Source organism: Adiantum capillus-veneris, chromosome 1, assembly GCF_014529385.1.
Source record: "Adiantum capillus-veneris isolate H3 chromosome 1, ASM1452938v2, whole genome shotgun sequence".
Lineage (NCBI taxonomy): Eukaryota > Viridiplantae > Streptophyta > Polypodiopsida > Polypodiales > Pteridaceae > Adiantum > Adiantum capillus-veneris.
In genome coordinates, this window is record NC_140931.1 from 47369033 (window position 1) to 47441121 (window position 72089).

General features: G+C 41.0%; 1 protein-coding gene across 1 annotated transcript; it reads right to left on the minus strand.

Moving 5' to 3' along the window:
• Positions 1–1867: 1867 nt before the first annotated feature.
• LOC147464668 (uncharacterized) lies at positions 1868–59486 on the minus strand. The gene is given in 9 exon segments (XM_086515121.1): positions 1868–2096; positions 9133–9194; positions 9274–9324; positions 9395–9460; positions 9581–9622; positions 9694–9763; positions 9765–9996; positions 58915–59250; positions 59321–59486. Coding segments are annotated over 9 exon segments (1254 nt in total).
• Positions 59487–72089: the final 12603 nt, after the last annotated feature.

Genomic DNA, 72089 nt, shown 5'->3' on the forward strand with positions numbered 1-72089 from the left:
GCCAAAGGAATGAATGTACGATACAAGTCCTCTTGATTCATTAACCTAGCTAAAACAAGATAAACACATGTACATCAAAAGAGACATTATAGTCTACAAGTGGGAGTATAATAGGATTTGGAGATTGTAGAATATCTCTTAATGCTTCAACACCAAAGAGGAATACAATACGTTGTTGAAAAAAGATTTTTCTATCAATGCGAACATTTATCCTAATCCCTTGCACCCAATGAAACTGATGAAATTGAATTGCATGAGCAGGATCAGGAGGTGGTGGATTGTTCATGTAAACACAAGTAGTTTTTGAAGACTTACCTTGTGTATGCTAACACAACTGCTCGTCCTCAGTGGGGGCACCAATTTGAGGCGATCCGGGGTGGGCAACAAGAAGAGTGGCCTCTAAGAACTTTTCTAGGCTCCCGTGCTGCTCAATTGGGTTGGGGTTGGAAAAAATAGCAAACACACACACAAACCCGCAACCTAACCATACATAAATTTGGGGCACCACCTAGTTTTGGATGCGAACTAGGATGCGTAGAGAGAGAGAGAGAGAGAGAGAGAGAGAGAGAGAGAGAGAGAGAGAGAGAGAGAGAGAGAGAGAGAGAGCTCGGGCTGCTTTGAAATGTTCGACAATGATCAAGCAAACACAATTATATATGTAAGAAAAAGAGGGAAGGGGGAGGGGGTGCTTGTTGCACTAATACCTTCTTACAAATCTGTCATGACCAATGAAAGTGAGATTAGTATTTGTTCAACATAGCTTGAGTAAATTACACCACAACACATCACAAGAAAAGCCACCCCAGTCACTGTCTTAAAGGAGTCCTCTCCACCGTGTCGCCCTCTTACAGTATGTGGGATTTATGGCTAAATTGATGACAACACCCAGAGACAAGCTATCAAGAACTTAAAAAAAAACACCAAGACACTTACACATCATTGTTGTCCATTACTCACGTTGGAAGAGAGACAAAGTATCCAAGATTACTCCAAATCCACCCTCCTTGATTCAACAAATGTTGGGCTTACACTAGTAGGAGAAATGATAGATTTCCTACTCTCAATTGAATGATCACTCTCTCTTACAATGGCATAGAGTTCCCTTGCTAATCATCCCTAATACAACACATGCATATGCATAAGACAATGAGCTTCCACTCAAGAGCTCCTTCTAGAGAGGTTGAGCTTGGATTCTCAAGCTATAGCATAGTGCTCTTGCTTATGGCTCCCCCCCTTTTGTGCTAGCTACACCCTCCTTTTATAGCAATTTTGAAGGCTAGGGTTACTCCTCTGACCATGGTTGGGTTAGATTTTCAGCACTTATCTAATTTCTTTTGCTTGGAATTATCAAGAAGTTGGTGTGGATAGATGAAGAAGAGAGAGAGGAGAGAAGTGGAGGTGATAGGACTTTTCATAGTAGGTTAGTGTTAGTAAATTAGTAGAGTTAGTATTTTTATTGATTTAAAAATGGAATTGGATATTTACAATGGGAGTATCCATGTAGGATACAAATAAGGAAGAAAAAACTCTTAATAGGTAAGAAAACATGGATTTCTTACAATGTTGATGCTCCAAGAGTCTTGAGTAGGGTCAATTTTTGGAACCCCGCCCCTTAAGCACTTGAGTTTCCTATATTTCTCAGCAGCCCTAGTTTCAGCTGCATCAAAGGTAGCAGGTGCACCCGCCTCAACGTTTACCTTAAGGTGAGGAAAGAGTATATGCATATATACATTATAATAAGTATACTTATGTATTTATAAAGTTGCAAGATAGATCTCGTAGCATTCCTTCCCACTATGTACGTATCACAGCACGACATCCATCCCCTCTAAACTTGCACATCCTCTGGTATGTTCCAAATATGATTTTATGCAGTTTCAATTCCTTGTAGATCTTCCATGATTTCATCTTCATTGATATCTTCCAACATTTCATCTTCACTTTGATCTTCACCTGTGTTTTGCTCTTCCTCCTCCTTAACATCTTTTGGATCACTGTCTCCTCTTCTGCTAAACACTTTGATTCTTTTCCCCGCAATGGGAACCTTTACCTTTGTACCATTGATAGCCGGAAATGACATGCCATATGGGTGGCCTCTACACCACACATAGCATGAACATCCCAAAGCATCATCTCAAGGTAGGAGTAATCCTATAGGTAGAAAGGGGCACCACCTAGCATAAGTGCGGCTAGGATGCAGACATACATGACCTAGGGTAGCAAAAGTGAGATGCCCTCTAGGTAACCAACATGAAATGGTGATACAACAAACGTCCACATGTAGAGAATGCCTAGTCAACAGTTAGGAGTGTGTGTACGAGGGAGGTATGTGACAAGGTCGGAGTGGAGCATACTGACTGATTGGAGATGCCACATGTGATGGAGTACGAGCAGGGTGATATACAAGAGACGAAACATCTTGTGAATATGGGAAAACAAAAATAAGGAGAACAGAGAATGGACCCCAAAGATCAAGACAACATTGTACCCTTTGACGGTCCACTAGCTTTGACGATATGTTTTTTCTCCACTCTTGACCTTCCTTGGAAGCTAAGGTAAGTAAACATGAGTAATCAATCGCCATGATGCTATCTTTCAAGAGAAGAGGCTAAATTTTGTGGTTTTTTTGATAGATATTAGTAATATGGAAGAGGAAAAATGAGACTATGTGGTCAATTTTGGAATGGAAGTGTGTGTAGGAGACATGAATTCACCATGGTTTCTCTTATTCTTCAAGGTTGAGAAGAAGGTGAGTAGGGTGTAGAGAGGAGTGGTAAGAGAGGTGGGGATGATGAGTGGAGAAGTGTGTGTGAAAGAGGAAAATGATAAAATGGAAGAGGGAGTGTGGCTGCATAGCATGGCAAACTGGGGTCCACCAATAAAATCATAGCTCATACCTCGTAGCTCAAAAGAATATGAAAAAATTTGAGGTAAAAGCTCAGCTCACGAGCTACAACTTTTGTTGTATCACCTTTTCAAATTCGGGGAGTATGTGATCTTTAAAAATTCAGCAAAACCGACTGTTTTTTCCACTGCACAAAGTCCTTGTGAGGTCCTTCTTTGGATGATTCTTTTGAATACCTCCAAGAGTGAGCCTCCCATAGTGCATGCATGCATGCCACATACCCTTGACCTTATTTGGTAGGTCTATAATTGAAGATATTGTTGAGATCATGATATAAGTGAATAGTACAACTAAGAAAATCAAATATTGAGGGGTCTAAAAAAATATGTACATGTCAAATATAAATAATATAGGTGGAAAAAATATAAAGGGATGAAAATAAATGTCTCTCATTATAAGCCTACCATAAAAAGATGAATATTTTGGGTGTCTAATTTATGAGAGTAATAGAGAATAGATGTAGGAAGGAAAAAATGACAATAGTGAAAAAATATACACATAAATAAACTAGTTTTTTTGGATTTTTGTTGGGATGGAGTTAGACCAAAAATAAGAGAAGCTTGCATGAAATTATTTTTATATGGAATAAAGAGTATGCAAAATGGTAAGAAAAAATATGGCAATGTTGAGTCAATGTACATAGCATAAATAACACACCACAGGTAGAAATATTTAAATAAATACCAAAATAATTATGAAAAATCCTTTTATTTAGGCCCTATATACAATGAAATATTTACACACAAATGGGCCATAATATATTTTATTTTTTTGATTTTATTTAATTTTTTGGCTCAACTAGCCCAGTGACTAGCTAGCTGAGGGTTTTTAAGAAAATATGGAGAAAGTCCCTAACTCACACGCCTTTGTACAGTGAAATGGTAGGGATAACGAAAATGTTTGAGTGATTTGATAGGGTGAGGTAGCTTACTATGGCAATTATGGAAAGCCAAAAAACGGCTATCATTAGCCCTCCCCCAGGATGATGGTATATTCATGTACCATCATAGAGAATCTTTTCCAAAGAGAGTGCTTTAGAGTCCTTGACGAGATCTTCATTGTTTGGCCCCTCAAAATTTTGGCTGGAGTTACACTCATGCTTCATGAAACAATACTTACATGAGAGAGCTGCCCTTTGACAGATCTTTGGTAGATCCTTTGGTAGAAGGCGACTCAAATAGGGCTTCAAGCGATAACCATTTACCTTCCTAGAGTGCTCTTTCCCATTCAAGTCCATAAGGTGATAGTAACTTGAATTGAAAGCCTTCTTAACTATGTATGGCCCCTGCCATCTAGTTTCAAATTTGGCATCAAAACGATTATCGAGTAGTTGTTGAAAATCAACGCCTCTATGATCTCTCTCTCTCTCTCTCTCTCTCTCTCTCTCTCTCTCTCCCTCTCTCTCATTCTCTTTCTTTCATTGATTAGTGGCTCTCTCTCTCTCCCCCCCCCCCCCCCCCCCCTCTCCCTCTCTCTCTCTCTCTCTCTCTCTCTCTCTATATATATATATATATATATATATATATATATATATATATATATATATATATAAATATATATATATATATATATATATATCACACACAATGTCTCTTTGCTCTCTTCTTCTCGTTGATTGGCTCTCTTTTAACACACACAACCTCTATCTACTGTCTTCTTCTCATTGATTGATGCCCTCTCTCTCTCTCTCTCTCTCTCTCTCTCTCTCTCTCTCTCTCTCTGTCTCTGGTGAACTACATTTGGAGTTGGCATGTGGTTGGCTTAACTTTGCGATAAGCAAGCAACCCCCCCCCTCTATTCATAGAAAGATACTCAACTTTCGAGTTCTCTCTCTCTAGTCTCTCTCTCTCTCTCTCATGTGCCTACACACTCATCGCAAAAAATCAACAACTTGGTGGGAGAGGGGACGGGATAGCACGTATCCTCATGACTTGTGGAGATGTCAATTTTTTAGAACTTTAAGAAAGAGTATATGAGTGTCTCTTTAGAGTAATTTTCAAAATTTTAAAATACCAAATTACAGAATTTATTAAAATAATATCAATATTGATCTTGAAAAAATCCCCTTGAAAATAATAATCCTAATATATCTTCAAATTCAAAAGTCAAATTTGCATTGAGGAGTAAAATTCCCCTCCAATTTACCTTTTTTTGTATGAGACATATTTTATGTAGAGTGAAAAGTCTTTTGGCAAAAGAAAGAAAGCAAATATTTTTTTTCATTGTCAAAAGGAGGCCATTCCACAAGTCCCCCCCCTTTTTTTTAATAGCAAAACTCACAATTGTGAGTGAATTATATTTATCAACCCAAATAATTACAAGGTCTTGTCATGCTCGTGTTGAGCCATGACATCATCCAGGGACCATAATTACAACAGCTATCAGGGCAGCCATCCCACCCAACTCGCCCCCTTATCCTTGATACAAAGGGTCCCTTATCATGTTCTTTTGAGATCTTTAATTACCGATAGCCAAGATTTTCCCCCGTCCTAGGCGTGCCCTCTACTGTCAACAAAGCCCAAGTAGTTCTAGACCAATCCTCCGAGTGTTGCTTGCCTCCGAGCGTCCATATTAGCACTTTGCTTTCTTGTCTGGGTAGCCAAGCCGTTGAAAACAAGTTGATTATGTTCGTTCTTCAATTTGTTTGTGTAGAATAGATGAGGTGTCATAAATTTGTCAAACAATTTGTTTCTAAGAGTAGAGTTCACATAGAGCAAATCTTCGTTTGTTTGTTGAGCCTTCCGTATTCTGTTGAGAACAGAAATAAAATTTGTGTCTGATTGGCGCATTATTTGTGTTAACTCGTGGCATTTGATATGTGTGTGCCAAAAAGAGGGTGTGAGCAATTCAACTGGTTCTTGTGGCTCGCAAAAGATCCAATGGTCCCAAATTGGGCTAGCTTGACAAAGATCTCCACAAAAAATTACTTCCAAACCACCAAATGGTTCAATGTGGTTATGCTTGATGTTGCAAAGTCTTGTATCTATGATTCTTAGAAGTCTGTTGCCTATCAAGGAGGCCTCATCAAACACAACTAGTTTGAGGTTTTTGTATAATTGTGAAAGTTCAACAAGGCTGCTAGAAGAGAGGTTGACATTAGCTTGAAGCACGAGTGGTAGACGCAATGCAGAGTGAATTGTTGTCCCCCCAAGATTGAGTGCTGCTTTGCCAGTATATGCCAGTAGTAAAGCTGTGGGGATTTCAATGTCAAGTTGAATCGCCAAGTTGTAGTGTCGAATCAGCCCTTGGACTATAGTTTGCAGCACGAAAGTCTTCCCTGTCCCTGCACCTCCCGTCAAGAAAAGATGAATAGGCTTCATTGGCTTCAATCGTTTCCTGGTTAAAATATCATCATAAAGGGATCGTTGATCAGTGTTTAATTTTTCAACTAATGATTGGTATTGCTCGTTCGGTAGTGCGAGCTTCTTAGAAAGAGGGAGCGACCTCGCTACAAGTGGAGGTCCTTAAAGATCAAGATCTAGATTGTATTTGTGAATTTCCATTGTTTCTGCCACTTGATGAAGTGTTCATTGAGGACTCCACAATGGTTGAAGTTGTGGTCTCCAAGCTTGAGAATTTTTTACGGTTCTCATTTATGGTTTGAGAGTGTGTGATATATTTCTCTCTCCAAGAGCTAGGTGTCAATTCAAAGGCTGACTCTTCACCAATGAACGGTAAAAACAATAAACAAAGCTCATGATAATGCCTCTCAGAGTCCTTCTCCAATTTGAAATTGATAAACCTAATAATGCGAGTTTCTTTGTTCTTTTGAGGACAGCCACGAACGAGCTTGTAGTTGCTAGCATATTCAACCAAGCATAAGCACTGTAGATCAGGTGGATGGCGTGCGTACTTTGTGACTAGGTCATCAAAGAATATATTTGTGTCCTCAGGCTGCAAAGAATCCAACATGACTCTTCTTTCCAACAACAATGTCCTCTCAGCGCTCCAATCAGCATTTATAAACACAAATTCTTTGCTAGCACTATGCAAAGGTAGCGACAATGCAATGTATGCTGCTTGTTGTGATTTCATTTCTTGTGCATTGATCAATGCGCCACCAATATTTTTCAAGCGTTCCAACATTGGTAAGTTGTTCTTCTTGCAAGCTTCAACCACGTGTTTGATTGCTTTGCTTACGGAACTGCCACTTTTTGTCATGTATGATGTGCATTATGCAGTTGCACCGTGTCCATTGAAAATAATTTGAATATCAATATTTGCATCCCACAATGCACAAAGTTTCTTCTTGAAGTTATTTGTGAAAATGTCCTTGGGGTCTCTTTTCAAAAGAAGTGTTGGCTCTGTTATGTTTATGCAAAGTGCTAAGAGGTAGTCCTCTTCGTCCATATTCAGTGTTTCTAACCAAGCATCAAACGACAGTGTCGGTTCACGTTCTAAAGCAAGGAGCTATTGATCGATATGTCTCTTCCTGTCGACAATTTATTGTCTTGTTGTGTTGTTCACATTGTTTGGACATAAGATAATTTTCCTTCTTGAGGGTGGTCCTTGGAAGCCAAATCGACACAAAGTTTTGTGCTTTTTGCATGTCTTGCGATGAGTGAATCTAGACAGCTCTCAAGGATTCATCAAGATCATCCTTGTTCGTCATTATATATGAATCAATAAAATCCACCACCTCATCATTCGAAGCAATGCCAAATACAGGTGCGTTTTCTATTCAAAGCAACCCATGGTCATGTTGGCTTCCTCTTTGTTGGAACTCAGTGACAAAGAAATAATCCATCAGCTCACCGAGAATGGTTTTGTCACGTTTTAGTTCTTTCTTTTTTCTCTAAATCTGTGGACATAATATCGAGCTGTTGTAGTAGGATCTGATCGGACTAGTGTTCTCATGTAAGCACACCTATTGGATTGATTGTCTTCAACAATGTGTGGATTGAGTTTAATCAAGCAATCCATCAACGGCTTCCACCTTTGCTCTGCGCATGAGAATGTAATAAAGAACGTGGGTTGTCCTAATGGTCGAATCATGGCGAAAACATTGCGCTTAAGTTTTGTTTTGTAGTCAGTGGAAGTCCGCAAATTCTCAAAGTCACTATATCCGACTTGGGATGAAAGTAGTTGTTCGACATTGGTTGTTGATTGAACGTCTTTAGCTTGCAGCTGCTTGCCTGGCAGCTTACCTTTACGTAGACGCACGCATATAGAGCCGAGGACCTTGCTGATGATAATCTTAATTGTCTTGAAAAAATATTCTCGATATCTCCTGCAAATCTTCTGTCCACATTCTTAAGCTCCCATTGCGCGACTTTCTGATACCTTTTTTTTGCCAAGAGATGATACTGTCTTCTTTCGCCAAAGAACAATGCTGGGAAAGATAACTCTTCACAATATTCATCGTCAAAAAGGCTCAATGGTGCAAACCCCTCTCAAGGTGCAATACTCTTGGCTTGTGCATTGTGATCTACAACTTGCTGAGAAGTGTAAAGGCCATGGAAAAGAGTGTCAGATGGTTCTTGGTCATCTACGAGATGGCACCATTTTCAAGATACAATGGATTAAGCACAAGTTGATGCCATTCTCGTAGCACAAATCGGGCCAATTTGATAAACTTCTTATTTTGGAAGACATGGACAACACATGTCACATTAAATTGTCGGCAAAACAAGATAACCAAGTGCATGCTCAAGAGCCGAGATGTTCCTTGTGTATGTATCAAAGTGTTCAAGTGGTCATGCAATGCGTGCTATCAACAACACTATTTGTCCATGGTGCAATCCATACAGCTCGTGTTTCATTTTTATTGTTAGCAAGGTCAAGCATTATAAGGTCAAGAAGATGTTTTTCCAATTCAATGAGAGACATAGAACAATTGAAGAGACAAATCAAAGCTTGCAAAACATCATCGTTACTATTATATGTAGACAAAAAATTTGGCAAAACATAAAGCTTTTTGTCATTTACAAAAAAGGATGAAGGATAGGCAACCATACTACCGTTCTTCAAGCAAAAGGTTAGGAGGAAAGATACAATTTAGGGTGCCTTGTAATCAATCACAAAACCGTGCTTGTCTATAGAGTATGTTCCAACTTTGCTAAAGGCAACAAGAGATGATTTCAAGTCTAACAAATTCTGTCTATAGTATGTTCCAACTTTGCTAAAGGCAACAAGAGATGATTTCAAGTCTAACAAATTCTCATCAAAAAGGCTGAAAAGGCTTGGAAAATTTAGAACTACATCCACGATATTTCCTTGCAAATTACTTGTACACAGCTTCTCCATTATGCAAACAGATTTTAGCTTGAAGAGAAGGAAACTTCACAATCTGCACACGCTTTCCACACGAGTAACAAAAGGGGTTGCAAATTTGACGACTAACATTTCTGCCTTTGCAAGTCACACACATATTCCACCTCCAAACTGTTGATGTTAACCATCTCCAAAGTTCCAAAGACCTACAAACAATTATGAGATTACAACTTGCAAGCAATGCTCACGCAAATAGATCTAGTTAAAGTAGATTACCTTCTTCCCAAATCCCATACTAGTGACTTGTTTTGAGAGATGCTACGAGAAAACACTCTTTAAATTTTTTGGCAATGCACAAATAAGAGTTGCGTCCACCACAGATAATATGATTGATGCTGCTTTGAAGACGTTGATGTTGTGCGCAACACATGAAAAACAACCCTTGGTTTTCAAAGCATCAACCATGAGATGATAATCGACACACCTGGACGGAACAAATAGCAACTGCACAAATAATCCAGATTAGAGATAAGCCTTAAGATATCAAGGAAAAATTGATCAAATTGATGACTCACACTTGCTCTATCACTGGATGCAGGGCCATCTGCGATTGTTAAACGATAACTATCACCACCATCGGACCTTGGAGGTCTCAACCTTCACAAGAGTGAATGCGATAGTGGGAGCGAACTCAATCACTGCCTTATCAGTAAGCAACTCCTTAATTCTATGTTCATAGTAAACATGTAAACAACAATCAAAGCTTTCAACTTTTACAACAATAGTGGCAGCATTTGCATAGAGAGCCCACAAGCTAGTACCTCCATCTTTCCACACTTTTCTCTTGACATACACCCCCTCAATACGCTGTCGTGCAGCTCTGCTGCCATGTAGAGAAACAGAGCAGACAAATGCAAGCTAAGCTTCTTTGAAGCCTACACATTTAATGGTCAATGATCAGGGCTTGTTAACAGGCCAAGTTTAATGATTAATATATGCCAAATGCGGCTTTAAAAGGCCAACTGATACCTTAATGATGCCAGAAATGACTATGCTTGAAGTGAGCACAGATGTGAGTTTATGATCTAGAAATGTAGTGCTTGAAGAGCTCTACTGGCCTGTCTTTACGGCTCGTCGATTGGAGCTACGGTGAAGAAGTTATGGCATATTGAAGTTTGAGTCGATTGCAGATCCGTACCGGATTGGGCAACTACAAGTGAGGTGACAAAAATAAAATGAATACATGGGCCTGAAGTGCTCATTTTCTGGAGCACGTTGGTTTTTTCAGAGCAGTGATCGGAGTCTCGATCGCCAAGATATTAGCCGTTAAAGATTCACCGGGGGCCGGCTTCGTACCAGTTCGGTCCGCTGGATTGGAGTTCAACAAAGTAAGTGCTCGAAGAGAATCTTGTCCAAAATATTATCTCCGACAGTGCATTGATAGCAGCTACATGTACATCAAATGTGGTGTACATCTCATTAAGTACAAAAACTGCTTGAAGAGCTTCATGTGATCTCATGGAAAGCATTGATTCCGGGATTGACCCTGAGGGGAGAGAATCCTTGATGAGACTGTTGACAAGGACTGCGCAAAAGAGATGTCGTGCTTGGCAGTGATTTGGCTGACATGTATGCTAAATGTGATGCCCTTACAAAGTCTATGGCCGCCCATACTCACAATTCAAGTGGCTGCCCAAGGGCCACAACCTTGGCCACCCACTTAATAAACTAAGGGCTTTAGTGTGTAAGGGAAAAATAAAAAGCAAAGCATGGCGGGCAAGCAGACATCAAGGGGCGCAGGGGGTGAGATGATGCTCGCAGCGCCTTCCCTGAGGCTCAGACGGGCACACTCGTGAAGCGGAAACTCCTCGGCAGCCCAGGGTGACCACTTTCGGAGCTTGTCCCGGCGAATTTCATGCTGGTCGAACCCCGGCCCTACCACGTCATAAATAGGACTCCCACGCCACATCACCGACGGCGCCGTCGTTGCAGGTTGTGGGTAAGTGAGACGGGGTGAGTAAAGAGAAAAAAATATAGGGTTACGAGGGGGAAGCAAGAGAGGCATGAGGAGGATCTTGATTAGGAGAAAAAGAAATGCTCTCTCTCTCCCACTCTCTCTCTCTCTCTCTCTCTCTCTCTCTCTCTCTCTCTCTCTCTCTCTCTCGTTCGTGTTGGGGACGACACGGCAACGAAGGCTTTCTCTCTCTCTCTCGAGTTTTCACAAGGGGCAAGCCAAGGCGAGGAGGAAGAAGGAAAGCAAGCGGAGCTTGAGAAGAGCTTGTCGAGGAAAGCAAGCAAAGCAAGGGAGGAAGCTTGTCGAGGCAAGCATATAGGTCGAGAAGAGCTTGTCGAGGCAAGCAAGCAAAGCAAGGGAGGAAGATTGTCAAGGCAAGCAAGTAGGTCGAGAAGAAGCTTGTCGAAGCAAGCAAGCTTGACCAAGGCAAAGCTCTCTCAAACTCTCTTTCGATCTCGTTCTTGAAGCTAAGCAAGGAAGAGCTTGGATGACTACAAACCCCTAAGCTATCGTGGCGAGTTTGGCAGATCTCTTAAGGGAAGTGAAGGAGTAAAACTGAGGAATCTGTGAAGGGGGTGAAGACTGAGAAAGACGGGGGGATGTTGAAAGATCTCTCTCAATCTTTCTCTCAATTAAGCATAAAAAGGACGACAGAGGCGATCAAAGGATGCTACATAGAGATAGCTTGCAGAGAATTTGGCAAATAATTGAGGATAAAGATTGAGGCAATGAGCAGAATTAGGTAAATGAGACAGATAAAGAGAAAAAGGGAATCTCATCACCGACAACAGTCTGAAGGTTGATTAAGAATTTTGTTAAGTCCGGTGTCGTTAACGGCCCGGTTAATCCTGTAACGGGAGCTTAAACTCCTAGTTAGCAGATGATCCAAGTGACGGTGCTGTTAACAACCCGCCTTGGCTAAGAATTTAGTTGTACTCAAAGCTTTAATCAATTAATTGAAGGGTACGGTGATTTCCAGATTCAGTTGCATGTGTTTCTCTCATTCTCTCTCTTTCACACCTCTCATTACCAAAGGCCCGGCGCCTGCCCGGCTCACGTAGCGAACACATATCCCCAGACATCTTTGGTGAACCCGACGTGAAACAAGCCCGGGTGGGAGGTAAAGATGGAGATGCCAGAACAGTTAAAGCAGTTTATTGAAGATTTCAGTGCCAATGGATTTGATAAAAATCTGGCAGTTACAAATTTGCCAAAAATGATGGAATTGGTTCAGGGGTATCTACAGGAAGAAAAAGCCATGCAGATAAAAAAGCAGACTGATGATGCTGTAGAGCTAGCACTTGATGCTGTTTGGGAGCAGTATTATAATTTTCAGGGATATGATCCAGAAGGTTTTATTGCATGTTACGAAGCTGAGATGAAGAGCCGAAATGTTCCAAAAGATCGGATGATTGCAGCTTTGGAGGAGGTTTTAAACTCTGATTTTAAAATGCACGTTCAAGAAGTGGCAGAAGAATATCCCACACGGTGGAAGTATTTTGCAGAGGAATTTATTTACGAAAGCTCAAGGATTCTAGATCGGGAAATAAAGAAGATTACTGTAAGGTCTCTCACCCCGATCAAAAAGAGCACCATTGTACCTTGAAATGAATATACTGGAAAAAGTTACTACTTAAAGCAGTTTTCTGAATTCTGTCAGTGCCATGATGTTTATAATATTTTAAAGCTTCGAAATGTGAATAAAAATAATTTTTGTAAAAAAAATCCAAAAATAGTAAGTTTTTGGTCACCCGACCCGTCCGGTTTTCATCGTCTCGAAAAACTGCACCTGTACCCCGAATTTAAAAAAAAAAACATTTTCGAACCCCGGGGGCTGCTAAATATGGCAGGTACTCGGGCCAATATGCCTTAGTTAGAGCTTGCTATAGCAATTTTCGGCATCAAATTCCGACTCGTATGACCCGTTTTAGCCTAAGATCAATGTTTCCCAAAATTGTCCGGGGAGGCACCGGGGGCTCGAGGCTGTGTGGGATAAGGTTCCAGGCCACTCCAGCCTTTTGTCCTTGTGGGAGTCTTGGGAGAGTTTCCAAGCTTGCAACTAAGTGTGAGAGCCAATTAACCAAGCCAACTGGACACTTGGTGGGTAGGCAATTGGACTTGCCATGCTTAACTGGAGTAGCTCCTAGATGCAAATAGCAAGCAGGTTCGGTTTTCAGCTTGAGGAGGCCTATTTAAAGGTGTGCTCTCTCTCTCTCTCTCTCTCTCTCTCTCACACACACACACACACACACACACACACACACACATTGTTTGGCGAACGAAGCAACAAGCAGCCGTTGCTAGAAGGACCATATTTTTCTGAGTGGACCATTGTAAAATTCTTTTGTAAAGAAGCATCTCTAAGCTGGGAAATTGTCAAAGGATGTATGATTATTCTTATGGGAGCAATTTTATATTAGAGAGCCAGTTAGAGGTTTGGGAGCTTATGGCCGGACAAGCCATTTTGTAAAGACCTAATCTATAAAGGTCATTTTTTGTAAGTTTGAAGATAATCTTTTAATGGAGAACTCAGAGGACAGCGTACGTTTGAGAGCTTCTTCTTGTTCAACCTTGTAATCTTCGCCATTGCGGCTACGGTAATCCAAATTCAGATTTGATTATTGCATTGTGTTCCTCTCCTCTCGCTCTTTCATTCAAGTGTAATCATTCAAGATTCGGTGTAGGTTTTCAACTACGAGTTTGAGGCCTTAAATCGTTGTTTTGAGTGTCTATATGCGTGTTTTATGTTGTTTTGACCCTAGGAGGGGCTTTAGGGACCCTAAAACACCCATTAGGATCACCTGTTTGCTGTTTTTGCTGACTTTGGGACGAACAACCGCGATCGTTGTACCTCTCCAGAATGCTGTGACAGTGATAGGATATATTCCTGATAGTCCCCTGTAGCTTCCCTTCAAGTTTCATGCAATTTCGATATGATTTGCATGGTAAACGGGCGTGATGACTGAAGAACGGTGTAGGAGGACATAGGCAGATTACTTGGTGGTAATGCGATTGATTTACTTATAGAGTTAGTGGTTGCATCTCTTTGAGTTCACTTCATTAGGATTGACACCCTAGTGAGTTCCCATGCTTCATCCGAGTCGCTTCCCCTGTATTGATAAATATGTTGATGCTTGAGAGCTATGCTATGGACGTCAGTCGCGGCGACCCACAAACATTGGCGCCGTTTTCGGGGAATGCACCTTAGGTGATGAGTGACCGAGTGCGCAGTTAGACTCCTTAAAAAAGATCAATCCACAAATCCATTTTACACCTCAGTTAGGCTGCTAGACAAAGGTTTAGAGCTTAGTGGAGTCTAGAGCCAATGGACCGGCTAGATCCTCTCTTAGGAGATTTAGGGAGCTGTGAGTGAGTGTGTTAAAGCATTTTTGCTCTTCAATTTCTTTAATTCGATTGAGTACTGAAATCTCACCCGAAATCCGTCGTGTTTGTTTTGTTTGATTCATTTTCTTATGTTTTTTCATTTCTGTACTTAGGAGTAGGATAAGTAAATCACATTCCAGTCAGATTTGGGACAAAAGTCAGAGCCGAGAAACCAGAAAACCATAACTTTGGCCAAAAAAGCCATAAGACTCTGAAATTCTGAAAATCTGACCAAACAGGATTGATATTGATTCAAATCACAAAGTGGTAGCACAAAACACTAGGAAACACTTGTCAGAGGGAGCAGACAAAATTTCATTAGATTTGGCCCAGGTACTACGATCGCGATCGGTGTACCTCAGTGTCAGATTTGGACAAGATTTGACATGTGCCTTCTTGATAAGATTCTAAACAACTTTGTCTAAAGCAACCACACTCAAAAACATCAAAAATCAAGGAAATTAGGCCACTTGGGTAAAACTAGCCTGACAGAGCTAGAAAGTGCAAAATCTTGGCTTTTGGTGATCCAAATGCAAAAAGACTTTGGGGATAGCCTTAAAACATCAGTGTCTACACGCATGGCAAATTTGGTATGATTTGGGCTCAGAAGTACGATCGCGATCGGTGTACCTAAGTGCCAGATTTGGACCAGATTTCATATGTGGGATCCCCAGGTGTATACAAACATAAAAGTCTAAAGGACCTAGAGCCAGAAACCTCAAAATACCTGTCAAACCATCTGAACACAGATCCAAGTCAAAAATTGAACTGGCTTAGAAATTGACTTTCAGTAGACCAAAACACATCAAAACTGAGAAGGAACCATACAAAGGGATAGCCTGTACACAGGACAACCCCAGGTATCTCTCAAATCCCAAATCAAACATCAAAATCCAATCAAATTGATAAATTTGGAAAAACAGGCACTTCCAACCAAGAAACAGTAAAAACTTCACCTTTTTGAGTCCAAATACAAAAGTGTCTGGCAGGTAGTCTTAAAATAGCCTAGTGAACAAGCTGGTGAAGTTTCATCTAATTTGGGCTCAGAAGTACGATCGCGATCGGTGTACCTCTGGCCCAGATCCAACTCATTTTTGACCTGCTCATAGACCTAGGTTATACAAGATACCAGGAGTTTTCAAAACTCAAATTGGACATACTGTCAATAATCTGCAAGCAAAATTGTGTTGAGATCATTTTGAAGTGTTGAATCTGCTGACATTTGGAATGATACAGTGATCTCATAGCCATCCAGTGTATTCATTTGCAGAGACTGATCAAGTAACAACCCATGCAGTCGCAGGAATTGGAAGATCTTTCCATCTCCAGGTAAGAGGTTTGGATTCACTCAGTAAATCACACTTTCTTCATGTTTTTGAGATCGGAAAAACAAATCAACACCAGACACCTAAATTTAGCGGATTAAACGAGTGTTGCATCAACGGAGGAGAGTGTAAACCAAGGGATAGTGCGATCGTTAGAGCCGATCCTTGAAGAAGTCAACTCCGACACTTCTTTAGAGATATCTTTCGAGTATTTCATAGAACACTTGGGACAAATAAAACTAAACGGAAGAAAAAACATGGCAGCAGGACCATCAGACCCCTCGGCCACACTAAAGCTATTGTTCATCAAGTATCAATATGACAACAAGCAAGGTGCCAAGATATACAAAGATGGTATGGACCGCTACTATGTGAAAATAGAAGGTAGACCAAGTGAGTTCAGGGACTTAGTGCCTGTAAGCTATAGCGGAGACAGGTACCTAGATGACGAGGGTATCATGTACTTGGTAGTCCTGAATCCTAACATTGTAGGCAAGTGGGGATTGATGGGCACAAAAGCCGAAATAGACGAGGAACATGAGGAGAAGGCACCAACAATGAGCTTACCTAATGTGAGATTAAGGCAAGAAAACGATACGTTGAGAATCAACACGGATAATGTCTACTTGGGGTTATACAAGTATAATAATGGAGAGCAAGATCTCTATTATAGATGTGAGGAACCCTACGTCGGGGAGATGACTGAGCGGAAAAGACTTTATGTCTTCACCTACATAGAGGGAGCGGAAACGAAAATTGCAGCATACGACAAGTATGGAAGACGATATGCAGCAATCGATAAAAAATAATTGGAAGGATATACGTACTTTGGGGGACCACTTCATCAGTATTATGTCACTCCAAGCCCACTAAGACCAGCACCTACAACTGTCATGCCAGAACCGTTGACCACAGGTGGAGGGTGGACTCATGTAGCTGATTCTTTCAGTTGACCTCATTATTCAATGCCAAGCCCCATGGGAACGTTACATTCCAGAGAATCAATGGCTACGAATCGAGGTAGTGCAGTTCCTATCTCTACACATACGGCTGTAGGTCCGACAATTGCAGCCACCCCATCACATTTACCACCTAGTAGTAGATTTGGGGCGGGGGAGCCAACGAGAGCAACCTACAACCTCCGTGATGCACGAGAACGATTAAGTCGAGACATGGGAGCAATGAGATTGACCGCTGCCATAGACGGATTAGACCATCCCAAGTAGCAAAGTGCATGCCAAAGAAGTATAGCGGATAGGGGGATCCATATGCCCATGTATCGCTCTTCAAGCAAGTCCTAAGAGCAGAAAAGATCACTGATTTCCACACTCAATACGAGGGATTCGGGCTAACCTTGGAAGGGACGGCCTTAACCTGGTTTTAACCTTTAAACCCTGAAACTTGTCTGAATATTGAACACGTATTGTGCGAGTTCGCAGAAGAATTCTCAAAACGGGTATAAAGCATAATACTGTATCACAGATATACGCTTTTAAACAAAGGGAGAATGAAAAAGTGAAGGAAGCAACCTTGAGATTCAAGCAATACATTGAGAGGTGCCTGAGGAGAGAATTACTGCAGGACGAGAGATTGTCTATGCTCTTCATTGAAGGACTTAGGAATGAAACCTTGAAAAAGGACCTTCACTTGAAAGCCTGTAGCACGTTTCAACAGGCTACAAGGGAAGCGTTATATCTTGTCGATAACTACAAAGCATATGGGGAAGTGTCGGAGGATACTGATTCAGTAACCAGTGGCTCTTCATCGATAAAAAGCGAATCCTCTACCAAGAAAGATGCCCAAGCATCCTTGATGCCGACAGCTGATCAATTGATAGAGAAGGTAACGAAGAGAATGCAACAACATATGAGATCAAATCCGGTGTTGAGACAGTCTCAGACGAGGAAGTGTGACACATGTGGGGGGGATCATCCGACGTCGTGGTGCCCACAATAGCCAAAAGCACCAGTTGCAAATGGACGAATACTGAAATGGTGCGCCATAGAACAAAAATGGACGAATCATAGCACGGAAGAGTGTTTTTATAACAAAAACTATGTGAGGAAAAGACCGTATGGGCCTCCAGCAGGACCATCCCAACCACCTCCTCCAAGATATCAAGTTGGACCAAATATGAATCTGGTAGCAGGAGAAGACAGACCTCAACCTATATTGGGTCAACAACCTCCATTACCACAGGAAAATAGGGCCATGATTAGGTATGCTCAACCTTGTGAAGCATCACCAGGAACAAATAGTACACTTCAAGTTTCTTATTACGAGGAACCGAATGAGCCTTACACAATAGAACCCGAATCACAAATATACACAGACGAAGCCTATCGACCGTGGGGAAATAGCGAGGGTATGGCACCACCAACGTATGTAGCACAACCTTCGAGAGATCAATATTTGGTAGACGAAAGAACGTTAATGTTCATTGCAAACCAGAATTACAAACCAAGAGGATATCCTAATAGAGCAGGACAACCTATGGGACCACCTCCTCAAAATCAAACTCCAATTGGAAAGTGCTGTAGCTGTGGAAGTACGGATCATTGGGAGCGTAACTTTCCTTTCAAAGGCGAAAGAGTGAAAATTTTTGGGTTTTGTGACAGATGTGGTGTGAATCACATATTGCCAGATTGCCCAAAAAATCCAGACAGCAAGGGAAAAGCGACTATGAATATTGTGGGGGTTATACCAAGTGCAAGCAGCAGATCAGAAACCAATCCCATGATCCAAATCAATGTGATAACCAGAGCCCAAGCCAAGGACTTAAGGAAAAACGAGTCCGTGGAGGAAAAGGTCGAGTTTCCGATACCCACAGAACACGAGAGTTTATTCGTGAGAACCCAACGAAAATCCTGGAAGGCGAAACGAGACAGGATGAAAACAAGAAAATTGAACAACCAAATTGCCATGCAAAACGAATTGCAAAAAACGAAGGAGCAACTCAAACAAGAGAGAGAGAGTAGAACTGCTGAGGATAACAACAAGCCGAGGAAAGCGTCCTCAGGGGGATCAGTCTTGGTTGACAAAGTGCTAGAGCCGTTAGATGCTCTATTACAAGCGTGCGAAGCAAGGTTAAAAACAAACCAAACTTTAGAGCAAAGATGGCTAACTTATCCTCAACCAGAAGTGGAAACGAAGCGTTTGGAAATGTGTAAACACCTCATTGAAACAACCCAGGCGTTGATAGAACCTAAGATGGTTAGAACCCCAGAGCAAGAAGTGTTGATTCACAAAGAGCGAGAAAAACTAAAAATCGATGAACCAAAACAAGTAAACGAACCCAGGCCTGAAACGATATTGTCACTACATCATCGAGTGGTGCCAAACACGACTGATGACGCTAAGTCAATGGCGATAATGCAAATTCCAGAAGTTGAAGAACACTAGCCCCAACACTTATGGAAAACCATTAGAAACAGAAAGAACGGAAGCGCGACGTTATAGCCTGCTTCAATTCCTGAGATTAACCTGGATAACGGATTTTATCCAGACGATATACAATCGCTGTATGGGGATGCGGGAACGAAGGTTTCGATGGAAAGCAAAGCCCAATCCTTGAAAACCCTGCCTTCATTTATAGGTGAACATGAGGCACAATCGGAGATAAGATTAGTTCCATCCCAAATGAGAACTATTCCACATATGGTTGACTCAAAAAGTCTTCAAGAGATGCTGTCAACACCTATAACATGCACAATCACACTGTCCGAACTCTTGAGAGTCAGACCACACTTATGGGAAGACATGGGAAAACATTTAAAGCACAAAGGAGTAAAGATTCCTCTTCCAAAAAACCCTACGGCAGAAGAAAACAAACGAAAAGTCAACCCAAAGCCCGACCAGTGCCCATAAACAAGGTCGGAGATTACTGTGAAGGTGAGGAGGAGAATACAACCCTACTTGTTGAATATCAGGATATAAAACGATAGCCATCCTAGACAGTAAAGCAGGAGTGGCGATTGCTACCAAGCAAATCTGGGAGAAGTGGGGCCGTCCAGCTCTCAAGAAAACGAGAATGAAACTGCAACTCGCAGATGGGTATGTAGAGAGACCATTGGGAATCCTAGACCAAATAGTTGTAACTTCATGTGGAATTAACTATGAGCACACCTTTGCTGTGGTGGATTTTGGGAAAACGAACAACTTCGACATTATTTTGGGATGACCTTTTATGCGTCAACTCAAAATGATACAAGATTGGGGGTATGACCAAATCTACCTAAGGCACAAAGAGCTAATAACGAAGATCAACATGAAGGATCACAGCTATAGAGACGTTACAAAAACACTAGTGCAAGAATTTAATTCAACCACTGTAAATGAAAAAGAAATACCTGCATGGATGCAAACGAAAGCGCATGTCTGGATGTGTGGAGCATTTGATTGTGGAGAAATAATCAAGGACGAATGCGTTTTGGAAAGATCCGTAGAAGACGAAGCTTATTTCCTAGAACCTTTCCCGGAAAATTTATTTGAGCCATTCGGGTGGACTCAAATATTGTCAACCTTGGACATATGTGTTAACGAATGTACACCTACGAAATTTTGTGACGAAGAAGGATACGACCTAGTAACGTTGCAAATGGCTAGCGTCATCCTTGAGTTAGGATCGGAGAGCAAGGAACAAGAAGAACCTCCACGTGAGACCAAGTGTAAAAGAATAATTGATGAGATATCTGTAGTGAACGATAGGAATCGAACAGAGGAGGAATTCGAGGATTCACTATGCTGTGACCTTCCATCACACTGGACGACGAAATCCAACTGATAGAGGCTGATGATGAAAGATCAAGAGCATCAGAGACCAATAGGAAATATAGGTTGAGACAAGACAGGTTTTACGAGTTTCATAACCAAAAACCTGGTCGACAGGAGCGGTATAAATCCAAAAGAACTAGAAAATCAAGGGCGAATAAGCATAATCCGATGCCTCTTGTCAATGACAGAACGGGATATCTAAAGCTTGTCAAAGCTGAGGATTGTGTCAAAGATGCAAGTCACTAGCCGGTTTATCAAAACTAAACCGCGAAAAAACAACAAGAAGAACAGACACGAGAAGCAAACGACTCAGTCAAAGAAAGGGGGGAAAACAAAGTCTGGAATGACCAAAACAGAGAGGAAAACAGAGTACAATAAGCTCAAGCAAACCCTCAGATACATATGGACGGCTGACTTTGAAACAAATGAGGACACGAATTCTGACAAGATGGATGCACCGTCCCATTATAAGAAATATACCATACAAGATAGGAAAATCATAGTGTAACAACCAATGAGAGAATTGAAGGAAACCGGGTACATCATACGACAGTCCTGAAAAAGCCAAACGAATAGATCTAGCGGGGCCAGGAGAAGATCCAAAACCTTTATATATTTCCACGGATCTTACTGAAGAAGAGGAAAAGCTTTTGGTAGCTATTCTTAAACAATATAGAGATGTGTTTGCATGGTCATACAAAGATCTTAAGGGGGTGGATCCAAGTATCTGTCAACACACAATATCCCTTAAGAACGACACCAAACCCAGAAGACAACGTCCCTATAATTACAATGAAACGTTTGTGAAAAAGATCAAGGAGGAGATAGATAAACTTAAGGAGGCAGAGTTTATTTACGAAATTGAGCACACCGATTGGGTTTCACCGATTGTGGTGGTCCCGAAGAAAAACGGAAAGTTAAGAGTGTGCGTCAATCTCAAGAAAGTAAATGCGGCTACGATTTCGGACAACTATCCCCTACCCATTACTGATCATGCAATAGAAAGGGTGGCAGTCAAAGAGGCTTATAGCTTCTTAGATGGCTTTTCGGGTTACAACCAACTCTCAATAAAGCCAGAGGATCAACACAAAACGGCTTTCGTAACTGAATGAGGTATTTTTGCATTCTGGGTAATAGATTTTGGCTTAACAAATGCACCAGCCACATTTCAAAGGCTGATGGGTCATGCTTTTAAAGAATATCTAAGACAGTTCTTAGAAATTTACATGGATGACCTGTGTGTTCACTCTCTTATCAGATTGGAGCACATAGAGCACTTGACCAAGGTGTTCGAAAAATATAGATTGTATCGGATTTTCCTGAATCCAGAGAAATGTGTCTTCATGGTAAGACAGGGAAAAATATTGGGACATATAGTTTCCAAAAATGGTATTTCGACAACATGGAGAAGATCAGCGTCATTGTTGATCTACCACAACTAGTAAAGGTGAAAGAGGTACATGTATTATGAGCCATTGTGGATATTATCGCAGATTTATGTACTCATACGCTATAATTGCAAAACCACTTTACGCGCTGATAACTAAATTTGAGTGGACAGAGGAGTGCAGGAAGCTTTTCAAACTTTGAAGCAGAGGTTAATTTCCGCTCCAATTTTGAAGGCTCCGGATTGGGAAAGGATATTTCACATCCACGTAGATGCATCAGCATATGCAATAGGATGCATACTTGCACAACCTGGAGAGAACAACATGGATTTTCCAATAAGTTACTCCAGTAGACAACTGAACAATGCAGAGAAGAATTACAGGACAACGGAGAGGGAGGAATTGGGTATGGTCTATGCGGTAAAAAAGTTTAGACACTACTTACTTTCCAATAAATTTGTATTCTTTGTTGATCACCAAGCACTGTTGTACTTAGTAAACAAACCTTGCAGTACGGGGATAATTGTTCGATGGTTCATCATATTGCTTGAGTAGTCAAAAAAGGAACTACACACCAAAGAGCGGATCATTTATCTAGAATGATGCATGGAGAAAACCCTGTAGGAGTTGATGATGATTTACCAGATGCATATCTTTTCAACATAGAAATGGTTCCAAGATGAAGCGAGGATGTAATTCCTTTGCTGACTATCGGGTCATTGAATGTGACAAGAAAACCATCTACCATTGCAACATCCAGATCATTGGTAATGTTGGCGGGCAGGCTATACAAACAAGGATTGGATCAAATCCTTAGGCTTTGTGTTGAATCGAGTGAACGGGAAATGTACCTAAACCAAGCTCAGGTACAAACAACGGGGATTCACAATGGGCATGCACAGATGTATCAGAGATTGATGAGAATGGGTGTGTATTGGCCAAAAGTGTGACATAGTGTTCATATGCATGTCAAATCTTACGCTAAATGCATGCTTCAAAAGCCAATAGAGCACGCGACTCTATTCAGATTATCTGTCACACCCCGATGGAGTAACTACATTGTGGAATACCTCACCACCAGGATATTGCCTGAAGGGATGAGTAGATCACGAATCAAAACGATCACGAAAGAGACAGAAAACTATGTACTGATTGAGGACACTCTTTACAAGAGGGAAAAAGACAATCAATTGCGAATGTGCACGACTGAAGAAGAATATATTCCTATATTAGAGCAAGCACACGGTGGACAAGCTGGTGGACATTTCTCAGCTGACAAAACGGCCAAAGAAATTCTTATTACAGGAATATCGTGGACTACACTATTCATGACGCTGAAGAGTTTGTGAAACGATGTGACGATTGCCAGAAAACAAAAATTCCTAGAGCACGAGATGATATGCCCTTAAGGCCAATGATGGGGGCAAGAGCGTTTACGAAATGGGGAATAGATTTTGTAGGACCGATAGTGCCTCCGGGATATAAAACACATACTCAATACATTATTGTGGCAACAGATTATCTAAAAAATGGGTGGAAGCCAAAGCAATAACCGAAAATGATGCAAAAATGACAGCACAGTTTTTGTATGAGACCATTTTCACCATATATGGCTTACCAATTGAGCTAGTGAGCGATAGAGGAACTCACTTCATCAATGAAGTGATCGAATTCCTATTGGATGAATTCATGGTAATTCACAAGAAATTTGCTCCCTACCACCCACAAGCGAACGGCCAAGCCGAAAGTACGAATAAGATTTTGGTGACAATTCTCACCAAAATTGTTGGCGAATCAAGAGCTGCTGACTGGGATCAAAAGTTGCATTCAGCTTTATGGGCATATAGAGTAGCTTACAAAACATCGATCGGAATGAATCCGTTCAACATGGTTTATGGAATTCAAGCAATTTTGCCACTTGAATTCCTTATCCCCATGCTTCGAGTCGCTAAACCATTAGAATGGACGGGCCATGAATTATCCAATCAGGTAGATGTCCTGGAAAAACTGGATGAAACTAGATTGAGAGCCGTTGCATCAATCTACATGCAAAAGAGAAACATGAAATCATTCTTTAATCAACATGTTATCAGCAAGGAATTTTCTACTGGGGATTACGTCTTAATGTATACCCTGAAACAACATTCCCGGAAACTCAAAAAACGAGGAAATGGAACCTATGTGATTCATGACATATCATCTAGCGGTGCCATTAAACTTGCGACATTAGAGGGAGTAGAAATGCCTAACTGGATTAGTGGTTGCAGACTAAAGAAATACAACATATCACTCACCACAGAGATGCTTGCCAAAATACACGCTGCAAAGGAGCACAAGAACAAAGCAAAGGAAACAAAAGCTCAAGCGCAGGAGGAGGCCAAAATTAGGATTTTAAAACGAAAACAAACCTTACACCAACAAAGACTTCGTCAACCAGCAAACACGGCTCAAATTCCTTTGTCTATACTTCAAACTGATGAGCAATGGGAAACAGAAATCAATGTTCGCATCAATGTCAGACTCCCGCATGGCAGATATCAACGAGCATTGATTGACACAGGAGCAAGAGTCAATGCGGTTAACTTCTCCACTTACAAGATGCTCACAGATGAACCCCTCGTACAATCCACACGTGATCTACAAGCAGCAAACGGTGCAACAATGCCAACATTGGGGATAGTAAACTTACCAATCAATCTTGATGGAAATAGTTGTCCTCATCAATTTTTCGTAATGAAAGACGGAGAAATCAGAGAATCAATATGCTTGGGAGTTCCATGGATGAGAACGTACAATGCAGTCACACTGAATGGTCATAACATGCGTTAAGGTACACACACGACTCTAACGTGTACATGACTCCATTCGCCAAAACAGATCACTCGTGGCCAAGCATCCCCATCGACAAAAAGCAACCCGCGAATCATCCAAAAACAACACAAAAGGTTATTCGGAAAGTATGGATAAAGAAAATTTTGCTAACCAACAAATCGAGCAAGATATGGCTACCTAAGGACAAACTCCAGACGGTAGCAACATCATCTCAAAGACCTTCAGAAGCTACTCCAAAGTGGAAATGGCAACCAAAACTGGAGAAAACTACAGATTTAGCGACAGAGCTTGAAAGCAAACCCAAAACTCAAAACAAGAAGCCTGAACCTTCAAAATGGCACTGGAAACCTGTGAAAACTAAAGCAGAATCATACTGATGGGTTCCAAAAGTAGTTGCCAGCACAACACCCACAATCAAGGAAAGAGCAATTCGACTTCAAGCTCTTCTGTTCCATAAACACCTACCCTCGCCATCAAAAGCCACTGAAAACTACATTCAGTTCCCACATCTTGCACAACATATTGTTACCCACCGCATTGTCTCAAACATCAGAATAGGGCCACATTACACGGCCGTGCATAGACACAGATTCCAAAACCCATGCACATGCACCAAACCTTCATGCGGGACGACTCAGACAAGGAAGGGGGGAGTAATTGATGAATATAGCAACAATCAGGGCCATTAAGGGGTCCAACGTGTATATATGTACATAATGTGTGTTTTTTTTTTCATTATTTAGAGTTTAATTTCCAACATATTCGATCAAAACCTGGCAATTTTAGCGTTTTTGTATCATGCGACCAGCATAATAATGAGCTGTAATGACAAAATCCGGAGCATTGGGATGCTTCTAGAGAAAATATATGCTTAGGGGTGAGTATAATAATTTTGGCTAATTTTTGCTAGTTAATAAGTATTTTCAATTTATTTTGTTTGATTTTTGTTAATAAACATCAAAAATTAAAAAATCTGGCTCACAAGTATCGGAATCAAGTTCTGGAAGCAAACGCCGAAGTATCATGATAAGGTTATCAAGCATGGAAAATATGAAGCTAATCTGAAGATGTCAAATTTCAGCCTTAATGATCATGACTACATTTCGCCAAAATCGCATCAAATGGTCATACGACTCCGGAATGACAAACGGTTCGACCCACAAGTGGTATGCAGATTATATCGGGATCAAAGGTGAGGAAATGAGCCCTGTGTCATGAAAATCTAGGGAAGATATAGGTCAGGTAGGCCAAATTCTAGCTCATTGTTCATTTTCACCTTTTGAGAGAGAAGGAGAGAGCTTTTTGACCTAGAGCAAAGCTGCCACATTTCTACCCCGTACGGACGGTCGGAGCCAGCATTTCACACCAGATTTCACAGGTATGTTCCTTATCAAGTAAGGATCAAGTCTATTACGCATGCAAGCGCGAATCATTGCACAAACAGGCGAAGGAATCAAATCAAAGTCGGATCGGGTCAAAGAGGTCAAGGGCCCTTAGAGGCATTCAAACAAAACTTTTTTCAGGCACAGAACACATCAATGAGCTCCCCACAAGGTCAACAAATCCATATGGTCAAAACACAATTTGGTGGTGGTACACCGATCGCAATCGGTGTACCTCACTGACAAAAATTGGGACAGAACATGAAAAACATCTCCCCTCAGCCTCGCCTACAATCTGCTGGTGTCAAAATCAATTTTGGCCTCCATGGTACGATCGCAATCGATGCCCCTAGATGCAAGTTTTGCAACTTTTGACTTGGCCCAGGCTTGGAACTCAGTTAAATGTACACACTCTTGAATGTTCAAGGAAAATGCACAAATTTTGCTCATGGAATGGGGCAAATTTGTCAAACACAACCGAAAAGGAAAAATTTGACCAACAACTACCAAAATCCGGTTAAAAATAATGATGGATGATTTGAAAGGTACACTTGTCCGACTAAGAGTCAGAACAGTTGTAGAAAACCTCGGATGGATCTCAGAATCTCCTACAAGTACAGATATAGTCATTTCAGTCTCGAATGATCATAAAAAGGTAGAATTGGAGCCGAGCCAATGCCAAAACCAAAAGGTCACTTAAGGATGTTCAAGCATCACATGGATATCCAAAAAATGCCTGAAAAATGCACAAATCTGGAAAACCTCCTAAGACAGGGTATGAAGTGCCTGATAAGGTCAAAATCAGACAATGGAGTAGGCTGATGGTAGCAGAACCTCATGGAAGCATTGGGAGCTCTAAAAATAACTTCAACTAACTCCAGGATCCAACCAAATTTCATTAGGAAAACCCAATATGGTTAGACTTAGTAAAATATGGTCAAACAGTGAAAAATTGCTCTAATTTGTTCATTTTAAGCCCAAACTTGAAAATAAATCATCAGTGGGCTAGGCAGGCATAGGGGTTCATGACCATCTAGTTTCCACCCAAAAAAGGCCCAGAACACTGATCGCGATCGGTGTACCTCAGCTTCAGATTTTGACAAAAACCTATAAGATCCCTTGTATACATCTTGTTCAAGTCACCAACCAAGTTTCAAGCCATTTGGACAGCAAAAACTCATAAAAAGTCAGAGTCTAGTCCAAAACTCCCTTGTAACCCAGAAATGGGACCTGTAAACTCAAAAGTAGTTCAAATGACACACAGAGTGGATCCAAATGACCTTCCAACTATCAGCAACCCACTCATGTGATCAAATCTAATTTTGGCCTCTGTACTACGATCGCGATCGGTGTACCTCAGACCCAGAACTGGCTTAGATTTTTATCAGTCATAGCTCTAGTCTTCCTAGTCCCACTGGTGAAATATGGACAAAAATGGATGAAATTTGTTCAAGTTATGATCAATTTTAACTTTTGAACTATTTTTTTACTAAAAGTCTAAATGCGATTGATTGCGAAGGGAAAATCCTGACAGCTTGTGATTCTCCTGACACAAAATGCCTCGCCAGAAGAAAGAAAGGCAGTGGATAGCAACACCATATGAAGTGGAGGAGCTCGCCACAAATGAAAAGTCTCACATCTTGGATGAAATACTTGCTCAAATCCCTGCCCACATATTCATCTCAAAGTTTAAGGATGCGGATGGTGACTTGGTAAAAACAACTATCATGCCACCAGAGATATGGAACCTCCACCGAAGGCCGGAGGTAATAGAGGCTGTGCGAGCTGTACACTTGGAGAAATTTTTCAGATTACAGCCATGGGGAATAGATTACATGAGGGCCCATGAGCTCATGAGCTCGATACAATATGATGGGCAGGCAATGCTCATGGATAAGGATGGATTGAAGGTGAAAGTAAAGATTATGAAGGAAATCATCAACAAAGCTTTGCAGTTCTTCCCAGGGCAACACGATATGCTGGCAAAGACAATGTCACTGGATAATGAGAAAGCATTTGTCAAAGCAAAGGGAAACAAATACAAATACAGTGACATGATATACGGAGAGTTGGAATTGCCGATGAGATTGATCTCCCAGCATTTCAGAGTACAAAAGCCTCCTCGCTACACCGAGCCAATCTTGCACATTGCCGTAGTCATGGCTCTAACGACGGCAGAAAATAGAACCATTCGCTGCGACTACGGTTCCTACATTCTGGACAATCTGATTGAAGCAAATTTGAAAAGCTCGGCAAAAAACAAAAGCTACATGAACGCAGGACCGATGCTAACCAGAATAGCATACCAGGCTTTGGGAATGATCGAAGATTTTCCAGCTGCTGCCAGCTCTCAAACGGCCCTGATCTAGAAAGCCAAGCTGGTTGCTCACTCCGTAAAGATGACCCCCGGTGCGACATCATCGCGCTCAGCAAAGGCCACCAATAAAAGTTTGAGTGATGAAGAAAAAATGGAGAAAGATGATGAAGGAAAGTCTCAAGATTCTAAAGACAAAGGGCCCTCAGAGTTTGAGGAAAGCGAGGAGGAAGATTCAACAAAGCCGCTCGAGAGAAAAAGAGTGCAATACCGCAGTCGAACCTGCAAAAAGCATATGCGGAAGCTCAAAAAAGAGTCAAGGAAAGACGAACCAAATTACGAGCTGACAGACAGGCTCGAGCGGCTGCAACACAACAGGCACAAAAAAGAAGATTCGAAAGGGAAAGGCAAGAAAGGATAGAAAATTCAACTCACCTACGGGATGAGAAGCAAAGGTTACAAGTAGAACAGAAGGCTGCGGAAGTGGAAATTTCTTCGCAGTCCACTAAAGGAACGAAGGAGAAAGACGCGGCTGATGAGACAAATCAGGCGGATCATCTTAAGAAGATCCAAAGAAAGAGGAATCTGGAAGAGCGACGGGCGGTGGATCTCACCTGCCAAATAATAATCGGGATTTTAAAGAAAAGAAAAGCGGAAGCATCTGCTTCGCAACAAGGGGAAGAGACTTCCAAGAAGAGACATGTATGAGAAGAATCAAGTCCACCTCCTCTCTCGCCCAAATCACCTCCTCCCTCGCCTAGAAAATCGCCTCCTCCATCACCAAAATCTCCTCCTCCCCCCCCTTCTCCATCGAACAAAAAACAACCAACCCCTCCCCCTTCAACCTCGCAAAAGGAATTTATACCACCTACAGAATCCATCGGATACCACGAAGCCTGCCAGGCAGTGGCTGGTTTTGATTACAAGAAAACTCTACGGGAATTAGAACGGCAATTCCAGTGTCAGCATGTGGTGCTGAATGAAAAGGAAAGGCAGGTACAAGAAGCCCAACAAAAGCAAGCATCTGGGCAAGAAGAGTTAGAGAGCCCGAGGACGCAACTAGAACGCACAACGGAGGAAAGAGACCTTGAGCAACAGCAGGCTTAGTCTCTGATCAAAGACTTGGTGGACGTCAGGACAGACTTGACCGCCAAAGAGAAGGAGTGCCAAGAGCTGACGGCGAGAGTCAAGAAAGCAACCGAGCAGCTTGCTTATGAGAGTGCAAGATTCCAAAGACTTAGCAGTTCCTAGAGTACTGTCAAAGGCACTCTGACGACTTTAATGGTGAATCAGGAACCTGCTGAGGCATTGGTCTCCACATTTGACGATGCCACAGCAGTGAACACTATAGCAACACTAAAAGTAGAGCTAGAGAAAGAAAATCTTCAAAGACAGCTGCTCGTATCAGGGATGGTGGCCCAGACGGTGGAAAATGAGCTAAAGTTAAAAGAAATGGAGCAGCAACTAGCTCAAGCAAGCGCTGAACTACAGAATACGAAGCAGATCGGTGACACGCTGCTAAAGGAAAGAGAAGATGTGTTTTTTTAACAACAAATCAAAGCAGAAAAAGCCCAGACTCAACCGCAACTGTTGCTCGGACAACAAGCGCCAGATTTTCCTGGAACATCACACCAAGGGCAACAGGAGCATGAATTTGAAGGGCCCTATCTGGATATAAGAGATGAACTCAATGAGAGCATTCAAAACATGCCAGAGGGGCCAACCAAGGAGTACATACTCTATGAAAAGAAGATACTGGAGTCAGCAGCCCTAGCATACTTACAACCAGAAGAGGAGGTGGAAGGATTTGGCCATGAGTACCTCCCGTTTCCTCTGCTATTCCATGAAGCAATTTTGTGGAAAGAAAAGATGCGGCCAGCCTTGCCACGAAACAAAGAAGGGGGTTACGAAGGCATTCCACTCACAGTGGAAGAAGCTCAGATGCTTGTCGATGACCACCCCAAGTGGAGGCAGAAGTGGTTGGACAAAAGGCCACATGATCTAACAAATTACCACAATGCTCCTTAACATATACAAATATATCCTACATTCTGCCCAGTCCCTCGAAGACGCACTTGGAAAGATTTCACCAATGGAAGGGGTCAAGGCCGCACAAGCTAAATTACCCGGTTCTGACAGCGTAGCAACCCCCTATGGTGGCCGACATGGTCAGCACACTGAATTGAACAGTCACATTGCTGCGGGATGTCCCCGATTTGGCATGCCAAATGTTAGTAAAGATAGCTTGGATGATCGTCACCTGCATCCCGATGTTTAAAGATACTGAAGGCGACGATCATCCGTGGAATCTGTTCTTGGAAGGACACAGAGGCATCTGCTGGAATCTACAGGATTCGCCGCCATGACACATCTTGATGGCCATGTACTCCAGGCTAATGTACCTACCCTCACAATACTTGCAGACATTTGAAGAGGCCTTCGTCACAGGATTCTTCGAAATGGATTCAAGGATTTTCCATCCCATGGTGAAGGACCTCAAAGCAAGGTACGTAGCATACCAACACACCTTATCTGAAAATCCATTCAGACAGCATCAAGAAGCCCTCAACGCCGTCCTGCGAACAAGAAGTTTTTCAGCGACACTCGCTTCATTAGAGCCACATCAATAGCCAAAGCACTGATCATGCACGAGGGTGTGCAAGGATAAGGAAGGGGGGAGTGTTTGGGGGATGAAGCAACAAGCGGCCGTTGCCAGAAGGACCATATTTTTCTGAGAAACCATTGTAAAATTCTTTTGTAAAGAAGCATCTCTAAGCTGGGAAATTGTCAAAGGATGTATGATTATTCTTATGGGAGCAATTGTATATTAGAGACCCAGTTAGAGGTTTGGGAGCTTATGGCCGGACAAGCCATTTTGTAAAGACCTAATCTATAAAGGTCATTTTTTGTAAGTTTGAAGATAATCTTTTAATGGAGAACTGAGAGGACAGCGTATGTTTGAGAGCTCCTTCTTGTTCAACCTTGTAATCTTCGCCATTGCGGCTACGGTAATCCAAATTCAGATTTGATTATTGCATTGTGTTCCTCTCCTCTTGCTCTTTCATTCAAGTGTAATCATTCAAGATTCGGTGTAGGTTTTCAACTACGAGTTTGAGGCCTTAAATAGCTGTTTTGAGTGTCTATATGCGTGTTTTATGTTGTTTTGACCGTAGGAGGGGCTTTAGGGACCCTAAAACGACCCATTAGGATCACTTGTTCGCTGTTTTTGCTGCCTTTGGGACGAACGATCGCGATCGTTGTACCTCTCCAGAATGCTGTGACAGTGATAGGATATGTTCTTGATAGTCCCTTGTAGCTTCCCTTCAAGTTTCGTGCGAATTTGATATGATTTGCATGGTAAACGGGCGTGATGACTGAAGAACGGTGTAGGAGACATAGGCAGATTACTTGGCAGTAATGCGATTGATTTACTTATAGAGTTAGTAGTTGCATCTCTTCGAGTTCACTTCATTAGGATTGACACCCTAGTGAGTTCCCATGCCTCATCCGAGTCGCTTCCCCTGTATTGATAAATATGTTGATGCTTGAGAGCTATGCTATGGACGTCAGTCGAGGTGACCCGCAAACACACATGCTCACACACACACCCAGTACACACACCTACACACCTACACACACCTTGGGGAGGTGCTGTCGGCACATACACAGTTTTTGAAGGAGAAGCAAGGAGAGAGGTGCTACCAAAATTCTCATCTTGAGGATTCATTGGATCAGAAAAATCAGAGGATTCTCAGCTCTAATCACGGTAATTATGGTTCTTCTTAAATCTCATCATTACTCTCCCATATTCTTCGTCTACTATGCCTACTTTCAGCTATAATTCCCAATAGCTGCTCTCTAAGTTTACATAGCTATACTCCATTACATAATCATCATTCAATCAGCTAAATTGTGCAGCCATTCATCATCCTTAATCAAGGATTAATACATGATTAGGAAAGATTATCTCTCTAGGCAACATAGTTAATAAATTGATAGCCCAGTAATAGTGTAGATTTGATGAAATTCATTCTTTTACCACTCAATAGTGTTGTAATTAAATTAGAATCAATCTTCTCCCACATTAAAATGTGATTAAGGTTGAAAATTAATCCGTCATTAGGTCATTAAGAAGAGAATTTTCTATCACACATGCCTGCAGTAATTCTGCATCTTCAAATTGCTCTAAGAAAATGATTAAGCTTGTTTCCTTCATATCTTTTGTAAATCAATTAGTAAAATTATGAATTTATTAATCATCTAAGACAAGTGATTAACCTTAGAACCAGTTCCCATAGGGTAAGTAAAGAAGTACCCTCAAAATTGTTAGGTCTCGAAGGAAACGTCTAATCTCTTGCATAAGGAGGATTCTTTAATGATTCTAATCTGCCAATTGGTTTGTTATGATGCTCTCGGACTTTATCTCTTTTCCAAGTTTATCATTTAAAGTAGTGAGTAAAAGGGCCCCGGTTAAGAGAACTCCCTTTCGGTGGTGCCCATGACCGCGAGGCAGGAACGAGCAATGTGAACGGAAAGGGAAAAGCTCCCATGGATGAACAAATACCGGCCATCTCACGGGCCATTGACGAAGAAATGGAAGAGGTAGATCATAATTTCATTCAAGTTGTTTAATTTAACATTGCATACGTTTAGCTAGTAATGAACATATCCCCAAAAATGTTGGAGAAATCCGACGAAAATCTCGGCATTAAATTCATTTGTACATTAAAGTCTAAAGTAGGAAAGAAATGATTGATGGGTATGCTGTTTGAAATAGGAAAGAATGTCTACTAGGAAAAATTTAGCTCGACATGTTCATTCTATTTCCAATGTTGAATCAGTCCTGACCCCCCTACTGATCACAGGGGGCAGAGTTCCTCGTTAAGGGCTCTTGAATCCACGACTTGCTTTTTATGCGGTGCATACCCACGACTTGCTTTCTATGCGGTGGGAACCCACGTCTTGCTTTCTATGCGGTGGGAGTGTCCATGTCATGCTTTCTATGCGGTGGACATACCTAGTTGTATGGGAAGCTAGGCGACAACGGGAGGAGTAAACTCTTGCTGGAGGGGGGATGTTGTACCTCCAGAACATTGGAATTTTAATGAATAAGTTTGAGTAGAATTTTTTCTAGAATACTGTCTTGGTGCCGTTTGCAATACTGATTGAAGGGCTGTCTTAACGAACAATGTGATTCGGAATCTAATCAAGGAATCTCTATGTTGAACAACCATTGTGGTAGTAATTAGGACACACAAGGAAGTGTGAGTGTGGGGGTTTGGATCAGGTTACCAATGCGTATGAGAAGGGTGGTCTCGATTGGTCGGGAACTCTTTGTCCCCATAGTGTTAATATCGATACTAGTAATACTCATTGCCTCTAGAGCGGCGAAGTCTCAAGTGTACGTGCCTCTGAAACATGGGAAAAAAGGCACTCGAGGTTTCTCTCCTCTTGGAAGGTGGGTTTTAGGATCGCTAGATAGTTTAAGTACGCTTCCCCTGCGAGGTGGAGCTAAATCTCTTTGCTAGTAGGCTCGAACTCGATTCACTTTGTGATGAGAGATCGTCCGTTAGTTGAACCCTGAACGACTTTGTTTGCTTCCGTTATAGATCTAGTGGCCACCAAGTTCACCATCAGATCCTCCGTTTGATACGGCAGGGTGGGGACCTCACACTTGGTATTAGAGCCTAGGTTAGGTTGAGAAATAAAGTCGTATTGTTTTAACATTTAAAAGGAACTGAAAGTATATGGGTAGTTGATCCAAATTCCTTGCATTGGTGTTGCAGGAAGACCTTGTGCTAGAATATCGGAAGTTCCAAGTGTTTGAGCTTAATTATGAGCAAGCTCGACGATCCCCAGTTTACCAGTTCAGGCGAGATGTCATGGAGATACTGATGAAGGCTCATACGCCACACTCCACTCGCATCGATAGAGGATGGGGACTTGATTGGACACTTGTAGGAGGGGTTTACTACATCAACTCTCGGAAGCTAGGATGCCTGGGTACCGATTTGAAGAAGATACGTTGGGGAGAAGAGTTGAGGGTAGTGGAGTTATTCTACCTGCTGCCTACCCGATTGGACCTGACTGTCTCAGGCGACTCCAATCAAACCATCAACGACTGGCTCCTGGAAAAGGTCACCGAGGTGATCCCAGCGAACAGAGTCAGAACTTTTGGAGTACCAAAAGAAGAATCTCGGGTCGATATCTTAGTTTATTATCCACTCAAGGATGAGTACAGGAACTACTTCACGAACAAAGTAGTGCATCATGTGAACACAATCTCCTAGGCGTATCTTATACACAATCCAAAAAGGCCATGTAATAAGTTGATCATTAGTTATCCTAAACCTTGAGGGGTTTCAATTGTAATAAATTTTCATCAATAAAGTGATTTTGTCTTTGAATCTCTGTCTCTTGATAAAGTGGAATCTTGAATTTTATTTAAAGTCTCGTGTCTATTTTGAAATCCAAGTAATGGTATCAAGAATCTTGTATAACCCATGTAGGCACCGCCTGTTGCTCTGTATTCGGCAACGCAAGAGAAGAAGCTCCTCCTTAAGCAAGCCCAACCTCCGATCTTTAAGGGCGAGGGGGCAAATGTGGAGAGAGATGCATAAGTGTGGATGGAAGCCATGGACGATTACTTTGAAGCTGCGGGGACCCAACCCGTAAATCAGACCATGCTTGCGATGTTCCGCTTGACTAGCGATGCCAAGATATGGTAGAAGCAACATTGCAGGGACCTGGATATTAAGGGATCTTCCCAATCCTGGGAAGACATCAAAGCTACGATAATGGGGCATTATTTACCACCTGCCTATAGAACCTTGAAGATGAATGAATTCTTTTCACTTCGGCAGACAGCTGACTTCATCTGTCAAAGAATATTATGCAAAGTTTGTCACTCTTCGGAGATATGCTCCTAAGATGACCCTTTGAATACTTGGTTGGAAGCTCTCAAGCCAACAACACTACAGGATGCTTTGTTGAGGGCCAAACCTCTAGCTCTTGAAGTACAAAAGGTTAATCAGAACATGAGTAATCATTGGGCAAAGAGGTCAAGGACAACTGCTTGGAATAACAGACCAACCAACCAAGCATATGACCAGCGCCCTATTGTGGCTACCGCCACCACCATGGAGTTTCCAGATGTTCGATGTTATGGTTGCGGCGAGTAGGACATTACAGATCCAAGTGCCCCAGGAACATACAGGCAACCAACGCCAATGCCATACCCTTGAATACCCATGGGCGTGGCCAAGCTAACGAAAGAGGAGGACGAGGAAGGATGAACAGAGGGAGAGGGCGTGGAGCTACCGCCAGAGTGAATGCCATAGTGGTACAACCAATTGTGGGTGATGAAGCAGTGGAGAGAGAAACCCTACATGCTGCAATTGACAATCTCAATGGTTGCGAGCAATACGCAGTCATTCATATGCCAGGATCTCTCAGAGGTGAACAAGTTAACTTCCTTATAGATTGTGGTAGTACTCTTTCATTTCTTTCACCCAGATGCATGAGGAAGCTAAAGCTAGATAAGTATCCAACAAGCAAGCTAGTTGTAGAGTTAGCAAATGGCAAGGAAGTAGTATCTCAACATTCTGCAGGAAAAATCGACTTTGATTTAGGGGGACACCCAACTTCTGCCCAATTCCGAACCCTACCCTTAGGATTCTTTGATGGGATACTAGGGATGGACTGGCTAAAGAAAAATAGGGCCCACATACATTGTGCACAAGGAAACTTTACCTTTACAGATAACTTGGGTAATGAAGCCTTAATCCAGGGGGAAAATGGGAGACCTAGGGCTACTCTACTTAAGGCCAACAGACTTTTGAAGGGACTAAGAAAGGGACATCAAATTTATGCGGTAAAGCTCAACAAGGTGGACCAATTAGTTACCTCACTTCAACCAAACTGGTTGAGGGAGTATGATGATGTATTCCCTGAAGACTTTACGAATCTTCTGCCACATAGAGAGGTTGATCATGAGATTGAGACTATCCCTAGATGTGAACCTATCTCAAAAAGACCTTATAAAATGTCACTTCCAGAGGCCATTGAACTCAAGGAACAACTTATGCAACTCATTGATCAAGGATTCATTCGACCCAATACTTCTCCTTGGGGTGCACCAGTTCTTTTTCAGAAGAAGAAGGATGGAACCTTAAGGTTATGCATAGATTACCGTGGACTGAACCAGGTAACTGTCAAGAACAAGTATCCAATTCCAAGGATTGACGAACTCTTGGACAGGCTCCACGGTGCCAAAATGTTTACAAAGATTGATCTAAGGTCAGGATATTACCAAATCAGGATCAAGGAATTAGATATTCCAAAGACGGCTTTCAACACTAGGTATGGGCACTACGAATTCAGAGTAATGTCTTTTGGTCTAACAAATGCTCCTGCATCGACTTATGCAGGATATTTTCAGACCTTACCTGGATGATTTTCTCTTGGTTTTCTTTGATGACATTTTGATCTATTCTAAGAACGAGGCAGATCACGAAGAACATGTTCGCAAAGTACTTGATCTTATTCAAGAACACCTACTTTACGCTAAAGAGAGCAAGTGCACTTTTTGCTCACCAAAGGTCAACTATCTTGGATTTGTCATATCGGCTGAATGGATTTCAGTAGACCTAGACAAAGTCAAGGATATCGTTGATTGGTCTCAACCATCCACCGTCAGTGAAATAAGAGGATTTCTTGGAATAACGGGATGGTACAGGATTTTTGTCAAGGATTATGCACGTATTGCTGCACCTTTGACGGAACTCCTGAAGAAAGGAATGAGGATCGAATGGAAGACCGAGCACGAGTCTAGATTTGCTAAGCTAAAATAACTCTTGGTCTCAGCTCCTATTTTAAAGCTTCCATACTTCAGTAAAGAATTTGAAGTAGCAACGGATGCTAGCAAATCTGCTTTAGGCGGAGTTCTTACTCAAGAAGGAAGACCGGTGGTGTATACTTCGCGAAAGCCGAGGGATCATGAGAAGAATTATCCTACTCATGATTTGGAACTTTTAGCGGTTATACATGTGCTGAAGTTATGGAGACATTATCTTCTTGGGCGCAAGTTTCAGCTAGTGACAGACCACAAGAGCTTAAAATGGATTTTTACTCAACCTATTCTTAATATGCGACAATGGTGATGGATAGAGCTATTACAAGAATATGACCTTGACATAAAGTATAGACTAGGGAAGGAGAATGTAGTTGCAGATGGTCTTAGCCGAAAATATTTTCTCGGTGCTATCTCTATTCCAAATAACCCTATCTGGGATAGAATCAAAGAAGCATCCTTGGTAGATCCAGAATACCAACGTATAGTATCATTAGTTCAGGAGAATAAGATGTCTAAAGCCAAAGATTACTCTCTTATGGGAGGATGTCTTTACTACAGACATAGACTCTGTGTACCCAGAGATCCAGCCTTAAAGAAGTCCATTTTGTATGAAGCACACGATAGCCCTATATTTGGATATCCAGGCTATGCTAAAACTCTTCATGCTGCCACGAGGAGTTATTTTTGGTATGGAATGAAAGGAGACATACTTCGCTATGTGAGGCAATGTCTTTCTTGTCAGCGGATAAAGGCCGAAAGGATCAAGTTACCAAGGCAACTTCAACCTCTTGACATACCCCAGATGAAATGGGAATGCATCAGTATGGATTTTGTTACAGGATTACCTTCTACAGGAGGTTATGATTCTATTTTCGTGGTTGTTGATATGCTCACAAAAGTGGCTCATCTAATACCCGTAAAGACAACCTTTACTACTTCAGATGTTAGCCGGGTATTCATCAAGTAGATTTTTAGGCTACATGGTCTACCCAAGCGTATCGTCAGTGATAGAGATGCCAAGTTTACATCAAAATTTTGGACTTCTCTTTTCCAATCTATTGGGTCACAATTAGCTTTCAGTACAGCATACCATCCGCAGAAAGATGGGCAAACTGAAAGAGTTAATCAAGTCATCGAGGACATTCTCAGAGCCTATTGTTCGCAAGAACCAAAGAAGTGGTTACAATATCTACCTTTGGTGGAGTATGCTTATAATTCTTCCGAACACAGAAGCATTGGAATGTCACCTTTCAAAGCTCTTTATGGACAGGACTGTTTAGCACCACTGAACTTCTCAGATCCAACCATCAGGGTAGAAGCCTATAGGAAGATGTTAGAAGACATGGAAGCTCAGACTAGAGCTATTCGCCAGGACATTCAGGCAACTCAGGATAAGCAAAAGCACTATGCGGATAAGAACCGTTCATAAAGAACTTTCAAAGAAGGGGATAATGTTTTTCTACGAGTCCGACCAAAGAAAAGCAACTTATCTCTAGGCAGATATAAGAAGCTAAGCCCAAGGTATTGTGGGCCATTCGAGATCATTAAGGTTGTGAGTGACCAAGCCTACAAGCTAAAGTTACCTGCAAACTTGAAGGTTCATGATGTATTCCACGTCAGCTTACTCAAACCCTATATTCCTAACCCTGATCAATTCTTGGACTCACATCAGATAGTCATGCCAGCACAAGGAGTTCTCGAGCTCCAACCTCATTATGTACTTGAAATAAGGGAAAGAAAGTTATGCAACAGAACTATCACAGAGCATCTAGTAAAGTGGAAGGATTACCATGAAGAAGATGACACTTGGGAGGACAAACCAACACTCATAAAAGATTGCCCAAACACATTCTTGAGATGAGGACATCTCAAATTTTTCACGTTGGGGAGGTTGTAAGGTCTCTGACCCCGATCAAAAAGAGCACCATTGTACCTTGAAATGAATATACTGAAAAAAGTCACTATTTTTAGCTTTCAGAATTCTGTCTCAGTGCCATGATGTTTAGAATATTTTAAAGCTTTGAAATGTGAATTAAAATAATTTTTGTAAAAAATTTCCAAAAATAGTAAGTTTTTGGTCACCCGACCCGTCCAGTTTTGACCGTCTCGAAAAACTGCACCTGTATCCCGAATTTCAAAAAAATGCATTTTCGGACCCCAGGGGCTGCTAAATATGGCAGGTACTTGGGCCAGTACGCCTTAGTTAGAGCTTGCTATAGAAATTTTCGGCATCAAATTCCGACTCGTATGACCCGTTTTAGCCTAAGATCAATTTTTCCCAAAATTGTTCGGGGAGGCACCGGGGGCTCGAGGCTGTGTGGGAGTAGGTTCCAGGCCACTCCAGGTCAGCTTTAGCAGCTAGGGGGCGTCTTTTGTCCTTGTGGGAGTCTTGGGAGAGTTTCCAAGCTTGCAACTAAGTGTGAGAGCCAGTTAACCAAGCCAACTGGACACTTGGTGGGTAGGCAACTGGACTTGCCATGCTTAACTGGAGTAGCTCCCAGATTCAAATAGCAAGCAGGTTCGATTTTCAGCTTGAGGAGGCCTATTTAAAGGTGTGCTTACACACACACACACATGCTCACACACACACCCAGTACACACACACACACACTACACACACCTTGGGGAGGTGCTGCCGGCACACACACAATTTTTGAAGGAGAAGCAAGGAGGGAGGTGCTGCCGAAATTCTCATCTTGAGGATTCATTGGATCAGAAAAATCAGAGGATTCTCAGCCCTAATCACAGTAATTATGGTTTAATTACGGTTCTTCTTAAATCTCATCATTACTCTCCCATATCCTTCGTCTACTATGCCTACTTTCAACTATAATTCCCAATAGCTGCTCTCTAAGTTTACATAGCTATACTCCATTACATAATCATCATTCAATTAGCTAAATTATGCAGCCATTCATCATCCTTAATCAAGGATTAATACATGATTAGGAAAGATTATCTCTCTAGGCAACATAGTTAATAAATTGATAGCCCAGTAATAGTGTAGATTTGATGAAATTCATTCTTTTACCACTCAATAGTGTTGTAATTAAATTAGAATCAATCTTCTCCCACATTAAAATGTGATTAAGGCTGAAAATTAATCCGTCATTAGGCCATTAAGAAGAGAATTTTCTATCACACATGCCTGCGGTAATTCTGCATCTTCAAATTGCTCTAAGAAAATGATTGAGCTTGCTTCCTTCATATCTTTTGTAAATCAATTAGTAAAATTCTGAATTTCTTAATCATCTAAGCCAAGTGATTGACCTTAGAACCAGTTCCCATAGGGTAAGTAAAGAATTACCCCCAAAATTGCTAGGTCTCGAAGGAAACGTCTAATCTCTTGCATAAGGAGGATTCTTTAATGATTCTAATCTGCCAATTGGTTTGTTATGATGCTCTCGGACTTTATCTCTTTTCCAAGTTTATCATTTAAAGTAGTGAGTAAAAGGGCCCCGGTTAAGAGAACTCCCTTACGGTGGTGCCCATGACCGCGAGGCGGGAACGAGCAATGTGAACGGAAAGGGAAAAGCTCCCATGGATGAACAAATACCGGCCATCTCACGGGACATTGACGAAAAAATGGAAGAGGTAGATCATAATTTCATTCAAGTTGTTTAATTTAACATTGCATACGTTTAGCTAGTAATGAACATATCCCCAAAAATGTTGGAGAAATCCGACGGAAATCTCGGCATTAAATTCATTTGTACATTAAAGTCTAAAGTAGGAAAGAAATGATTGATGGGTATGCTGTTTGCAATAGGAAAGAATGTCTACTAGGAAAAATTTAGCTCGACATGTTCATTCTATTTCCAATGTTGAATCAGTCCTGACCCCCCTACTGATCACAGGGGGCAGAGTTCCTCGTTAAGGGCTCTTGAATCCACGACTTGCTTTTTATGCGGTGCATACCCACGACTTGCTTTCTATGCGGTGGGAACCCATGTCTTGCTTTCTATGCGGTGGGAGTGTCCATGTCATGCTTTCTATGCGGTGGACATACCTAGTTGTATGGGCAGCTAGGCGACAACGGGAGGAGTAAACTCTTGCTGGAGGGGGGATGTTGTACCTCCAGAACATTGGAATTTTAATGAATAAGTTTGAGTAGAATTTTTTCTAGAATACTGTCTTGGTGCCGTTTGCAATACTGATTGAAGGGCTGTCTTAACGAACAATGTGATTCGGAATCTAATCAAGGAATCTCTATGTTGAACAACCATTGTGGTAGTAATTAGGACACACAAGGAAGTGTGAGTGTGGGGGTTTGGATCAGGTTACCAATGCCTATGAGAAGGGTGGTCCCGATTGGTCGGGAACTCTTTGTCCCCATAGTGTTAATATCGATACTAGTAATACTCATTGCCTCTAGAGCGGCGAAGTCTCAAGTGTACGTGCCTCTGAAACATGGGAAAAAAGGCACTCGAGGTTTCTCTCCTCTTGGAAGGTGGGTCTTAGGATACTAGATAGTTTAAGTAGGCTTCCCCTGCGAGGTGGAGCTAGATCTCTTTGCTAGTAGGCTCGAACTCGATTCACTTTGTGATGAGAGATCGTCCGTTAGTTGAACCCTGAACCACTTTGTTTGCTTCTGTTATAGATCTAGTGGCCACCAGGTTCACCATCAGATCCGCCGTTTGATACGGCGGGGTGGGGACCTCACAATTACTGAACGAAATAAGGTTGTCTTCAGTAAGGGTGAAGGGGATCAGATGCAGATCCTCAACTATGATGAATTCTGGGAGCATATTTCTGCAAGAAGTAAAGCCAAAGAGAATGCTAAGCTGGAAGTAGCAGGTTCAGTTTCAGAGGAGCTTAATTTGAGCAAGGAAGAAAAGGTAAAAAATGAATTTAATGCTCGAACAGATTTATATGAATTTTTTTCAAAGATTGCTCGCATGGACGCTATCTCTAATAATGGTTCCATGAAGACATAAATTGTACAGCAAGTGGTTCACAAGCTGTTGACCTTGATATGGGTTATTATGAAGGAGTTCATCAAGCAGATGAGCCTCTACAGGACATTACTAAAACTATCAGTACTATAGCCGAGCAGGGCAACATGTTTGTTGCAGATGACGAAGCTATTATATACACAGTAGCTGATGAAGTGATGAAAATTATGGACCCAACACAGGATGAGCCTGAGGATGTCAATGAACCTATGATTGCTACTAACAATATCCTTGCTGATGTTGCTATCACAAAAGAGGATTCTATAATCGATGAATTTGTGTCTAGATATGAAGGAGATGTTTACGACAGTATAGAAGAGCTTTCTGATGCATATACCTCTTCAGAGGGGGTGCCAGATGAGCCTTTACAGCTCTATAATGTATTGCTAAGTAACATGGATGCAGATGAGGAAGCAGAGGGTGATATCGAGGAGTATTTCTTGGATCATATTGATTGTGAACAGGTTATCGACAGGGATTTTACATATACGCTTGTACATGGACTACATGAGGAGATAACTCCTACAGTTTTGGTTAATGTTGAGACTTCTAAGAGTGATTTTCCCGAGGATGCTATGGATGAAGATCTACAGGATAAAGCTGTTTTTCATGATCAAGCTGAAGTCCCAACAGGTGAAAATTCATCTGATGATACAGGTCGAGAGACTCCCAAAGTTTTTCTTGATGGCTATGAAGCTAGAGGGGGTGATGATGCTAAATCATCCTTGATACGACATAAAATGCACAGGGTTTTCATTTGCTTGGACAATGTGCCAGATGTGGCTGGATTTGGATGCTATGCCTATTGATGCTTATGTCAGTGATGTCTTGGCTGCCAGTAAAAGGGAGCCAGATTTCTTTAATGATTTCTGGTAATGCGCTTAAGTTGCCAACAGTTTACAGTATGTGGGTGCTGCTCAGGTGAAGCTGTAGTATATTGCGGAGCCCATCAATGTTATGTGATCTTGATGGTGTTTGATCCAAGAGATTCTAAGGATATTCATAAGAAGATTCAATATGGATGGATATTGATCAGTATGCATAGTAATTGCGTGCTATTTGAACCAGGGGTAGCATATCTACACCATAAATTCTTGATGTTGATTGATACAAGAAATGTATGCGCATGTGGATATTATGATGCTTCAGTGTGTGGGCAATTTCTTGTTATCCCATTTGATCCTGGGAGTTACTAAAGTGCAAGTTGCAGATGCAGAGGATACTAGATGCCTGATGTAGCACGCTGCATGATGCAAGGATTTGTTTTCTAGATTATGCTAAGTTAGAAGAGTGTTTGGTTATGCATTCAATAAGGTAACATGGCTGGCTTCCAGATGACTTCTTTGAACAATTGCTGAAGTATCTTTACATCTTTTGAGTTGGTTCTGCTACTAGAACTTGAGGTAAAGGACTTGACGGCCATTCCGTGTGCAGACAGAGTAAGGCATACTTGAGCTTGACAGGGTTCCTTAAAGAGAGCTTAATGGTCAAGCCGTGTGCATCATTAACTGGAGCACTTGAGTCTGGCGGGGTTCACTAAACAGGTTCTCCATAATTGAATGCTTTGAAGATACGGCAGATACAGTTCAGAGACTTTTGATGGGCAGCTACATAATGATTAAGCTAGAACATTGATGATAGGGTATAAGCCTTATTTCATTTTTTTTGTAAGTTTATTAGTTACGATAGTCTGATGATGGAAAAGAGCTTAAGGTACCTAAAGCAATGCATATTGAAGTGTAGTTGGCACAGACCGGAGGCTGTGCAGGTTCAGAGGGGGTGGATGTCGTTCAGCTCTGTTGCCATGTAGAGAAACAGAGAAGACAAATGCAAGCTAAGCTTCTTTGAAGCCTACACATTTAATGGTCAACGATCAGGGCTTGTTAATAGGCCAAGTTTAATGATTAATGTATGCCAGATGCGGATTTAAAAGGCAACTGATACCTTAATGATGCCAAAAATGACTATGCTTGAAGTGAGCACATATGGGATTTTATGATCTAGAACTGTAGTGCTTGAAGTGCTCTACTGGCCTGTCTTTACGGCTCGTCGATTGGAGCTAAGAAGTTATGGCATATTGAAGTTTGAGTCGATTGCAGATCCGTACCGGATTGGGCAACTGCAGCTGAGGTGAAAAAAATAAAATGAATGCATAGGCCTGAAGTGCTCACTTTGTGGAGCGCGTCGGTCTTTTCGGAGCAGTGATCAGAGTCCCGGTCGCCAAGATATTAGCCGTTAAAGATTCACCGGGGGCCGGCTTCGTACCAGTTCGGTCCGCTCGATTGGAGTGCAGCAAAGTAAGTGCTCGAAGAGAATCTTGTCCAAAATATTATCTCCGACAGTGCATTGATAGTAGCTACATGTACGTCAAATGTGGTGTACGTCTCATTAAGTACAAAAACTGCTGAAGAGCTTCATGTGATCTCATGGAAAGCATTGATTGCGGGATTGACCACGAGGGGAGAGAATCCCTGATGAGACTGTTGACAAGGACTACTCGAAAGAGATGTCGTGCTTGGCAGTGCTTTGGCCGACATGTATGCTAAATGTGATGCCCTTACAAAGGCTATGGCCACCCATACTCACAATTCAAATGGCCGCCCAAGGGCCACAACCTTGGCCGCCCACTTAATAAACTAAGGGCTTTAGTGTGTAAGGGTAAAATAAAAAGCAAAGCATGGCGGGCAAGCAGACAGCGAGGGGCGCAGGGGGTGAGATGATGCTCGCAGCGCCTTCCCTGAGGCTCAGACGAGCATGCTCGTGAAGCGAAAACTCCTCGGCAGCCCAGGGAAACCACTTTCGAAGCCTGTCCCGGTGAATTTCATGCTGGTCGAACCCCGGCCCTGCCACGTCATAAATAGGACTCCCAGGCCACGTCAGCGATGGTGCCGTCGTTGCAGGCTGTGGGTAAGTGAGACGGGGTGAGGAAAGAGAAAAAAATATAGGGTTACGAGGGGGAAGCAAGAGAGGCATGAGGAGGATCTCGATTAGGAGAAAAAGAAACGCTCTCTCTCTCCCGCGCTCTCTCTCTCTCTCGTTCGTGTTGGGGACAACAGGGCAAGGAAGGCTTTTTCTCTCTCTCTCGATTTTTCACAAGGGGCAAGCCAAGGTGAGGAGGAAGAAGGTAAGCAAGCGGAGCTTGAGAAGAGCTTCTCGAGGCAAGAAAGAAAAGCAAGGGAGGAAGCTTGTTGAGGCAAGCAAGTAGGTCGAGAAGAGCTTGTTGAGGCAAGCAAGCGAAGCAAGAGAGGCATGCGGAGGATCTCGATTAGGAGAAAAAGTAACGCTCTCTCTCTCTCTCCCGCTCTCTCTCTCTCTCTCTCTCTCTCTCTCTCTCTCTCTCTCTCTCTCTCTCTCTTGTTCGTGTTGGGGACGACACGGCAACGAAGGATTTTTCTCTCTCTCTCTCTCGAGTTTTCACAAGGGGCAAGCCAAGGCGAGGAGGAAGAAGGCAAGCAAGCGAGCTTGAGAAGAGCTTGTCGAGGCAAGCAAGAAAAGCAAGGGAGGAAGCTTGTCGAGGCAAGCAAGTAGGATAGCCATTTTTTGGCTCTTCGTAATTGGCAAGAACCTCAGATCAAAACACTGGGATCCCTACCATTCACTGTAAACACAGTGGCTATGCCTGTTTCACTGTACATAGGCGTGCGTGAGTCACGGGACTTTTCCCATATCTTCTTAAAAAACCCTCAATTAGCTAGTCATTGGGCTAGTTGAGCCAAAAAATAAAAAAAATAAAAAAAATAAAAAATATAAGTATATTATGGCCCATGCGTATGTAAATATTTCTTTGTATATAGAGCCTAAATAAAGGATTTTTTCATAATTATTTTGGTATTTATTTAAATATTTCTACCTAGGTGTGTGTTATTTATTCTCTGTACATTGCCTCACCATTACCACAATTTTTCTTACCATTATTCATATTCTTTATTCCATATAGAAATATTTTCATGTAAGCTTCTCTTATATTTGGTGTAACTCCACCCCAACAAAAATCCAAAAAAACTAGTTTTATTTATGTGTATATTTTTTCACTATTGTGATTTTTCCCTTCCTACATCTATTTTGTTTTTTCTAGAACACCAAAAATATTTATCTTTTTATGGTAGCCTCATAATGAGAGAGATTTCTTTTGACCCCTTTATATTTTTTCCACTTATATTATTTATATTTGACATGTACATATTTTTTAGACCCCTCAATATTTGATTTTCTTAGTTGTACTATTCACTTATATCATAATCTCAACAATATCTTCAATTATAGACCTACCAAATAAGGTCAAGGGTAGGTGGCATGCATACATACACTATGGAGGGCTCACTCTTGGAGGTATTCAAAAGAATCATCCAAAGAAGGACCCCACAAGGACCTTGTGCAGTGGAAAAAAACGGTCGGTTTTGCTGAATTTTTAAAGTTCACTTGCTCTCTGAATTTGAAAAGGTGATACAAACAAAATTTGTAGCTCGTGGGCTGAACTTTTGCCTCAATTTTTTCATATTTTTTTGAGCTACGAGCTGTGAGCTATGATTTTATTAGTGGACCCCAGTTTTCCCATGCTATGCAGCCACACTCTCTCTTCCACTTTATCATTTTCCTCTTTCACACACACTTCTCCACTCATCATCCCCACCTCTCTCACCACTCCTCTCTGCACCTTACTCACCTTCTCCTCAACCTTGAACAATAAGAGAAACCATGGTGAACTCATACCTCCCACACACAAATTCCCTTCAAAAATTGACCACCTAGTCTCCTTTTTTCCGCCTCCAATTTACCCATATCTATCAAAAAAACCACAAAATTCAGCCTCTTCTCTTAAAAGACAGCATCATGGTGTTGATTACTCAGCTTCAATTACCTTGTTTCTCAAGGAAGGTCAAGAGTGGAGAAAAAATGTACCGTCAAAGCTAGTGGAACCGTCAACAAGCTCAAAAATTGGCCCTACTCAAGACCTTGGAGCATCAACCTTGTAAGAAATCCAACTATTCTTAACCTCTTAAGAGTTTTTATTCCTTATTTGAATCCTACATGGATACTCCCATTGTAAAATATCCAATTCCATTTGTAAATTAATACTAACTCTACTAACACTAACCCCACTATGAAAAGCCATATCACCTCCATTTCTCTCCTCTCTCTTTCCCCACCAACTTCTAGATAATTCCAAGCAAAAGAAATTAGATAAATTGCTGAAAATCCTAACCCAACCATGGTTAGAGGAGTAACCCTAGCCTTCAAAATTGCTATAAAAGGAGGGTGTAGCTAGCACAAAAGGGAGAGCCATAAGCAAGAGCACTATGCTATAGCTTGAGAAGCCAAGCTCAACCTCTCTAGAAGGAGCTCTTGAGTGGAAGCTCATTGTCTTATGCATGTGCATGTGTTGTAATAGGGGATTAGCAAGGGAACTCTATGCCATTGTAAGAGAGAGAGTGATCATTCAATTGAGAGTAGGAAATCTATCATTTCTCCTACTAGTGTAAGCCCAACATTTGCTGAATCAAGGAGGGTGGATTTGGACTAAGCTTGGATACTTTGTCTCCCTTCCAATGTGAAGTAATGGACAACAATGATGCGTAAGTGTCTTGGTGTTTTTTGTTAAGTTCTTGATAGCTTGTCTCTGGTGTTGTCATCAATCTAGCCATAAATCCCACATACTGTAAGAGGGTGACAGGGTGGAGAGGACTCCCTTGGCTTTAAGACAGTGATTGGGGTGGCTTTTCTTGTGATGTATTGTGGTGAAATTTACGCAAGCTATGTTGAACAAATACTAATCTCACTTTGATTTGTCATGACAGATTTGTAAGAAGGTATTAATGCAACAAGCACCCCCTCCCCCTTTCTCTCTCTTTCTTACATATATATATTTATGTTTGCTTGATCATTAACGATACACTTCAAAGCAGCCCGAGCACCATCTCTCTCTCTCTCTCTCTCTCATGTTTTAGTGTGTGAGAGTATTCCATTGGTGTTAGGGTTAGTGTAAATTCCTTGCTTGTTTGTGGGTTGCTCTAATGATTCTCCTCTTTTGCATCCTAGTTCGCTCTTAAACTAGGTGGTGCCCCTTGTGTAGTTGGGATTTGGCTGGGGGTTTGTTGTTTTGGTTTGTGTTGTGTTGTGCCCCAGCCCCATTGAGCATCACGGGAGCCTTGAAGGGTGTCTAGAGGTTGCTCTTCTTGTTGCCCGCCCCGGACCGCCTCAAATTGGTTCCCCCACTGAGGACAGGCTTGTGTATGTTTTGTGAAGGCTCAACCTTTAGCATAATCAAGTAGCTTGCATGAATCACGAGAATTTGTATGATCCCTTCATTCCCATTGCAAGGCAAAAGGTACACATAATTGTTAGTACTAAGTTGCAATTTCAGCGAGTAATTCGTAGAATTTTAGGTCCTCTTAGGTTAGCCGAGATAAACACTTCGGTAAATCCTTTTATTTTGCCTCTCATTAGGTACGATATTAGCTTGGACGTCTATATTTTTGTGTTATTTTAAGCATTAGGACATGCATAGGCCATGGATAATGGCCCAGGAATAGAGGGTTTTCCCTTTCATTTTACTCCACACATTAGAATAAACGTTGCAATTAGTAGAAAGATCCATTTTCAACAACGAATGGTGTTCATGTTTGGTGCCCAAAGAGTAGGAGAAATTCTTGCATCACCAAACCCTGTTATTCTACCTCTCATCAACTACCACACTTCTTTTGATGTACATGTGTTCATTTTATTTTAAAATGAAGTGCAGCCCGACAAAATAGTGTGTATGTTTGTTTTTTCTTTGTCCAAGTTGTTACAAGAAACAAAAAAACGATCATTTGTTCTAACTGGGAATGTGTGTGCAGTGAAAGTTCAATCCTTAGAGATCTAGCTCTATTACCAATTGAGTTGCAGGAGCAAGTAGTAAGGCGTCTCCCTCATAACAAGAGGGTGGTGAAGTTAAGACGGAAGGTCGTACGCGTGGATTCCATTTTCCTCTTGTTGTTGGGCACTAAGGAAGACCGTGCATTCATCCAACTAGTGTGTGCCCTAAGATAGGTAAATAGAGTGAAATTTGGCGTTTGGCGAGTGCATTTCACCATTGAGGAATACTCTTCAGGAAACTTGCGGCCAGAGTTCATGCTTCATAGACTCACATTTGGTGAATTTTTCCCTCATTTGCGTCTTATTAATAGTCTTCCTTTCGCTTTCAACAAAGGAGATAGGGAGCTATTCAGAGCTTGTCTTAATAAAGAGAGCATAGAGAAGATTGCAAATTTGTATAAATTCTCATCCTTCTCTACTTTCTATGACACTTTGTTCATAGAGACATTGTAAATCTCTTTATGCTTTTGAATGATTTAACCATAATCCTAAGGAGTTTTTGTCCAGGAATTTTGTAGCACAAGTGGAGTCTTTAAATCTTGCAAACTTGATTGGACTTGATGAGGATGTTCTTTATGAAATTGTGAGAAGGTTGCCTCACTCCGACTGTGTGGAACTCGAAGGAAAGGAGCTCCTAGTCAATTGCTACTTTCTCACGGCCTTCGACGAGCATGAAGATCTAGTTTTTATACAAACCGCTTGTGCGTTGGGAATTGTAGAGCAAGTGCAATTTATCACTTGGGACGTGGTTGCTCTTTTGGATCCAGAAAATGAAGTTCTAGAGATTTCTGTTTATCGCCTTAGCTTTGAAGAATTTCAACCCTTCTTAGAGCTCATCAATAGTCTACCTTTTTGTTTTGATCAAACAAATCGAGACCTTATTGAGGCTTGGATAGCTGAAGAAGAAAACCTAGAGTGGTATTTTCTTACTTCTTCATTTGCAGGCGAGTGGTTCTAAATCTCTATTGTATCCCTTATTGTAACTCGTGTTGTAATCTTTCATAATAATGGAGAGCCAACGCCAAATGTCTGGATATCCTCTTTTCTTTGGAGAGCCTGGAGAGGATGCAGAATTATTTTTAGCAAATTTCAAGATGTCTTGCCGTATCAAGAGGATAGTAACCGATCAATAACGTGTAGAAATGTTTGAGGTGGTCCTTAGGAAAGATGCTAGTACTTGGTTTGACTCTTTGCCTGAGGAAGTTAAGGGGAGTTACACAGAGGTTTTGAATCGTTTTAAGAGATACTTCTTTGATCCCCAAAACACTCAGAAACTATGGCAAGACATTGTTTCTCATAAGCAAAAAGACTTAGATGACTACTACTTATACAAGCAAGAGTTTCTACGTCTTTGGGCTCTATGGATACGAAATGTTGCTAACCCTGGTGATGGTGCAGAATTTTTAAAGAAGGAGAGGTTCATAGCCGGACTCTTTCCTGACCTTAAGGTAAAAGTTGAGGTGGGTGCACCTGCTACCTTTGATGCAACTGAAACTAGGGCTGCTGAGAAATATAGGAAACTCAAGTGCTTAAGGGGAGAGGTTCCAATAGAAGGTCTTAGACCCAAAGGTAAGTCACAAGCATCAACATCGAGGGAGCTTCCTGAGGTAACGGCGGAAGTAATTGAGAAGTTAAACGAATCTTTAAGCAGCGTGTCAATTCACCTTGCACAAGCTGTAGGTCCAAAGGGACAAGCAAAGAAGTCTGAAGAGCGAGATCCACGACCTAGGAGAGTCTTGCAATGTTGGAATTGTGGAGAGTCTGGACATGGGATGTATAATTGTCCTTGGCCCCGTGGAGAGCCAGGGAGACCTAACTTGAATTACCCAGTGATGAATGCAGGAGAAGGAGCTGGTCAACAACCAAGGCTTCTACAAAGGCCAAATGGACCAAGACCACCTCCACAAGGGGTAGAAGGAGTTCCACCTTTGACAGATCCAAATGTGCATGTGGTAGAGGTGACAAATTCAAATGAGGTTGACATGGAAGCCAATGGCATTAAGCGTGGCCAAGGAAAAGGTAAAGAGAAAGAAGGAGTCACATCATAAAGTGACCATGGACAAGGCAAGAAGGCAAAGGAGACCAAGGAAGCTAAGAGGACTCAACGTCGTATCAATCTCCAAGACTTCCCTCTTGGACATGGTATGGCTCCATACAACCTGTTGGAAGACATGCGAGGTAAGGGTCCTGATATCTCATGGCCTCAGTTTCTTGCATTATGCCCACAAGTTAGGAGGGATTTAACAAAGGCAGTTAGCACTAGGAGAAAGGTAAAAGAGAGTTTTCCTGTTGTAAAAATTGCACAAGCTGAAATGAATGAGGACATTACACCGGTGCTAGACTGTTACATCAAAGGAAGATTGGTTGGGAAAGGTCTAGTGGATGTGGGTGCACAAATTTGCATCATGACAGAGGGACTCATGCAAAGACTAGGCATGCACATCCAGGAGACACCTGAAATCAAAGTCAAGATGGCAAACAATAGCAAGGCTAGGTGTGTAGGCATTTGTAAAAATGTGTTTGTAGAGGCCGTTGGCATTAAGAAAGCGGTGGATTTTTATGTTATGTCGACCAAGGGAAGTGGTTATCCATTTATACTAGGAAGACCATGGCTAATGAAAATGCGAGCTTTGCAGGATTGGGAGAGTGGAAAGCTTATTTGCAAGAATGACAATCACAAGAAGGTTGTCTTTGACATGAAGGAGCAACGCCAAGAGGAGCTCCATGAAGAATCATCTCAAAGTGAGACAGAAGAAGGTTGGACCGATAGCACTTCAGAAGAAGAAAGTAGCAGCAGCATTACTGAAGAGGAGTCTTCCATCGAAGTCATGGGGGTAAGGTTTAAGCCAAGCAACCAAGAGACCTCTTGTCAAGGCTTGGAGGAGGTAGGTCCTCAAGAGAACGAAGGTGTTCAAGATGAAGGGATGCTGGAAGGTATGCTATCAACAACACTTACAAAGGATGAAAGAGAGGAGTTCAAATGTGTGCTAAGGAAGTTTCCTAGGCTTTTCGCTAAAGACTACACCGACGTGCGTGGGGTAGATGTTGTTCAACACAAGATTGAGTTAAAGCCTGAGGCCACACCTAAAGCTCAGAAGCTACGAAGGCTAGGAGTTATAAAGGAGCAGGCTCTACTCAAGGAGGTAAGAAAGCTTCTAGCAACAGGTTTCATTTATCCAGTGGAGAATTCATAGTGGGTCTCTCCTGTTGTTGTCACTCCTAAGAAAAACGGAAAGTGGAGGGTGTGTGTGGATTACCGTCCACTCAATGAGGCAACAAAAAGAGATCACTTTCCCCTCCCATTTCAGGATGAGATACTAAATGAGGTAGCTGGTCATGAGAAGTACACTTTGTGTGATGGCTACTCAGGCTACTTTCAAATAGGTATCGCATTGGAAGATCAATTGAAAACAACCTTTATCACTCCTTGGGGTTGTTATGCTTTTAGAGTCATGCCATTTGGCCTGACAAATGCTCCTGCAACATTCCAACTCTTCATGAACATGGTGTTTCAAGCATTCTTTGGAAAGTCAATTAGGGTGTTCATTGATGATTTCTGCATTTATAGCTCAAAATCATTGCATCTACAAAGGGTAGAAGAAGGTTTAAAGAAGCTCTATGACATGGGAGGTCAACTCAACCCCGACAAGTGCCACATAGGTGAGGATGAAGTGATCTTGCTCGGTCACAAGGTTTCCTATAAAGGCATTGAGGTGGATCCTTCAAAGGCAAAGGCTCTTATTGAGATCCCATCACCGAAGAGTCTTAAGGAGGTCATCTCTTTCATTCAGAAGGTGAAGTATATGTCACGCTTCATTCACTTAGCTTCGGAGTTGCTTCATCCTTTGCAAAAGTTGACACAACAAGTAGAATTTTCATGGTTTGATGAGCTTGAAGAGTATTTTTGTAACATTAAAGTCATTTTGTCAGAGCTACCAACACTCATGCCTCCTTGTTGGGAGTACACATTCTTTGTTAGCTCTAGTGTTGGAAGGGAAACAATTGGTGCTGTGTTGCTACAACAAGATCCCCACAGTACAAGGATGCGACCCATCTACTTTGCTAGTAGGGTCATGAATGCTTTGGAGAGAGACTACACAGAAGCAGAACTCATGATGCTTTCTCTCATGTTTGCGGTGAGAAAGTTTAGATCCTACCTGCTACCAAAACCTTTTGTAATTCTCACTGCAGAGAATTTGTTCCCTTGGGTGTCATCTCAAATGAATCTTAGTACTAGGATCTCAAAGTGGATTATGGAGTTGCAAGATTTTCAATACTCTTTCAAGGTAGAAGATAGTGTGCGTGCACAATTGGCAGGGATTCTCACTTATAGGGTGCATGAAAAGGAGATTAAGGTGCCTGAAGTAAAGACCATTCCATTACCACCACCAAAAAGTATTCCTAATGCTTTTACCTTGTTCTTTGATGGAGCTTTTCGTCGAGCCACAGGAAAAGCAGGGGGAGGGCTAGTGTTGCTCAACCCAAGTGGAGAGGTGGTCATGAAAGAGAAGGTCAATCTACCAGGTTCAACTAGCAACAATGAAGCAGAATACGACACACTACTTCAAGGTTTGAAGATGTGCATTGGCCAAGGGATAAAACATCTCATGGTAAAGGGAGATGCACTTCTCATTGTTAAACAGATTTTAGGCATTTGGGCATGCAAGAATGAAAGCTAAGGACAAAAGTTCATGCCATTCGTAAGATGTTTAATCAGTTTGAAGAAGTGCAACTATATCATATTCCGAGGAAACAAAATGAAGATGCCGATTTACTTGCACAACAAGCAGTTACATGTGTTGAGAGAGAAGTGCAGGTCATCATGGTGGCAGCAACTGTCAAGCAACCGAGATACCAGGGATTGGAGTCATTGGCTCCCATTATCGGCTACATTTTGGAGGGTGAGTTTCCACAAGACTTCACGAAGGCTCAGAAGAGGAGACTCATGAAGAAGGAAAGTTTCTATCTCTTCCTAGAAGGCTCCCTCTATCAAAGAGGGAAGGATCAAGTGTGCAGAAGAGTACCAACTATCGAGGAAATTCCAGCCATTCTAAAAGGTTTGCATGAAGAGGCATGTGGTGGTCATTTTGCCCAAGAATCAACTGTGAAGAAGATTTTGCTTGCGGGGTATGTTTGGCCAAGCTTGCATGTGGATGTTCAACATTGGTGTAAAAGCTGTCACAATTGTCAGATAAATGGAAATAGAAGGTTGGTGCATGGCCCGAGGCAAATAGTGCTTGCAAATGGACCCTTTGAAAAGTGGGGCATTGATGCTATGGGTCCTCTGCCTAGGACAAAAAATGGTAAACTCTACATTCTAGTGGCTGTAGACTATATGACTAGGTGGGTGGAAGCACAAAGTGTAGCAAAGGTAAATGAGAGGACAGTGAGCAAATTCGTCTACACTCACATTTTTTGTAGATTTGGCACACCTTTGGAGATTGTTTCTGATAATGGTCCAGGGTTTAGAAAGGGATTGCTCACAGAAGTCTGTGAAGAACTTCGCATTCTACATCGTCACAGTACACCCTACTATCCCCAGTCAAATGGTTTGGTGGAGAAGGCTAATGGTGTCATTGCAGGAATCATTAGAAAGATGGTGCAAAACAAGACAAAATTATGGGATGACTTCTTGGATGGTGCCTTGTGGGCATATCGAACCACATATAGGGAAGCCACGGAGTTCACACCATTTCACTTGGTCTATGGTCAAGAGGCTTTGCAGCCTATCGAGCTCAACATTCCAACAATGCGACTTCATGGCAAAGGAGCACAAGATGATCAAGAAGCATGGATGGATCGACTTCTTACCTTAGCTGAGCTTGAGTGGAAAAGAGAAGCAGCCATACGAATGCTATAAGAGGAAAGCCACACAGACAAAGGAGAAGCTTGACAAGAAACTGAAGGACAAAGGCATCAATGAAGGAGATCTTGTGCTAAGGTATGACAATCGACTCGATAATCGTTTTGATGCCAAATTTGAAACAAGATGGCAGGGGCCATACATAGTCAAGAAGGCTTTCAATTCAAGTTACTATCAACTTATGGACTTGAATGGGAAAGAGCACTCCAGGAAGGTAAACGGCTATCGCTTGAAGCCTTACTTGAGTCGCCTTCTACCAAAGGATCTACCAAAGATCTGTCAAAAGGCCACTGTCTCATGTAAGTATTGTTACATGAAGCATGAGTGTAACTCTAGCCAAAATTCTGAGGGGCCAAACAATAAAGATCTCGTCAAGGACTCTGAAGCGCTCTCTTTGGAAAAGATGCTCTATGATGGTACATGAATATACCATCATCCAGGGGGAGGGCTAATGATAGCCGTTTTTCGGCTCTTCGTAATTGTCACAGTGATTTACCTCACCCTACCAAAATCACCCAAACACTGTGGCTATCCCTACCATTTCACTGTACATAGGCGTGCGTGAGTCACGGAACTTTTCCCATATCTTCTTAAAAAACCCTCAATTAGCTAGTCATTGGGCTAGTTGAGCCAAAAAAATTAAAAAAATTAAAAAAATAAGTATATTATGGCCCATGCGTATGTAAATATTTCTTTGTATATAGGGCCTAAATAAAGGATTTTTTCATAATTATTTTGGTATTTATTTAAATATTTCTACCTAGGTGTGTTATTTATGCTCTGTACATTGCCTCACCATTACCACAATTTTTCTTACCATTTTTCATATTCTTTATTCCATATAGAAATATTTTCATGTAAGCTTCTCTTATATTTGGTGTAACTCCACCCCAACAAAAATCCAAAAAAACTAGTTTTATTTATGTGTATATTTTTTCACTATTGTGATTTTTCCCTTCCTACATCTATTTTGTTTTTTTTAGAACACCAAAAATATTTATCTTTTTATGGTAGCCTCATAATGAGAGAGATTTCTTTTGACCCCTTTATATTTTTTCCACTTATATTATTTATATTTGACATGTACATATTTTTTAGACCCCTCAATATTTGATTTTCTTAGTTGTACTATTCACTTATATCATAATCTCAACAATATCTTCAATTATAGACCTACCAAATAAGGTCAAGGGTAGGTGGCATGCATACATACACTATGGAGGGATCACTCTTGGAGGTATTCAAAAGAATCATCCAAAGAAGGACCCCACAAGGACCTTGTGCAGTGGAAAAAAACGGTCGGTTTTGCTGAATTTTTAAAGTTCACTTGCTCTCCGAATTTGAAAAGGTGATACAAACAAAAGTTGTAGCTCGTGGGCTAAACTTTTTCCTCAATTTTTTCATATTTTTTTGAGCTACGAGCTGTGAGCTATGATTTTATTAGTGGACCCCAGGTTTCCCATGCTATGCAGCCACACTCTCTCTTCCACTTTATCATTTTCCTCTTTCACACACACTTCTCCACTCATCATCCCCACCTCTCTCACCACTCCTCTTTGCACCTTACTCACCTTCTCCTCAACCTTGAAGAATAAGAGAAACCATGGTGAACTCATACCTCCCACACACAATTCCCTTCAAAAATTGACCACCTAGTCTCCTTTTTCCTCCTCCAATTTACCCATATCTATCAAAAAAACCACAAAATTCAGCCTCTTCTCTTAAAAGACAGCTTCATGGTGGTTGATTACTCAGCTTCAATTACCTTGTCTCTCAAGGAAGGTCAAGAGTGAAGAAAAAATGTACCATCAAAGCTAGTGGACCGTCAACAAGCGTCAAAATTGGCCCTACTCAAGACACTTGGAGCATCAACCTTGTAAGAAATCCACTTTTTCTTACCTGTTAAGAGTTTTTATTCCTTATTTGTATCCTACATGGATACTACTATTGTAAATATCCAATTCCATTTGTAAATTAATACTAACTCTACTAACACTAACCCACTATGAAAAGTCATATCACCTCCATTTCTCTCCTCTCTCTTTCCCCACCAACTTCTTGATAATTCCAAGCAAAAGAAATTAGATAAATTGCTGAAAATCTAACCCAACCATGGTTAGAGGAGTAACCCTAGCCTTAAAAATTGCTATAAAAGGAGGGTGTAGCTAGCACAAAAGGGAGAGCCATAAGCAAGAGCACTATGCTATAGCTTGAGAAGCCAAGCTCAACCTCTCTAGAAGGAGCTCTTGAGTGGAAGCTCATTGTCTTATGCATGTGCATGTGTTGTAATAGGGGATTAGCAAGGGAACTCTATGCCATTGTAAGAGAGAGAGTGATCATTCAATTGAGAGTAGGAAATCTATCATTTCTCCTACTAGTGTAAGCCCAACATTTGCTGAATCAAGGAGGGTGGATTTGGACTAAGCTTGGATACTTTGTCTCCCTTCCAACGTGAAGTAATGGACAACAATGATGCGTAAGTGTCTTGGTGTTTTTTGTTAAGTTCTTGATAGCTTGTCTCTGGTGTTGTCATCAATCTAGCCATAAATCCCACATACTGTAAGAGGGCGACAGGGTGGAGAGGACTCCCTTGGCTTTAAGACAGTGATTGGGGTGGCTTTTCTTGTGATGTGTTGTGGTGAAATTTACGCAAGCTATGTTGAACAAATACTAATCTCACTTTGATTTGTCATGACAGATTTGTAAGAAGGTATTAATGCAACAAGCACCCCCTCCCCCTTTCTCTCTCTTTCTTACATATATATATTTATGTTTGCTTGATCATTAACGATACACTTCAAAGCAGCCCGAGCACCATCTCTCTCTCGTGTTTTAGTGTGTGAGAGTATTCCATTGGTGTTAGGGTTAGTGTAAATTCCTTGCTTGTTTGTGGGTTGCTCTAACGATTCTCCTCTTTTGCGTCCTAGTTCGCTCTTAAACTAGGTGGTGCCCCTTGTGTAGTTGGGATTTGGCTAGGGGTTTGTTGTTTTGGTTTGTGTTGTGTTGTGCCCCAGCCCCATTGAGCATCACGGGAGCCTTGAAGGGTGTCTAGAGGTTGCTCTTCTTGTTGCCCGCCCCGGACCGCCTCAGTAGGTCGAGAAGAGCTTGTCGAGGCAAGCAAGCAAAGCAAGGGAGGAAGCTTGTCAAGGCAAGCAAGTAGGTCGAGAAGAAGCTTGTCAAAGCAAGCAAGCTTGACCAAGGCAAAGCTCTCTCAAACTCTCTTTTGATCTTGTTCTTGAAGCTAAGCAAGGAAGAGCTTGGACGACGACAAACCCCTAAGCTATCGGGGCGAGTTTGGCAGATCTCTTAAGGGAAGTGAAGGAGTAAAACTGAGGAATCTGTGAAGGGGGTGAAGACCGAGAAAGACGGGGGGGATGTTGAAAGATCTCTCTCAATCTTTCTCTCAATTAAGCATAAAAAGGACGACAGAGGCGATCAAAGGATGCTACATAGAGATAGCTTGCAGAGAATTTGGCAATAATTGAAGCATAAAGATTGAGGCAATGAGCAGAATTAGGTAAATGAGACAGATAAAGCGAAAAAGGGAATCTCATCACCGACAACAGTCTGAAGGTTGATTAAGAATTTTTTTAAGTCCGGTGTTGTTAACGGCCCGGTTAATCCTGTAACGGGAGCTTAAACTCCTAGTTAGCAGATTATCCAAGTGACGGTGCTGTTAACAACCCGCCTTGGCTAAGAATTCAGTTGTACTCAAAGATTTAATTAATTAATTGAAGGGTACGGTGATTTCCAAATTCAGTTGCATCTCTTTCTCTCATTCCCTCTCTTTCACACCTCTCACAGCCAGAGGCCCGGCGCCGCCCGACTCATGTAGCGAACACATATCCCTAGACAACGCACAAACTCCCCGACTTCAAAAGATTCAACAAACTCATTGAAAAACACTTCTATGACAACAAAGGTGACAATGTTCTTGGACTCTCTGTCTATTAAGTCAGCCTTCAAATGTCGTGCATAGCTAGCTTTAGGTATTTTATAAGTACCATACTTGCATAGCACTTTTCCCTCAAATGAAAAACGAAAGGTAATAGCATCAAAAAGCTCTGATATGGACAAAACCCTAAGAGAAGGCACTAATGCCAATTGCGAGCCAAAGTTGTCACTTATTGGTTCATTACTCTCCTCTGGTGTGACAAAAACGGAGCTCGAGTCACGAGGCTGTACAGAGAGGCCTGTGACATAAATATGTTATTCACAACCTTAAACAAGCTTCAAATCGTGGAAATAATAGAAATACATTACCACGTGCATAGCTTAGAGATTTTCTTAAGGCTTTATAAGGGGATGACCTCTTCAACTTTGGAGAAAGCTTTTTCGAAAGCTTTGGGGACAAATCGGATTTGAAAGAAGGAGAGAAATGTGTTTCAGGTAACTTTAACAAACCAGAGGAAGCAGGAAGGTCTATCATATCTTGCACACCCTCTTTACCCACATTAGAACACTCAAGGTCGTCTTCAAAATCGAAAGCAAGTTCCTCCTTATTCAAGTTAGGATTTGTAAGAATGTATTATAAGTTTCGAGCAAGAAATCAAGGCAAAACGTGTAACAATAGCTCAAAACTCAATAGAGACAAGTTCAAAAGGCCCTAACCAGACATTGTATGATCCATGGAGACTTGGTATGTAGGTAGAGCTTAGACTTGATAGTACAAGTCCACAAAAGGGAGAGCCGAAGTGAGGAAATAGCAACACAGAAGAAATATCCCAACACGTTATCAAGAAGACCAGAGGAGCAAAAAACGCCTTGCAAACTCTATATATAACTGGATGGCTAGAGGCTTTTATAAAGAATGCAAACGTGATGGATATTAATTCTTAAAAGCGGATCTCTAGAGAGAGAAGGCTACAATTCAGGTCTTTTAAAAGTCACTTGCTAGTGAGAGAAGATAATAATAAACAAAATTGGCAAATCGAGGCAAAAAAGTTTCTTCTTTACGGTGGGTGACAACTGGCACCGAGATATATGAGAATATCCAAGCTAAAAACAAAAGCCAATAAGATTTTTCACTGTTAACAAGGCATTTATCAGACATACAGAAAGATATAATACATCAAGGACCAAACTCAATTTAAAAATATAAACCCAAGCTCAATCAAAACACCATATGGTCACTTTCATATCCGCAACGAACCCATAGTAGGAACAACAATCCAAAATATTGTTCAAAAATAATAACAAGAAAATAGAAACTGCTTCTTCAAAATATTATCCGTTCAAATAAAGGCAGCTCAGGGCTAGACTTTCCCGAGTATCACAACTTCTACCTGCAGTGAGGTAGACCTCCATATACCATACACCAAAACTGAAGGCTTCAAACAAACACCAAATTACATTTCTATATAGCATGCCAAATCACAAAAGCCAGAAACTTGTTACAAAATTTACAGAAAAACCAGAGCATGTTAAGCATAACACAAACCATACACAAATTTCACCCAGCAGCTAACTTGCACGACATCGAATATATAAACAATGTTAATTGGCAGATATGAATGTGAGACTTTCACAAAACAAAGCCATATTACATCAACAAGCCGTAGACAGAGTAAGAAACATAGATACTCCAATCCTATTAATTCTGCCAGCAACCTGGAAAAGGTACAGATAACCCTCCATCCAGAAAAGAACCCAATATTTTTAATAATAATCTGCATACAATCATAGAACAAAAACGAAGCGAAAGCTGCACCATCTTGAAAGATTTCCATCCACATGATTTTTGTTGTTCGTGCGCATTGTAGCTGATACCCAGCAACTCACTGCCAATATACAAACATGTAGACATTCATATGCTCAAACCTTTTAGCAACAACCAAAAAGGACTTAAACAACCACCTGCATCAGCCTATTTCACATGCTTTTCACTATTTAACAGAGCCGGCACCATCCTCCTCACGGTTAGAATACATCAGACGAGTAGAGGTCAAGCATGACATGCCTCCCATCGCATGGAACAATGGGGCACCATTCTTCTCACGGGTAGCACACATCAGGGCGACAGAGGGCAGGCATGAATCGAGCCAAAGCAGCATTCTTCAGAGATAGTGCTTCGGCAGAGGGCAAGCATAAATTGGCCGGAATCAATGAGTCGTAGCACCAACAACAGTGCTTCGGGAACAAAACAGGGGCGAAACCATCGCTGTCCACATGGCAAACCCTAGCGCTTAACACAGGCAGCACCTAACACGGAACACCAAAACACAAGCAGAGAAACGTGCGTAGAGTTCGGCAGCTTACTCGAGGAGCAATGACAGATCCCCTGTCGAACAACGACTTAAGACACACATGGAAAGACCGACTGAGGATACGCGCGTGCCTTCAAACGCCTAGATGGCTACCACAAGCAGCAAATAAAAAAAAACAAGGCCAGCATGTACTCACGCCATCTGTGAAAGTAAGCTCACGGACTTCATTGAAGAGTAGGCAAGCATTCTACAAACAAAAGCCTAACCTAAAACATAACAAACAAAGCTTTAGTCTTCATCGTGCAAGCTCATACACGGGCTCGGAACCCAAAAGCAATGCAGACACAGAGGTCTCGCAAAGCGGGAGTAGGCGAGCGAAACGAGGTCTCCACTCATGACCACCCTATAATTTTTATAGGGGCGGCTTCTTGAGCTCCACCTGATAACGCTCCAATCACAAGACCCTACGTGGCCTCATCTATCCCCACTCACCTAGGATACCCTTAGATTTTCCCAATTCATCTAAAATGGTGCTACCTTGATATTGTTTATCCCGTGGGTCTCGTATGACATGAACTTCTATGGTTTCAAGACCTAAGAAATCATAGATCTTAGATTCTTGTCTATATCTATGTGCATTTCGGTCATAATATATGCTTGTCTAATCACAATGTTGAAGACTAACTTTTGAGATGGGTGAGAGTTTGGCTTTGGACAGATTTTTGGGTTCACACAGTAATGTCATTTAGCTCTAGAGAGGATGTGCTATGATAGATTCTTTCTTCAAAGATAAACCATCATTCCTGATCTATCATTGGTATAATTCTATGAGATGGTATGTAGACCTCTCAAACACTGGTCAAATCTTTTTGTACAATTTCCCTTCTTGATCTACATAATGTGTATAGGATTTATGTATGCCATACAATGCTAGTAGCATTCACTTTGATATATCCCTTAGAATCATAAATGATTGCACACTACTTGCTATGGATTAGGTTCATTTGAAAGACTAGCACTCTTTTTGACCACCTTAGACTCATAAATGATTTCACACTACTCATTGTGGATATAGGATCATTTGTGAGCCTAGCACTATTTTTGACCTCCAATGATAACTGAAGAGTCTAACTAAATTCATGCATGAATTTGTTGTTTAAGGGCTCCAACCTAAGCTGTTCAGGTGCCTGTGCATCTTCATGTATATTTTGAACTTTAAGTGTTTTTACTTGTGTTTCTAATCATGCTAATGCAAGAACATTTGATTGCACCAAAAATGGTAAGCTAGATGCACTTACACCAAAATTTTCCTTTCCCATTTACTCATGTTGTGCTTTATATTTACTATGTTCCTATTGTATGGATTCTTGGGACAATCCTCTAGAAAATTTCCACCTTTTATTCCATAATCTGAGTAGTACACCATTACCGGTGGTACTTCAATTATCTCCTCCATCTCAAGATCTTGCTGAGAAGTTTTTGCTTCTACGTTGGCTAAGTTGTCGCCATCCTCTTTTAGAACACTTAGCAGCATGTTGTAGACTGCTCCATCTTGACCTCTATACTCTGCTTGGCTTGGTTATCTGATAAGATTGACTTCTATTGGCTGGTGTATTGGGTCTTCCAATTGTGGCTCTCCATTGTAGACTCGACCACTGTAGTCCATGTATAATGATTGTGATTACACATGCACCAATTGTATGGTCTGTTGGCTTGTGCAAATGTTTGGATAACCACTTTGGTCAATTTTGCAAACTTCTATCTCTCCACCTCATCTTTGAGGTTGCAATACCTGGCTCAACTAAAATTTGTAAACATCTAGGAGTTCTCTGTATCTAGCTTCACTCTAATCAACAGGATCTTGGCTCCTCTGCTACTCTTATTGCTCATCAAATACCTATGGCCTTGTAAATCAGCATAAGAAACCTTGTCTTTACTATAGCCATGGAGCTGTAAGATTTGCTCTATTGTGCTATGCTCCATGCTTTTGTTGCTAATTGGTTTTGATACGATTGAACTCTTGGATCGACTCAAGTCCATGTTGGCTCAATCTATATCACTTCCTCGTAGCAAAGTCTCATGTTGTCCAATGGGATTTTCCTGCTTTGCATTTTCCAATTTTTGGCTGACAGGCTTACTTCTAACTTTTGGCATTCTTTGATTGAACTGCAGCAACACGTTCCAAAATTGGCTAGAATACTGATGATTTCCACAAAAGGGATTAGGACACAGTTGGGAGGATTTTCTAACTTTCTAAGGAAAAATTTGAGCTCTCTTGAGTTTTACAACTCAAATTTTGCCCATTTGTTCCAAAAGCAGCTCAATTAGTGAATTTGGCTTGTGACATTAGCCTTAATTGCAAGGTGTTACCGATAAATGATTTTGGATTGGATCTTGTTGTGATCGTTTTCTAGCTGGTCACTTTTTGGCGTATTTTGCAAGATCACTTTGTTTCAGGCAGACTTGATTTGCTTTCTTTTTTGACAAGTTTTACATTTTTCTACCTCATTACCACACGGCTTTGATTCAATCGTTTTCTCTCTCTTTTTGGACTAAAACTCGGTCTGCTCTTGATGTGATACGTCTGCAATTTTTTTTTGACACATCTCTCTCTTTGTTTATATTTTTTTAATTATTTGATACTTTTGCAAATTTTAGCAAATTTATGATTTTTAGTTTTTACGTGATTTATTATGATTTTTAAAGATTTTTTGACTTTTTAATGAATTTTCAGGACCTTTCACGTTTTCATATGATTCTTAAGATTGTTTTAGGAAACTTTTTAGTGATTTTTCCATTTTTAAAAACTTGTTTATGATTTTATATTTTTTGAATTTTCTTCTACTTTTTTTATTTTTTTAATTTTTGATGTTTTTTCTAATTTTTATTTGTTTTTTTTAAGTTTCTTTATATTAATTTTTTTTCTTTCTATTTTTATTTTATTAATTGATTTATATTTTTTGAACATTTTACTGATTTTTTGATTTTTTAATTAATTGTTTTTTGAGTTTTCATTATTTTTGGCATTTATTTGACTTTTTAAAAGTTAAAAAAAAGTTGAATTTTCTTACAAATTAGATCAAAGTAAATAAAAATTAAACAAAAGTTTATTACCTATGGACGTGTGTAGCCTTGAACGCGGTACAGAGGAAGAGACAGAGGCAAGGGGCTAAGAGAGAAAAAAAGAGGGATGCTGCTCTGTTTTTGTCCGTGTGTGTGTGTGTATGCGAGTAGGTCAATCATCAAAGAACAGTGCCTATAAGGCTAGAGAGAGAATAACAGCTTGTCAATGTGCAGTAGAGGAGAGAGAGAAGAGAGAGAGAGAGAGAGAGAGAACAAGAGAGAGGTGTGTGTGTGTGTGTGTTGGTGCTTTTTTGCCTTGCAATCAACGTGATGGAAAGCGAAAGAGACAGAGAATCTCAAGGGTGGCGGGTCCCACGAGAGAGAGAGAGAGAGAGAGAAAATAAGCGCGCTTTCTTGAGAGGGAGAGTTTTTGTTTTTAAAATTTTTGAACCTTAATAAAATTAAGAGGGGGTTCTCACCAATATGAGTCGTCGAATCCAATTTTTCATCGAAAGCCAAAGCTTACCATCGCATTCATCATAGATTGTCTTGCAACATTGTTGGGCCACACACCAAAGCTTGTGATCAACCATCGAATTGAGTTGTGGTCAAAGTTCTCAGAATTGTCTTTTTTTTTTTGAATCTCAAAAAATGACAAAATTAGCCTAAAATTAGCCAAAAACTCAAAAATTCCAAAACAAATGCCAAAAAGTCATAAAAGTTCTTGAAAATCTTCATAAACCACAAAAAATAATCCACAATCACATTTAAACACTCTTGACATACACAAGCAAGCCAAAACTAGCAATTTTTGATCAAAAACACTAATTACAACAAAATCACCTAATCGACCTCCAAAAAGTGCGAATCACGCAAAACTCAACCAATGAGGGCATAAAAGTGCTCCAAATTTGTGCCGTCATTATGCACCCAAAAGAGCTCATCAAGATCATGTTTTATCAAATTTTTACGAAAGTATTAGAAATTAATACAAAAACTAGCAAAACAAAATTATAAAATTTATCCATAATTTACAAAATAAATATCCAAGGCATTTAAGAGTCCGTACATTACTATATCTGCAACCTAGGCACACAAATTGATGTATTATTATAGCTTGGAACTTTTATTGAGCCCGTAACACGTTACAATTATTACAATGGCTTGAAATAAATCTAGAAATTACAATACATGGCCATTTTGAGAAAACGTAAAAAATGTGTAGTTCCAATCTTTACGCATTTACAAGGCTTGGGAGTTTAACATCTTCTGTTCACTAACATCGGCTTAGTTAACAACATGTTCGATATTACAAGATTCTAGCTTCTCTCTATGTTGTGTACAATCTTTCGTTTAGCCTTGGTTCTTAGTATAGGAGGGTAGTTTTTCTCATACGTTCCTCTGGTGAACTTTCAAATTATTCTCTCTTGATGTATGGATTGACAATACACCCCTTTCTCTTACAAAGGGGCTAAATGTCCCTACATTATAGTCTTGGGTGGGCCTAGATTCTTTACAAAGAGGGTACACCACAAACTGCTTATTGTTTCTTTTTACATGTATGTCATGTTTACTTTATGAGATGCATTGCACCTAGGTCATCCTAAACTTTCATATTGAACATGTTGTTTTCTTATACGTTTCCTTTAGAGTATGTGCAACAAAAATTGCATACATCACACTCTCTTGCACTTAAATTTGCACACATTAAATACGATCTCACTTAAAGCTGCATACATTATGCATTTGATTGAATGTTTGAGGATCTAAATGTGAGAACCAAGATATATTATTTTTTTATTAGAGTCCTACTTTCTTGTGCATAATACAAGCTATACCCACATTATGATTGGCATTGGAAAGGTGATGAAAGTGGAGCGTTGCTTTGTGGAAGAGAGCGTATACATGAACCTAATAGCTTCACATGGAAGAAGGTGATGCAAACCTATATGGATTAGGAATCTATTACCTTTGATATCCAGGTTGAAGCTAGCTGAAAAACCAATATGGGCCATCTTGGTGTGTAAAAGGCTTAGTTCAGTTGACATTTATCAATCTTGCATGAGTGTTCCACACACTATGATGCACACTCATTGAGTTCACACAGACCACAGACATTGGGAGGGGCACTATGGAAAATTGATAAAAACCAAGGTCAATGGATATGGATGGAGGAACATGTTCTACATAAGGAATCTAGTGAAAGCTTGCAATGGGCGGACATTTGAAACCATAGCCATCCACGAGGCTATAATTCTCTCTTTCACACATAGTGGCCTTATTACAATGCTAGGGATTTCTTGAAATCTCAAGAGGCAACCCATTTTCAGCTTCAAGTATTGGAATTGTCACACACTTGACCATTGTCATAATTTTGACTCAATGAATCTTTATTCATATCCTCCATCTTTTGGGGAGCAGACCTAGCTTTACCAACATTTTGGAATTTGAAGGGGACATATAAGCAGTATAATTTTTTTACGAATGAACTCAAAACTTTTCGAACCTTTTGGAGTTAGAATGTACACTTTGAGATCTTTCTATTGATATATATAATGCCATGATATTCTTCATTGTACTCTTTGAGATCTTTCTATTGATATATTATATAACTCCATGAGATTCTTCATATTTTAAAAGATTTCATTTCTTCATGTGAAAAATCCATCTTATAAAAAGAATCTCTTCAAATCCCCATTTTAGTGGAGATGACAAGTACTAAGAATCAAGTATAACTTTGTCAAAGTTTGTTGATTTGGGACCTACTTCCTAAGATGTTTCCAATATGTCATTTGATGGGATTTTGATCAAGTCTTTATGGACTTCACCTCACTATCAATGTCTCTTGGAGATAAAAGTGATTGCTCAAACACAACCAAGTGACCCTAGTGGCTCTTAATATTCTATGTTAGCATGGGGGTAAGAGCATTGGATCAAAAGAAACTAACATTGTATGCAATTTCTTTAGAGCTTCTCATTTTAAGATGCAAAAGTTGACCCCAAAATAATAATCTTTTAGATGAGTCACACGTTTTCCTTTGAACGACTAAAACTCATTTGTGTAATTTATGTATCATGTAGAAATCCGCATGAGTAAAGCATTACGCTCAAATTATAGCTTGTTGTCCACTGTACAATCAATATTTTGGACCCCAACCACCTTGGAGAACCACTATATAGATTCATTGGATGAAGAAATCTGCTTAACTAAATCAAATATTGATTAGATAGGCTGATAAATGTATTTAGATTTTTGATATCACTTTGTGAGTGCGGGTTATTAATCGTAATTTTTGATCAAGATTACCTATACATGTAGGGGTGCTACCTAGGGGGAGTTTCCTATGGCATCGTGAGTTGAATGAGTGGTCTACATATGTTTCATGGTTTGTTTTGGTGAGTTAATTTCAAGTGTTTGAGGCCCATAAACTCATGTGTGGATGATTAGTCAATCCGAACCATATGGGAAAATATGCATAAGGTGACTTCCTTTTTGTGTCATGGTTGTTTGTATGGGTCTCATATGGATGATGTGATAATGTGAAAATCTATGTTATGGGGCTGAGCTTGATACATTGATTTGAGGTCGAATATGTACACATTATGAAAATTTTAGACTCAAATTTGGTCTTTTTAGCGCTAGAGAGAGAATGTTCTGCAACTAATAGATGGCGGGCAACTGTAACGGTAGCTCGGTTTTTCCTTATTTTTATGTCAAATTTTTTCATTTTCAAAAAATAATCTTTAGTTGTTTCAAAAATGTAAATACTAATACACATTTGGATTTGCTCAAATCTCTCTTCTATCAGCACTAAATACAAGACAAATGTGGTATAACTCACACTCAATGCACTTTTGCACACTTTTTTGATATGAGAGATTTCATGCTATTCCCGCTCAGTCCCATCCACTTGCACTCAACATACTATTCTTTTTACATCAAACTGCATGCTATTTGTCCTCAATGACACTACTAAACACTATCCCTCTCTCTACTGTGTTGTGCATCTTAATGCCATAAAAAAAACACTAATGGAGAAAAGACCTCGATGACCATCCGCAAGTAATTATTATGTGGAAATATTCAACAAATTCAATTTGAACAATGGTCATTGGATTTCCACCACCATTACAATTAGAATTTGGTAGATGAGAAAGAGAAAGTGCATCTTAATGCCATAAAAAAAACACTAATGGAGAAAAGACCTCGATGACCATCCGCAAGTAATTATTATGTGGAAATATTCAACAAATTCAATTTGAACAATGGTCATTGGATTTCCACCACCATTACCATTAGATTGGCAGACGAGAAAGAGAAAGTGCACAAAAATTGAAAGTGTGAACACCTGCAAAGGCAGGGTGAAAGACTTTTGCTTGTCACAAACGAGAAAAATAGTCAAAGAGGTGCTCATTGAACATGCATATATGCACTCAGAGATACATCTGAGAGAAATGTCAATATTTTTTTTGTCTCACCAACCAAACTATGCATTTACTAACCTCCACTAAAGATTTTTTAAACAATATTTTACTTGTGTTTAACTTGTCTATTGGAGATATCTATCCCTCAAACAAACAAGACTGGTAGCCGGTGGATTACATTATAGGAATTTTTTATGCATTCCATGCATGATGGGTGAGCTACTATATAATACTACTGCAAGGTAACACACCCCTTTTGAACACTCTGGTGTAGTCAGATTTGTCAAATTTGGTCTCGAGATGCCTCTTGAGACATCATACGTGTATGATGTCCAAGGTTACAAAATTTCAATTTTTTTCTTCATAGAACTTTTGCAAATGTCCTCTTGTATTCACAACATCAATCAATCATGAAACAATATCAACAAAAGCCTGTTCATTGCATTTTTACCGTTAAAATCAAACTTTTTCGTGATTTCAAATACAAACAAGCACTTCAACAAATAATTCAGTGATGAATACCTTTAGATCAGAATTAGATCACTTACCTAAAGCTACTTCTACTCATCATATGGGGTGTTGCAATTGTAAATAGAGAAACACTTCACTGCCACACACAAACTAGCAAATGCTTTTATCACCTCACAAATCACTCGACCACCAACAACTACTCTAATCTAAAACTAGTACTACAAATTCTAACTAAATCTATCTAGTCACAGACCCTCGGCAAGACACACGCTTCTTGGCTGTCCACTTGATCTTGGAATATTCTCTTTCGGATCCACTTAAGAAGAATGCTCTCTTTACCGAGACCAAATGAAGCAACCATCATATGGGTGTTAGTAGGATTACCTACTCAAGTCCTTCTGTCCCCAACAATGTTGCGGGAGCAAACCACACCACCTATAAAGTGCATGCAACACTACCTAGATCAACATAATGTCAATCGAGGACACAGATGACACAATAGGCGCATGGAGGCAGTCTATATAGCTTGTTAGACTGAGACCATCCCACACATACAACACTCCGGAAGGTAAACTAAACCAAAATCAAGAATCTCAATGCTCTCAACCACACCACCGAGCCCACATATACACAAACAGAAGGAAAATCACCAAATCATACCAGAATCGTATGAAACTTAAGGAACACCATCCCCTCACTAGGATACACCTACTCCAAAGCCACTTAAAGTCTAACTGTTCAACTCTAATAAGAGCGTATACCAAAGTCACATTTTTCCCACTGGGTTTTTTCCCTTTGGTCATCCAAGTTTAAGACCATCCTAATCTAGAGACACCACCCATCACCATCCTATTGTATATATTCTTTCTACATTAACAATAAGAAATTGCTACCCAAATCAATTGACAATGACTTGGAGCAACAACTACAGATCATTGTGTACTTTTCAAGAGAAAATATTACCTTTATGTACAACGGCAAAGATTCAACAAGCAATGGCTATCCATGACAGAATACTTGTCATCGACAAGGTTGATTATACTAACATCCTCTTGAAGATTCTAAGAAACTATAGCAAGGCAATAGTCCTTTCTCAAGTCAAACAACTCCATGATATCATTTAGCATAACATAATGGTGATCACCGATCGGGATGGTAGGGAGAACATTTGTTGGAAAATCCCCCTCTGGGAGCTGAACACCCTCCAAAACACGTAAAGAACCAGTTTGAGGTGGCGCCATCTCATCACCAGTAGGCCCCGGCTGCGCTTTGCCTCCTCCGCTGTGTCCCGGTGGTCATTTAAATTGACATTCAAATATAGTACGAGTCTAGTATAGTATTCCACGACACGACACTTCCATCTATGTACAGTGTTAAGTATGGAGCCTGATTTACCCTTGTAATTTTCTGCGGTAAAAGCGCACATTTGTAAGGCCCCCATTATGAGGAGAAGCCATCGTGCGTGAAGGAAAATCACTCACCGGAAACCAAAATTTTCACGGACAAGAATCAGGGGCAACTTTAAAGGCCTCGGGGGCGGAGGCCCCCGAGACTTTTTTTTCGCCGGAATATTCCTTTTTGCCGGAATATTATGGCCGGACGGCGGTCGGAAAGTGGTCGGAAAACAACCGGTCGGTTGGCCGGTGGCCGGTAGTCAATGGCCAATGGCCGGTGGTCGGAAGTCAATGGCCGGTGGCCGGTGGTCGGAAGTCAATGGCCGGTGGCCGGTGGCCGAATTCAAAAGCGGACTTGTCTTCTCAAGGGCAGCCACACATGGGCGGATTGGAGGGTCCGATTTGGACTTATTCGCACAAGGGCGGCTACACATGGCTGTCTCTCATAAGAGAGGGCAGCCCTTTTGGCCTATAAAAGGAGGCCATTTCTACACACATTTCATAGTGTGAAGTTGATGCAACAAGGTGAGTGTGAGGTGGTGAGAGTGAAGCAAGGCGGGAGCTCCATTAAGGGTATAATCCCTTTGTAAACTACTTCTTGTTTTGAAGTACCAAAGCCATTGAGTGGCTGCTTTCCCGTGGACGTAGCCCACATTGGGTGAACCACGTATATCGTGTGTACTCTCTCTCTCTCTCTCTCTCTACACTATAATCTCGTGTATATAAATTTGTCTCTCTCCATTAAGTAATCTACTCAATTATCTATTTAGCTACGTCTTATTTCCTAACAACTGGTATCAGAGCAAGGTTTGCTCGTAGCTAAATTATCTCAAGGAAAGGATTCCTTGAATTGAGTGGGAGTTATGGCGGAGGAGGGGAAGCTCAAGATTGAGAAGTTCAACGGCAAAAACTACCAACATTGGAAGATGCAGATTGAAGACTATCTCTACCAGAAGGACCTCTATTTGCCACTAGGCGGTCTTGCGAAGAAGCCCGCAACAATGGCAGATGAAGCATGGATTGTCCTTGATCGAAAGGCACTGGGAACAATCCGGTTAAGCTTGGCGTCAACGGTGGCCTTCAATGTTTCGGAGATGAAGACCACGGAGGACTTGATGAAGTCACTTGACGACTTCTACGAGAAACCATCGGCATCCAATAAGGTATTTCTTATGAAGCGCTTGTTCAATCTAAAGATGGCAGAGAATGGTTCAGTTGCAGAACACCTAAATGACTTTAACACAAACATAAGTCAACTTCGATCAGTGAAAATCAATTTCGATGACGAAGTGCGAGCTCTCCTTATACTATCATCTCTACCGGATAGTTGGGACAGCCTTGTGATGGCTGTAAGTAATTCTATCTCTGGCACAAATACTCTTAAGTTTGATGATGTTGTGGGTGTTCTTCTAAGCGAGGAAATGCGAAGGAGAAGCAGAGGAGAATCATCAAGTGCTGCACTATCAGTGGAAA